Source organism: Scyliorhinus torazame, chromosome 15 (assembly GCF_047496885.1).
Source record: "Scyliorhinus torazame isolate Kashiwa2021f chromosome 15, sScyTor2.1, whole genome shotgun sequence".
Classification (NCBI taxonomy): domain Eukaryota; kingdom Metazoa; phylum Chordata; class Chondrichthyes; order Carcharhiniformes; family Scyliorhinidae; genus Scyliorhinus; species Scyliorhinus torazame.
The window spans coordinates 187,785,622-187,857,710 of NC_092721.1; the positions used below are offsets into that span (position 1 = coordinate 187,785,622).

Here is a 72,089-nt window from a genome sequence, read left to right on the forward strand (position 1 = left end):
ACATACGAACCCCTCTGAATCTGGCGGCGTGCTCACTGCTCTGGATAGGGCATCCACAATGATGAGGTCCTTCCCTGGGGTGTAGACCAGTTGGAAATCATACCTTCTGAGTTTAAGTAGGATGTGCTGGAGGCGAGGGGTCATCTCATTCAGGTCCTTATTTATGATGCTGACCAGGGGGCGGTGGTCAGTTTCAACAGTGAACCGGGGAAGACCATATACATAATCATGGAACTTGTTGAAACCGATTAGCAAGCCCAGGCACTCCTTTTCGATCTGCGTGTAGCGCTGCTCTGTGGGGGTCATGGCCTGTGAGGCATAGGCGACCGGGGCCCATGATGCAGTGTCATCCCGCTGCAGGAGCACTGCCCCAATGCCGGCCTGGCTGGCATCAGTCGAGGTTTTAGTGGCACGAGACGTGTCGAAAAACGCCAGTACCAGTGCAGTGGTGAGCTTGAGTTTCAGCTCCTCCCATTCCTGCTGGTGTGTGTGCTGCCACTGGAACTCCGTGGACTTTTTGACGAGTTGGCGCAGAGCTGTCGTGTGGGAGGCAAGGTTGGGAATGAACTTCCCCAGGAAGTTGGCCATGCCTAGGAAGCGTAGTACTGCTTTCTTGTCTGCCGGCTGCGGCATGGCTGTGATGGCGCTCACCTTGTCTGCACCCGGACGGACCCCTGACCGGGAAATGTGGTCCCCCAGGAACTTCAGCTCGGTTTGGCCAAAAGAACACTTGGCTCGGTTGAGGCACAGGCCGTTTTCACGTATGCGTGCAAAGACGCGTTGGAGACAATAGATGTGCTCCTGTGGTGTGGTGGACCAGATGATGACGTCGTCCACGTAGACGCGCACCCCTTCGATGCCTTCCATCATCTGCTCCATGATCCTATGAAAGACCTCGGATGCCTAGATGATGTCAAATGGCATTCGGTTGTAGCAGAACCTGCCGATTGGGGTGTTGAAAGTGCACAGCTTTCGGTTGGACGGATCTAGTTGGATCTGCCAAAAGCCTTTAGAGGCATCCGACGCAAACAGTGATGATATGGTCCTAGAAGACAACGACACAGATGAACCTTTCACCTTGGGAGGCTACCTCAATACCAAATCCGAACCGCAACTAGACGTGTTGCACATTGAAGACCCCCGTATTGAATCCGACGCAGATGCGGATTCGTTCTTCGGATTTGAGGATCTTCAGCCCAGTAGATATGACATCCCAACTCGTGAGTGTAGGATGATGCTACAGCCTGAAACCAAGAGACAGAGAGGGGTACAAGCCCACAGAGAGCGACCTGCTGCCACACAGAACATGGTCCATGCACCGCTCAGGGTTCCCGACTCTACGAAAGAAGATACGCAAGACTCCACACCGCAGTCCTTGCATGAACAAAAAGTGACTCCAGTGTCACAAGCCTCCACAGTGAGCTCGTGGACAGACTCCACGATAGAAGAAACGCAAGACTCCAGAGCGCAGTCCTTGCACACACAAGACGTGACTCCAGTGTCACAAGCCTCCGCTGCGAGCTCGTGGACAGCCTCCACGATAGAAGCGCGCAAGACTCCGACGCGCAGTCCTTGCAGGAACAAGACCATGAGGGTCTAGCAACCTCCTCTGACCAACTAGCGGCAGACAATGTAATTCTGCCATGCTCAAGTAAACAGCAAGAAGACTATGACAGTCTACCACGCTCCAGTGCACAGCAGGACGGCCATGACGGTCTATCATGCTGCAGTGAAGAACAAAGCGACGATGACAGTCCAAGCCCAAATGAAGGACAACAGCAATGACAGTCCACCCACATTGCTTGCACCACCAGATGAAGACAATTTACCCAACCCAAGTGAACAACAAGCAGCGACTGAGGCTCTACCCACGGAATGTGAGACGAGTGACGACAGCATCCCAGTTCCCATGCAAAATGTGCAAAGTGCCAGACCTCAGCTAGAGTGTACAGAGGCACTCGACGATCACTGTGAGACGACCGGTGACACCATGATACTTCCACCCTCATTCGCTCGAGCCTCTCCATAAGTCAATGCATTCCTGTATGTTCCGACTCCAGACGTGCAGCTTCAAGAAATCTCAGCTGACTCCAGTGAACCTGCTAAGACTCCGTACGGGGAGCATCAACAAACCAACACTGACTCAGTTAAAACGCCGACTCTGATTCACGTGAGCCGGACTTTACTCCAGACAGGGAGTGCCGCAACCTCAGTGATGGCACGCTCAGGGTGACAGCAGATGCCACAATGACAGGAGATGGATCACTTAACAATTACACTGGGTCAGCAATAACAAACAGCGGCTACAGTCCAAGAGGAATACACCAATATTCACCACAGCTATATCCACACATTATTTCCGCACCAGCAGTGCAGCCAATGACAGCTCATGCTGGACAAACCCAGTATTCAGGTATGCAGCAGCCAGCAATCTATGCAGCATATTCTCAAATAGGCCAGCACTACGGATTGCCCACTGGAATCAAGACCGAAGGAGGACTACCGCAAGCACAATCTGCACTACAGACTGGATGTCTAAGTTACAGCCCAGGATTTGCTGCACCCAAGCCTGGCCAGACGGCATATTCCTATCAGATGCAAGGTTCTAGTTTCACACCATCACCAGGTATTTATGCGAGCAGCAATTCTGTTTCCAATTCGACAAGCTTCAACGGTTCTCAGCAGGATCACCCTTCCAGCACAGCATGTGGCCAGAACCAGTATGTACAGTACTTATCCAACTTCAACATATGGCACATCCATGACCTTGAATCATACTGTTGATGGTACCTCTTCAACGTCAACACCTTATCAGCTACAAGATGCCATCCGACAGCACCATCACAAACATTGAAAAAGAAAGGGACTCCAAATCAGACAAAGAATTTCACCACTTCTTGGTTCACACAGCGCACACATTGATGGCGTTCATAACCAAGAGAGACATTTGACCATGATGATTGATGGTTTTTGGACTCACACAAATGATTTGGACTTATTGTTTAATCACTGTTCACATGACTTGTATATACCTTACCTTATCTACCTGTTCTTTGTTCAATTTTCTCAAAGAGTGCAGAAAATATGTAACATATAAAAAAGGGGGGGATGTGATGATGTGCATCAATGTAAATACATGTAGGCTAGCTAGACACTAGAAGGAGCACAAGAGACATCACACACACACACACATTCAACCAATAGATCAAGTAGATAGGACACGACCAATAGACATTCACGATACACAATGAGGTGACACGACCACAGGGGGGCATTACACCAACCCATATATAAAGGGCACCACACACATGATCTGCCTCTTTCCAGTGGAGACAGTCAGTGAGTACAGGCACAGGGCTGATTCATTATTACACCCACCACGTGGATTGCAGCAACTGGTTAGTCAGTCTGGGTAGCTATAGTAGGATTAGCAGTAGTGTCAAACCCGAGTAATAGAAGTGTAAATAGTTTAATAAACGTGTTGAAGTTATCTCCACGTCTGAACCTTCCTTTGTCAAGTGCACCACAAGAGAGCCGCTTATGTTACACCTACAACATAACAAATCAAGAGCGGCTTCCTTGATGCTGTCGATGGATATTAAATTATTATACCGTCAATTCACTGAGAGAACGAGTGAACATGAGGCTTTATTATCCATGAACTCGCCTGCCAGAGTCGGCTGTACAAATGAGTGCCACCCACAGGTGGCCGGACTATATATATATGGCCCCGGTGAGGCCGGAGCCAGAGGCGGAGCCCACCGGGGTTCCAGTGCAGTACCTGTGAAGTAGCCCATATCATCACTTCCTGGTCATGGGTCACATCATTATACAGACAGTACAGACAGCTCATGCATTAGGTGAAATACATTCACCACACCTGTTCAATTCGCCCAGGGTCTGTAAACATCACCCCAGGGTGATGGGCCGGTGTCGGCACTGCCAGCGGGTGCCTACACAAGATGATCACTCGCTGCGAGGAAAGCTCTGCTGCTCCTCAGTTTATGCCAAAGTCTCACTCCTGTCTTTCTGCTGACAGCGCGCTCACACCCATCACCTGAACGGGGTCTGCATCGGGGGCGTTTGATCTTGGACCACTGTGTCCGACGGCAGCGGGCAGGGCGGTGGAGTGGCGGGTGACAGGGGTTGGGGTGCAGGCAGGCCCGCTGCGAAAATCAATGTGACAGAAGCTGCACATGTATCAGGTGTAACATGTTTTAATAGTGACTACCTGTGCACCCTGGCACTGCCTGTCTGGCACCCTGGCAGTGCCACCTGGTGCCAGCCTGGCACTGCCAAGGTGTTCAAGTGGCACTGTAAGCTGGTAGAGTTGTGACAGACTGGCACTGCCAAGGTGCCAAGCTGGCAATTGTTGCATGATGCGGATCGGGCCCGGGAGTGCCTTGTGGGTTGTGGGTGGAGGGGGGCAAGGACCCTCTTATAGGTGAGTCGGGGCTTGGGGTGTTCAGGTGTCGTGTCGGGGGCCTTGACAGATCGGGACGCTATTTAAAAATCTCTCCCTGCGTTGAGGGGTTCCAGAGATCCTCAGTGCAGAAAATGGGACTAAGTGCAGCCTCGGCCACGACGTACCGTACTGAGACTCCCGATCTTCCTGAATGACCGTTCGGTAGAGTGGTGTTTCTCGGCGCTCCAGTGCCGGGAAACACCCGGTTAATCGCGCTGTGGGACTCTGTTCCCATTAGCGTGGACGCGCCCTATATTTCAAAAGAAAATGAGCAACAAGGTTTTTCTTTCGGGAAAACAATTGCCTCGCCACATCCTGAGATCATTCGGAGTGTACTCAGGCCTATTCACCACAGGCGAAGAAGATTTTGTCACAGATCATTATTTCTTATGAAGCAAAAGTCTCAGGAGTATATCGACATTAGTCTGATTTACAACTCTAAGTGTTGTGTGCAGTTGCGATCCTTGCGTACGACATTGATATTATTTGCGGCCATTAACAAACTTACACAATAACACCACGAAGAGTAACATGAAGAACATCAGTTTATTTAATTGTTTGGCTCGTCACATTTGCCGCACCTACATTTTGATGCAGTTATCTTGAAATGAGGTTTCATACATGAACTGACTGAGTTATATACATCACTGTCCATTCAATACTAATGTCGAAATCAACAGACAGTTTTGTGTAATGCAAAAAAGTATTCTTTCTCTCCTCTATCATCTCTAATTTCATGTAAGATGATCAAAAATATATTTTTTAAGGTGGCGCAGTGGGTTAGCCCTGCTGCCTCACGGCGCTGAGGTCCCAGGTTCAATCCCGGCTCTGGGTCACTGTCCGTGTGGAGTTTGCACATTCTCTCCATGTTTGCGTGGGTTTCGCCCCCACAACCCAAAAATGTGCAAGCTCAGTGGATTGGCCATGCTAAATCTCCCCTTAATTGGAAAAAATGAATTGGGTGCGCTAAATTAAAGAAAAACATTTATGCGTTTTTTAAAACAGATTTTTTTATCAGGTGAAGCTTTATTTTAATATTATGTCCTTCCCTATCTCTGTAATCGCCTCTAGCCCTACAATCCCATGAGCTTTCTGTGCTCCTTCAATTCTGGTCTCTTGCACATCCCCGAGTTTCATCACTTTAACATCAGCGGCCAGGCCATGTGGTCCTGTGGCGCAGGGGCTAGTGCTCTTGCTTCGGAGTCTGAAACTCACGGTTCTCGACTCACCCCAGAACACAGCCAAATATGTTGGGTATCAACCTGCAAAATCCTTCCAATACTCCAAAAGCAGGTGGTAAAAGTGGGATAGACTCCTGGTCAGCCATGTGTGATGTGGAGTGGCGGCCCCTCAAGCTATAAGCCTCTGGCGACAGGCCAGTGACCTGTTGCAGGAAAATCCTTGCTATGGGAACAGATGAGCATCTGCCTTCTTATGCGAAGAGAAACAACAACATGCTGTTAGCTCTGGAATTCTCTCCCAAATGTTCTCTGTAGTTCCATCCCTCACTCCTCTGCAAAGCTTACATCTTTGACAAAGCTATTATGGTGACCTGTCCAATGTCTCTTTCTGTGTCTCGGTGTCAAATTTTATTGATCCTATAAACTGCTGTGGGATGTTTTGCTACATTAAAGTTGTCCTGTAAATACAAGTTGCTGCAGTTTGGGTAGTCTAATCTGGCTGCGAACCCGTGACGTTCCTCGGAGGTACTCCAATTTCACCAGCAGTCGGTATTTTTACAAGCATTACTTTTACAAATGTTGCTATCAATACTGAGTTTGGAGATTGTCTTTTTGTTTTCCCCTTGACGCCCATCTTGTATCTTAACATTCGCAGAGCTGCGTCCTTGAACTTGTTATTCATAGTCTTACGTACATGTTTTTGTCCATGATGAGCTTGGACATGTCAATAGCGGCAGTCTCATGAACTGGGGATTGTGAATTTGGAACATCCTCAACAGACTTTTCATTCTCCCCATTAATGCTCTCCGGGACTGAATCACTTCTCTCAATCTTGTCTATCGGAGGCTGCTGAGGATCCTCGTGCTCAATCTTCAGCCTCACTGGTTCCTCTTCAATTTGGCATTCAGTTGGAATACACTCCGATGCCGAATTTATGTCCAGATATTTAGACACGCCAATCCATTCCTTTTGCAAGAATACACATTTATATTTTAAGTCATTCTCATGGTAGTTTAGTCACGTTAAGGTACGAAACAAGAACAAAATCACAGTATTTGCTACAGTCCCATCCGCTTTAACAGCACCTGATAAAAGTTAGATAGCTCAATTTGTCTAACAATAACAACAATCTTTATTATTGTCACAAGTAGGCTTACATTAACACTGCAATGACGTGACTGTGAGGATCACCGAGTCGCCACACTCCGGCGGCTGTTCGGGTACACAGAGGGAGAATTCAGAATGTCCAAATTACCTAACAGCACGTCTTTCGGGACTTGTGGGAGGAAACCGGTGCACCGGGAGGGAACCCACGCAGACACCGGGAGAACGTTCAGACTCCTCACCGACAGTGACCCAAGCAGGTCACTGCCCACAATCGAACCTGGGACCCTGGCGCTGTGAAGCAACAGTGCTAACCACAGTGCTACCGTGCCGCCCTTTGTGCTACCGTGCCGCCGTAAGTCACTCACTTTAATTGGGACTTTGGAAAGGATATTTTCATAGAATTTACAGCGCAGAAGGAGGCCATTCGGCCCATCGAATCTGCACCGGCTCTTGGAAAGAGCACTCTACCCAAGGTCCACACCTCCACCCTATCCCCATAACCCAGTAACCCCTCCCAACACTAAGGGCAATTTTGGACACAAAGGGCAATTTATCATGGCCAATCCACCTAACCTGCACATCTTTGGACTGTGGGAGGAAACCGGAGCACCCGGAGGAATCCCCACGCTCACATGGGGAGGGTGTGCAGACTCCACACAGACAGTGACCCAAGTCGGAATCGAACCTGGGACCCTGGAGCTGTGAAGTAATTGTGCTATCCACAATGCTACCATGCTGCCTCTGAATATTATTTAACGCCTCGCTGTAAAGTAAATCTTGTGTCAGTCCAATGATATGTTTGTTTTACTCTGATTTAATAAATTTAATAATTATCTGGTGTGGAGCCACTTAAATTGTGTATATTTCTTATTTGCATGGCTAACTGTAAGTAGTGCAAAGTTAGCTTCAGAAAGAACTTTTTTACGCAGAGGGTAGTGGGAGTCTGGAATTCGCTGCCCAAGTTGGTGGTGGAGGCAGAGACCCTAAACTCTTTTTAAAAGGTATCTGGATCTGCACCTTAAGTGCTGTAAGCTACAGAGCTATGGACCGGGTGCAGGAAGGTGGGATTGGAAAAGGCATCTGTGTGTTCTCAGGCTGGCATGGACAAGATGGGCTGAATGGCCTCCTTCTGTGCTGCATTCAGTAAACACATGCACTCAGCCAATTTGTCAAAATCCTGGATGAGCGTTTTCTCTCTTTGTCACCTCGAAACACTTGCAGCAATTGTAATGCTTGTTACTGACACATAGCCGCGACCAGCTTGCTGAGAACAGTCACCCCGAGGAACAGAACATGTGGCCATCCTGCTCGCAGTCCACACACCAAGTGGTACATTTACCTCCTGAAGTATCAGGAGGAAGCCTATTAGCTAATTTTTGTATTCAGTGACATTGATATCACGCAGAAACTGGCTTGAAGAGCTTTATGAGCCTGGTAGTGTGGGCAATTTGGATGAGCATATAATGTAGAAGCTGTTGCCTAGAAATCGATGTGTGAGATAATGAGGTACAAATGCTTAACATGTTCATATGACATTTCCCAACTGCTTTAACAGCTTATACTGCAGTTACTTTAAAGTCGTCTACTCACTTAAAATAACAGACAGTGTAATTTTAAATGCGCGTCCGTACACTAATATGGAAAACAATACTTTCTCAGTTTGTATCTCCAGGGATATATTGCAGCTCCCTACAAATTTTATAAAAAGAGCTATAGGGAGCGCAATCTATCGACCTCATCACGCCCGAATCGGAACGCGACAAGAGGCCCCTTTCGAGATTCACTGGTCTTGTCACGCCTCGGAAATATAACGAGATCTCGCAAGGCGTCGCGATCTGGTACCGCCCATTGAGGGCAGGTTCCAGATTTGCATATTCAGGTGAGCAGTTAGTCTTGGGAGGGAGGGTCTCCCAGGTGATTGGGGGCCCCTGGGTGGTGGGGCAATGGGCAGGGTGATACCCTGGTACTGTTGATGCCACCTGGGCACCATGGCATTCCAGCCGGGCACCTTGGTAGTACCACCCTGGAAATTCCAGGGTGTCCAGGTGGCACTGCAAGGCTGACAGGGGCACTGCCCAGGCACCAGGCTGGCAGTGCCAAGTTGCCCATGTGGCACAATGCCCATTCCGGGGATCGAGCACGTGATTGCCCCGCCCTGATGAGGTGGCGTGCGAGGCGTTCGATGACCCCCTAATTGGTGGTTGGGGCTGAGGGGGGGGTCTGGAGGCCATGGTGGGGCAGGGAGGGGGGTGCGATCTAGAGAGGAGGCAGTGGCGTCATGGTATTGTTACTGGATTAGTAATCCAGAGACCCTGGATAATGCTCTGGGGACCTGGGTTCAAATCCCACCACGGCAGATGGTGAAATTTGAATTCCATAAAAAATATTGAATGAAAAGCCCAATGATGACCATTGTCGATTGTTGGAAAACCCATCTGATTCACTAATGCTCTTCAGGGAAGGGAATCTGCCATCCTTACCCAGCCTGGCCTACATGTGACTCCAGATCCACAGCAATGTGGGTGACTCTCAAAATCCTTCAGGGATGGTCAATAAATGCTGGCCCGGCCAGCGACACCCTCATCCCATGAATGAATTTAAAAAAACATTGGGCTACCATTAAAAAATGATGCCCTCATCTCTTCCTGCTCTGGGGCGCAGAGCTCATTAATGCAGGAAATTGAACTAAGTGTGGCCTCAGTGTATGGCCTCAGTGGGGCTTTCCCTGCCAAGGTCCAGAAATGAAGCAGAGTCTCGTTTAATAGCAGCGTCATTCTCGATGCGGCAAGCTGGGAAACACCCAGCTAAATGTATCCGACACGGGACTCTGTCTCATTTCCATTAAATCGCGCCCAATATTTCTGTGCTGTCACCTTTAATTCACTCCCACACATTTGATAAATGTTAAATGTTATTAGTCACTGATAGGACGGTAACAGCAGTCAGAGAAAATAATCTGATTCATGATTTTCCTTGTCATTAAAAACAATTGGAACATTTGGAGGGCTAGTCATTGAGTATATTGTCCAATTTGTCCTCCCCTACAGATGACCTTCACATCAGGTAGTCTAACCTGATTTATCCTACAAAAGGCTCACCGTGTTATTCTACTTTTCCCACGTCTGCACGGTTTACATAAGGAGACATAGAAACATAGGAGGTAGGTGCACGAGGAGGCCATTCGGCCCTTCGAACCTGCTCCACCATTCATTCTGATCATGGCTGACCATCCAACTCAATAGCGTGATCCCACCTTCCCCCTATATTATTTGATCCCCTTTGCCCAAAGTCCCCCAAGTATCTATCCTTGGCACCTAAATCTTTCTTATTTGCACACCCCTTGCTGACAATGACCACAGAAATGCAAGTAACATCCAGCTCTACTGCTTCACTACCTCTCTCTCAATCTCCCCACTGCCCCTGTTGTAAGACTACACGTCCAATATCCAGTCATGAATGGGCTAGGATCTGCTCCAGCTTAATATTAGTAAGAACAAGGCCATCTTCAGCCTTGTCATGAGTCTGATATCATTGCTACTCCATTACCGCGCACATCCCTGGACATCATGAACCAGGCATTGCTTCAATATCCCATTTGTTCTAGAACGTTGACCACATAATCCATGAATCAAAGGAACAACCTACTTCTTATCATAATGATTTCTGCCTGGGACCCAATCTCAGTTCATTTGTTGCTGAACTTTTCATCCATGTCTTTATCACCTCCACATTCAACTACTCCAGAGCTCTCCTGACCAGATCACCATCCTTCATCTTTTTATGGAACTTTGCTCATCCAGATTTTGCTATTCATATTTTATCATGCACTAAACCTGCTCATCGAAGTGATAGGCAATCGCCCCATTGCCCTACATTGACTCTCGATCTCCCAGTGCCGGAAATGTAAAATTCTCTATCCTTGTATTTAGATACAGCTATGTTCTTTCCCCTCTTTGGCTTGAATTTTCCTAAAGTTGGAGGGAACCTCCAGCTTGTCCAGAGTGGTTCAGGAGCCCCCATTCTGAAAGTCCCATCCACGGACCTGGCACCCGCCATTTTCACTGGGGGCGGCGGAAAGAAGGGCAGCTGTTGTTTGCCTGCCCATGGTTCATGGAGGCAACTGCACATGTTAAAGTGCAGCAGCTTCAGTCAGATCAGATTTTCACTACTGGAATGTCTAAAACACAACTTGTGCACCTTAGACTTACCAGCAGAAATTCTAAAGTCGCCAGAGTTCTTTGGAGAGGGAGAACACCCTTTTGCATAGGTCCTGGGGCAGCTTTTAAAGGGGTAAGGTGCCCTTTGGGATTTTTAAAAGTAGACATGAATGTGCATAAAAAGATAAACTCATTAGAACTGTCAGGCTGTCAATGGAGTTGTCACAGGAACTATCAAAGGAACTGTCAAACTATCAAGGGAGTTGTCAAAGCTAATTGGAACTGGCAAAGATTTAAATCCCCTGCCCTTCAATGTATTTTATGTCTTCTGGTTAAAAAATGTAAGTGCTTGCTATTTCACTGTGTCTGCTGATCTAACTCTGAAGATTATCATTATAGTATTTGTGCAGCATAACTGATTCATAATGGGGTGCCTATCAGTTAAGCTTGATCAACAGCTCCAAATGGTTATAAAATATCTGGGGCGAGATTCTCCGACCCCTGCTGGGTCGGAGAATCGCCGGGGGCTGGCGTGAATCCCGCCCCCGCCGGTTGCCGAATTCTCCACCACCGGATATTCGGCGGGGGCGGGAATCGCGCCGCGTCGGTTGGCGGGCCCCCCCCGCGATTCTCCGGCCCGAATGGGCCGAAGTCCCGCCACTAAAATGCCTGTCCCGCCGGCGTAAATTAAACCACCTACCTTACCGGCGGGACAAGGCGGCGCGGGCGGGCTCCGGGGTCCTGGGGGCGCGCGGGGTGATCTGGCCCTGGTGGGTGCCCCCACGGTGGCCTGGCCCGCGATCGGGGCCCACCGATCCGCGGGCGGGCCTGTGCCGTGGGGGCACTCTTTCCCTTCCGCCTTCACCACAGTCTCCACTATGGCGGAGGCAGAAGAGACTCTCTCCACTGCGCATGCGCGGGAATGCCGTCAGCGGCCGCTAACGCTCCCGCTCATGCGCAGCCCGGAGATGTCATTTCCGCGCCAGCTGGCGGGCCACCAAAGGCCTTTCCCGCCAGCTGGCGGGGCGGAAATTCATCCGGCGCGGGCCTAGCCCCTTAAGGTTGGGGCTCGGCCCCCAAAGATGCGGAGCATTCCACACCTTTGGGGCGGTGCGATGCCCGACTGATTTGCGCCATTTTGGGAGCCAGTCGGCAGAAATCACGCCGATACCGGAGAATTTCGCCCCTGATGTGGGACTGTGAAAACAAATGAATGAAGAGTGTTTTTGACAACAAATTCATCAATACACATTTGGAACATTATTTTATTTCCTCCCAGCATGGGCCCTTGGTGGATACTGGATCAGTAGGCATGTTGGATGTAAGGGCAAATGCCGGTGGTTGGGATCACGGGTTGACATATGTTTATTTAGGGGATAGAAAGGGCCATTAGAGGTTGATGTGAAGGCATGAGTTGGCATGGAGTGTATCAGGGGTCAGAGGAATGGCATGAGTTGGCATGGAGTGTATCAGGGGTCAGAGGAATGGCATGTGTTGGCATGGATGAGGCATAGAGAACTGAGAGTGGGGTATGTGAGGTGGTCTGAGGTAGTGAAGGCTACAGGGCTGTTTATTAGGATGTTTTTTACAGATGGGGAAAAGTACTGGGTCACTGAGGCCACCTCCTGTGCTACTTCTGAACTGTTTCCGGGGGTAGCAAACACGACTGCCGTGAACACACTGAGCGAAGGTTTGAGTATCTGGGGCATTTGCTTCCGAGTCTGGTTCGCAGAGCTGAGAATTTTTACGACTCTCCGCTCCCGCCCCAGGAGAGAAAATTCAGGCCTTGATCCCTGTTCAGCTATGCTGAAAGACTAAGATAGATGGAATGCAAAAAGCTTGTGAGGATTATAAACACCAGCAGGGAATAGTTTGCTTCTGTGTTGTATATTCTTTGTAATTTAATAATAATCTCTTATTGTCACAAGCAGGCTTCAATGAAGTTACTGTGAAAAGCCCCTAGTCGCCAAATCCCGGCGCCTGTTCGGGGAGGCCGGTACGGGAATTGAACGCGCGCTGCTGGCCTTGTTCTGCATTACAAGCCAGCTGTTTAGCCCACTGTGCTAAACTGCTAAACTAGCCCCTTTAATCTAATTTAATCTCAAAGAAATAGTGACAGGGGTGCTTTGATGGACAAAGGTGCTCTTTCCCAATGAACATTTCTGTAAAGTGATCATATTGTTCTCGACTTTAATAGAGCAGATAATTGTTTAGTCGCAATGTCGCTGATCTAGCAATCCAGAAGGGTTCAATTCCCGTACCAGCTTACCTGAACAGGCGCCGGAATGTGGCGACTAGGGGTTCACAGTCATTTCATACTTGTGACAATAAAAGGTTATTCTTATTATTATTAGTATTAATACTCTGGGGACACTGGTTCAAATCCCACCAAGGCAACTAGTGAATTTTAAATTCAATTCATAAAATATGGAACAAAAAATTGGTCTCAGCAACAGTGACTGTGAAACTATCATTGATTGTTGCAAAATTCAATCTGGGTTTTAGGGAAGGAAATCTGCTGTCCTACATAGAACATAGAACATAGAACAATACAGCGCAGTACAGGCCCTTCGGCCCACGATGTTGCACCAAAACAAAAGCCATCTAACCTACACGATGCCATTATCATCCATATGTTTATCCAATAAACTTTTAAATGCCCTCAATGTTGGCGAGTTCACTACTGTAGCAGGTAGGGCATTCCACGGCCTCGCTACTCTTTGCGTAAAGAACCTACCTCTGACCTCTGTCCTATATCTATTACCCCTCAGTTTAAAGTTATGTCCCCTCGTGCCAGCCATTTCCATCCGCGGGAGAAGGCTCTCACTGTCCACCCTATCCAGCCCCCTGATCATTTTGTATGCCTCTATTAAGTCTCCTCTTAGCCTTCTTCTCTCCAACGAAAACAACCTCAAGTCCATCAGCCTTTCCTCCATACCAGGCAACATCCTGGTAAATCTCCTCTGCACCCGCTCCAAAGCCTCCACGTCCTTCCTGTAATGCGGTGACCAGAACTGTACGCAATACTCCAAATGCGGCCGTACCAGAGTTCTGTACAGCTGCAACATGACCTCCCGACTCCGGAACTCAATCCCTCTACCAATAAAGGCCAACACTCCATAGGCCTTCTTCACAACCCTATCAACCTGGGTGGCAACTTTCAGGGATCTATGTACATGGACACCTAGATCCCTCTGCCCATCCACACTTTCAAGAACTTTACCATTAGCCAAATATTCCGCATTCCTGTTATTCCTTCCAAAGTGAATCACCTCACACTTCTCTACATTAAACTCCATTTGCCACCTCTCAGCCCAGCTCTGCAGCTTATCTATATCCCTCTATAACCTGCTACATCCTTCCACACTATCGACAACACCACCGACTTTAGTATCGTCTGCAAATTTACTCACCCACCCTTCTGCGCCTTCCTCTAGGTCATTGATAAAAATGACAAACAGCAACGGCCCCAGAACAGATCCTTGTGGTACTCCACTTGTGACTGTACTTCATTCTGAACATTTCCCATCAACCACCACCCTCTGTCTTCTTTCAGCTAGCCAATTTCTGATCCACATCTCTAAATCACCCTCAATCCCCAGCCTCCGTATTTTCTGCAATAGCCTACCGTGGGGAACCTTATCAAACGCTTTGCTGAAATCCATATACACCACATCAACTGCTCTACCCTCATCTACCTGTTCAGTCACTTTCTCAAAGAACTCAATAAGGTTTGTGAGGCATGACCTACCCTTCACAAAGCCATGCTGACTATCCCTGATCATATTATTCCTATCTAGATGATTATAAATCTTGTCTCTTATAATCCCCTCCAAGACTTTACCCACTACAGACGTGAGGCTCACCGGTCTATAGTTGCCGGGGTTGTCTCTGCTCCCCTTTTTGAACAAAGGGACCACATTTGCTGTCCTCCAGTCCTCTGGCACTATTCCTGTAGCCAATGATGACATAAAAATCAAAGCCAAAGGTCCAGCAATCTCTTCCCTGGCCTCCCAGAGAATCCTAGGATAAATCCCATCAGGTCCCGGGGACTTATCTATTTTAAGCCTGTCCAGAATTGCCAACCCCTCTTCCCTACGTACCTCAATGCCATCTATTCTATTAGCCTGGGGCTCAGCATTCTCCTCCACAACATTATCTTTTTCCTGAGTGAATACTGACGAAAAATATTCATTTAGCATCTCCCCTATCTCTTCAGACTCCACACACAATTTCCCATCCCTGTCCTTGACTGGTCCTACTCTTTCCCTAGTCATTCGCTTATTCCTGACATACCTATAGAAAGCTTTTGGGTTTTCCTTGATCCTTCCTGCCAAATACTTCTCATGTCCCCTCCTTGCTCGTCTTAGCTCTCTCTTTAGATCCTTCCTCGCTACCTTGTAACTATCCATCGCCCCAACTGAAACTTCACACCTCATCTTCACATAGGCCTCCTTCTTCCTCTTAACAAGAGATTCCACTTCCTTGGTAAACCACGGTTCCCTCGCTCGACGCCTTCCTCCCTGCCTGACCGGTACATACTTATCAAGAACACGCAGTAGCTGATCCTTGAACAAGTCCCACTTATCCAGTGTGCCCAACACTTGCAGCCTACTTCTCCACCTTATCCCCCCCAAGTCACGTTTAATGGCATCATAATTGCCCTTCCCCCAGCTATAACTCTTGCCCTGCGGTGTATACTTATCCCTTTCCATCATTAACGTAAACGTCACCGAATTGTGGTCACTGTCCCCAAAGTGCTCTCCTACCTCCAAATCCAACACCTGGCCTGGTTCATTACCCAAAACCAAATCCAACGTGGCCTCGCCTCTTGTTGGCCTGTCAACATATTGTTTCAGAAACCCTCCTGCACACACTGTACAAAAAACGACCCATCTATTGTACTCGAACTATATCTTTTCCAGTCAATATTTGGAAAGTTAAAGTCTCCCATAATAACTACCCTGTTACTTTCGCTCTTATCCAGAATCATCTTCGCCATCCTTTCCTCTACATCCCTAGAACTATTAGGAGGCCTATAAAAAACTCCCAACAGGGTAACCTCTCCTTTCCTGTTTCTAACTTCAGCCCATACTACCTCGGAAGAAGAGTCCCCATCTAGCATCCTCTCCGCCACCGTAATACTGCTCTTGACTAGCAGCGCCACACCTCCCCCTCTTTTGCCTCCTTCTCTGAGCTTACTAAAACACCTAAACCCCGGAACCTGCAACATCCATTCCTGTCCCTGCTCTATCCATGTCTCCGAAATGGCCACAACATCGAAGTCCCAGGTACCAACCCATGCTGCCAGTTCCCCTACCTTGTTTTGTATACTCCTGGCATTGAAGTAGACACACTTCAAACCACCTACCTGAACACTGGCCCCCTCCTGCGACGTCAAATCTGTGCTCCTGACCTCTATCCTCTCATTCTCCCTTATCCTAAAACTACAATCCAGGTTCCCATGCCCCTGCTGCATTAGTTTAAACCCCCCCCAAAGAGCACTAACAAATCTCCCCCCCAGGATATTTGTGCCCCTCAGGTTCAGGTGTAGACCATCCTGTCTGTAGAGGTCCCACCTTCCCCAGAAAGAGCCCCAATTATCCAGAAATCTGAATCCCTCCCGCCTGCACCATCCCTGTAGCCACGTGTTTAAATGCTCTCTCTCCCTATTCCTCATCTCACTATCACGTGGCACGGGCAACAACCCAGAGATAACAACTCTGTTTGTTCTAGTTCTGAGCTTCCATCCTAGTTCCCTGAAAGCCTGCCTGACATCCTTGTCCCCTTTCCTACCTATGTCGTTAGTGCCAATGTGGACCACGACTTGGGGCTGCTCCCCCTCCCCCTAAGGACCCGGAAAACACGATCCGAGACATCACGTACCCTTGCACCTGGGAGGCAACATACCAAACGTGAGTCTCTCACGCTCCCACAAAATCTCCTATTTGTGCCCCTGACTATAGAGTCCCCAATTACTAATGCTCTGCTCCTCTCCCCCCCTTCCCTTCTGAGCAACAGGGACAGACTCCGTGCCAGAGGCCCGTACCCCATGGCTTACCCCTGGTAAGTCGTCCCCCCCACAAGTATCCAAAGCGGTATACTTGTTTCTCAGGGGAACGACCGCAGGGGATCCCTGCACTGACTGCTTTTTCCCAGTCCCTCTTACAGTTACCCACCTATCTCCAATCTTTGGTGTAACTAATTCCCTGAAGCTGCTATCTATGACCCCTTCTGCCTCCCGAATGATCCGAAGTTCTTCCAACTCCAGCTCCAGTTCCCTAACTCGGTCTTGGAGGAGCTGGAGATGGCAGCACTTCCTGCAGGTAAAATCAGCAGGGGCACTAACTGCATCCCTCACCTCAAACATCCTGCAGGAGGAACATTGCACTCCCTTCCCTGCCATTCCTCTAACTTTCTACCAAGATCTGGCTAACAACTAAATTAAATTTTTTATAAAAAATAATAATAATATAATAAAATATGGTACTTACCTCAGACCAATGGGTTTTATTATTAGGTTAGAGGAGGGGGGCGGGTGGGAGACACTACACGTGTAGTGTCTCGGGTTTCCTCTCCACCAGAATTTATTGGTGAGGGTCTTCCCAGACGTCCGCGGGTCGACTTCCTGTTCCTGCCTAAAACACTAATTTAAAAAAAAAAAATTCTCAGCTCCTGCTGAAATTGACTAACCAACCAACTCCACTCCCGCCGAAATCGACTGGCCTGCCCCTGCAAAGACAAGTGGACAGGTCAAGGACAGACTTACCTCCCAGCAGCCACTTCCGCACTGCTCCCGCTGAAACTGACTCACCAGCTGTTCTCCCGCCGAAATCGACTGGCCTGCCCCTGCAAAGACAAGTGCTTTTAAAGGACAGACTTACCTCCCAGCAGCCACTTCCGCACTGCTCCCGCTGAAACTGACTCCCCAGCTGTTCTCCCGCCGAAATCGACTGGCCTGCCCCTGCAAAGACAAGTGCTTTTAAAGGACAGACTTACCTCCCAGCAGCCACTTCCGCACTGCTCCCGCTGAAACTGACTCACCAGTTGTTCTCCCGCCGAAATCGACTGGCCTGCCCCTGCAAAGACAAGTGCTTTTAAAGGACAGACTTACCTCCCAGCAGCCACTTCCGCACTGCTCCCGCTGAAACTGACTCACCAGCTGTTCTCCCGCCGAATTCGACTGGCCTGCCCCTGCAAAGACAAGTGCTTTTAAAGGACAGACTTACCTCCCAGCAGCCACTTCCGCACTGCTCCCGCTGAAACTGACGCACAAGCTGTTCTCCCGCCGAAATCGACTGGCCTGCCCCTGCAAAGACAAGTGCTTTTAAAGGACAGATTTACCTCCCAGCAGCCACTTCCGCACTGCTACCACTGAAACTGACTCACCAGCCGTTCTCCCGCCGAAATCGACTGGCCTGCCCCTGCAAAGACAAGTGCTTTTAAAGGACAGACTTACCTCCCAGCAGCCACTTCCGCACTGCTCCCGCTGGAACTGACTCACCAGCTGGTCTCCCGCCGAAATCGACTGGCCTGCCCCTGCAAAGACAAGTGCTTTTAAAGGACAGACTTACCTCCCAGCAGCCACTTCCGCACTGCTCCCGCTGAAACTGACTCACCAGCTGTTCTCCCGCCGAAATCGACTGGCCTGCCCCTGCAAAGACAAGTGCTTTTAAAGGACAGACTTACCTCCCAGCAGCCACTTCCGCACTGCTCCCGCTCAAACTGACTCACCAGCTGTTCTCCCGCCGAAATCGACTGGCCTGCCCCTGCAAAGACAAGTGCTTTTAAAGGACAGACTTACCTCCCAGCAGCCACTTCCGCACTGCTCCCGCTCAAACTGACTCACCAGCTGTTCTCCCGCTGAAATCGACTGGCCTGCCCCTGCAAAGACAAGTGCTTTTAAAGGACAGACTTACCTCCCAGCAGCCACTTCCGCACTGCTCCCGCTGAAACTGACTCACCAGCTGTTCTCCCGCCGAAATCGACTGGCCTGCCCCTGCAAAGACAAGTGCTTTTAAAGGACAGACTTACCTCCCAGCAGCCACTTCCGCACTGCTCCCGCTCAAACTGACTCACCAGCTGTTCTCCCGCTGAAATCGACTGGCCTGCCCCTGCAAAGACAAGTGCTTTTAAAGGACAGACTTACCTCCCAGCAGCCACTTCCGCACTGCTCCCGCTGAAACTGACTCACCAGCTGTTCTCCCGCCGAAATCGACTGTCCTCATCTAGTCTGGCTTACCTCTGACTTGAAGGACATTGAAGACCATAAATGCTGGCCTTAGCCAGCAACACCCACATCAATGTGATTGAAGAAAAGGTCCACAACAATGCGTTTGACTCCCAACTATACTCTGCAATGGCCCAGCAAGCCATTCAAGTTCAAGAGTAATAACACCCACATTCCATGAAATAATAAATGAAAAAGATTTACAGCACTCACTGTTTGGATGAGGACATGAATAATCATCACTTAAATGAGTTACGGAAAGGGCAGCACGATAGCGCAGTGGGTTAGCCCTGCTGCCTCACGGCGCCGAGGTCCCAGGTTCGATCCCGGCTCTGGGTCACTGTCCGTGTGGAGTTTGCACATTCTCCCCGCGTTTGCGTGAGTTTCGCCCCCACAACCCAAAAGATGCGCAGGGCAGGTGGATTGGCCACGCTAAGTTGCCCCCTTAATTGGAAAAATGAATTGGGTACTCTAAATTAATATTTTTTTAAAATGAGGTACAGAAAGTTACGGACTCCCATGGGATCATATCCTAGCCTGGGTCAATGAGTGGGAGAGAAGGCACAAGGATAAAATTTAGAACAATTGCTTCATATTTTACCTGAAAGTTTCCGTTATAATCGTCAAAGAGGTCAACAAATGGATATTTCGGGTCTGGTATTCCTGGGAAAAGCCAGGTGCTTACTCTGGAGGTATAGAAACACATGTACTGAGTGCACATTCAGAGGAAGACACATCACTTTGGACTAAAATATGGAGAACATTTGAAAAAATGAACAAAGTAACTAGATCCATTTCTATTCATGTGTCACCTCTGGGCAGGAAGGTTTTCTGTTCAAACCCTACTCGGCAGTACAAAATCTAGATTGGCACTTCAGTGCAATGCTGAGGGAGTGCTACCCCAGCAGAGGTACATCTTTCAGATGCAGCAATTGTCTGAGTTCTCAGATCTAAAATGCAATGGATATCATAAGTAAGGCTGCTGAATTTGGGGTAAAGTTTTTCAAAATTATTTATGAAATGTGGGTGTCGCTGGCTTGGGCAGCATTTATTCCCCATCCCTAGTTACCCTTGAGAAGGTGGTGGTGAGCTACTTTTTGAAACGCTGCAGTTCTTGAGGTATAGGTCCACCCACAGTTCTGGTAGGGAAGGAGTTCAAGGATTTTGACCCAATGATAGTGAAGAATCAGTGAAATATTAACAAGTCAGGATGGTGAGTGACTTGGGGGGGAAACTCCAGGTGGTGGTGTTACCATGTGTCTGCTGTCCTTGTCCTTCTAGATGGGAGCGATCGTGGGATTGGAAGATGCTGCCTAAGGAACCTTGGTGTGTTCCTCCAGTGCATCTTGTAGATAGTACACACGGCTGCCACTGTACATCGGTGGTGGCGTGATTGAATCTTTGTGGAAGGGGTAGCGATCAAGTGGGCCGCTTTAGTGTTGAAGTTTTTGAGTATTTTTGGAACAACTGGAGAGGATTCTATTACACTCCTGACTTCTGCCTTGCCGGTGGTGGATCAGCTTCATGGAGTCAGGAGGTGAGATACTCACCACAGGATTCCTAACCCTCGACCTGTTCTTTGAGACCTGCACATTTTGAGACGTGGCCCAAATTGTATTCAAACATTTGCGGGATTAAAATTAGAACGTTTAACAGGACATATGGCCCAAATTCAAAAATAGTAAAGGAAAGATGGAAGAAACATTGTGGAGACATCAGCTATAATGTTCCAACAACTAAAAAAAAATCATTGGAAATGGCATTGGTGTAAAAAAGGTTTGAACAGTCACTCATGCTAAATGCTAAAGGGATAAGTTTGAAAAAGTTAGGTTCGTGAGGTGTGCTTGGTTGCATCACTTGTGCCTTGGAGTCAGAAGGTTGGGCACCCAAGTCCTATGGCAGAGATTTGAGCACAAATTCTCGGCTAACATACAAAATGGGTTTGAAGGATTGAATAGTCACTCTGTTTCCTGTGTCCTCATGTTGCTACGTTATAAATTACACTTCCTATTTTTTTGACATGGGAAAAATTCTTTAGATGGTACAACCCAACTGAGTCGCTATTACCAAAATACTTAAACCCTGACCTCATCTGAACTAAACTCCTGAGGCGCACATTCACACTGGAGACTTTCTTCATGTTATTTTTACCACAACTTTTTTGTTGGCCCTTCTATCAAGGTTTTTGAATACCTAAATAAGAAGGTAATTAATCATTTCATTAAAAGGGAACAAAGTTATGAAGGCAGCACTTTCTGTTCCTCCTGTTTACCCTGGATACAAAACAAAACGAGTAAAGACGTATATTTTGTCCATTATTAAAATATATATATATTTCTTTATAAATTTAGAGTACCCAATTAATTTTTCCCAATTAAGGGGCAATTTAGCCTGGCCAATCCACCTAGCCTGCACATCTTTGGGTAGTGGGGGCGAAACCCACACAAACACGGGGAGAATGTGCAAACTCCACACGGACAGTGACCCAGAGCCGGGATCGAACCTGGGACCTCGGCGCCGTGAGGGCTAACCCACTGCGCCACCGTGCTGCCCTAAAATATATATTTTTTAATTAAGTCTCTTTTCCTCCAAGGGTTTTCCAACAATGCTATGAAGATCCAAGGATTCCTTTCTGCCCAGATGTCGCTCCATTCATTTCAAAATGGGTTAACTTCACAAAGGCCTGGAAACAAATCTAGAGCCTCTCCACTTCATCTCCCCAAAAAATCCCTAGATTGGTTTCCTGCATTGAGGCAACTGGGGATTGCTCCTCAGGTCAATGGGAAGTCACAATCTTTATCTGATTTAATCTGATGATGCCGTGGTCATGAATCTTGGGATGTCTGTAAACAAATAAAAGGAGCTCAACAAGTGCAAGTTGCTGTTGTTGCGGCATCGAGTAAAATGAATGGAGTTGCTTTGGCATGAGGGATAAAGGGACCAGTGTCTGTGGGCTGCCGCAATACTACAAAATTGAGGGGTCTTTTAGCAAGAATTTCAACATGCAGGACAAAGCAACTGGGTTGATTGACCCATCCACCACATTCGCCCCGTTCATCAAAATTGCAACATGGCAGCAGTGTGTATCGTCGACAAAATGTAATGCGGAAACTTCTAATAGCACCTTCCATATCTGCCACTTCCAGCACCTGGAAGGACAAAGCAGCAGATGCCAGAGTGCACCACCACCTGCAATCTCCCCTCCGAGTCACACACCATCTTGCTCTGGAAAAACATCACTATTTATCAGGGCAGGGCCAAAATCCTGGAATTCCCAACTCAACTGTGGGAATACCATCACCCCACCAGCTGCCCCCGTTCAAGAAGGCAGCTTACCAGTAGGTTAGTCAGAGATTGGCAATAAATGCAAACCTTACCAGCAACACCCATAACACATGACTGAAAAATGACAAAAAACACCAATGATTCAGTAATTGGCTGGGTTAGACAAATCCAACCCTACCAATTACCGCCCTATCAGTCTACTCTTCATCATCAGCAAAATGATGGAAGGAGTCATCAGCAGTGCTATTAAGCAGCACTTACTTGGCAATAACCTGCTCATGGATGCTCACTTTGGGTCCTGCCAGGGTCACTCAGCTCCTGATCTAATTACAGCCTTGGTTCGAACATTGTCAGAAGCGCTGAATGTCAGAGGTGAGGTGAGAGTGACTGCCATTGACATCAAGGCAGCCTTTGACTGAGTATGGCATCAAGGAGCCCTAGCTAAACTGGAGACAATGGGGATCGGGGGAAAACTGTCCACTGGTTGGAGTCATACCTGGCACAAAGGAAGATGGTTCTGGTGGTTGGAGGACAATCATCTCAGCTCCAGGATATCACTGCAAGAGTTCCTCAGGGTAGTGTCCTCGGCCCAACCATCTTCAGCTCCTTCATCAATGACTTGCCTTCCATCATAAGGTTAGAAGTGAGTGGGTTGTTTGTAGATGACTGCACAATATTCAGCACCATTCACGACTCCTCAGATAATGAAGCAGTCCCCATGTCCAAATGCAGCAGGACCTGGACAATATTCAGGCTTGGGATGACAAGTGGCAAATTATATTTGCGCCACACAAGTGCCAGGCAATGACCATCTCCGACAAGGGAGGATCTAACCATCACCCCTTTGACATTCAATGGCATTACCATCGCTGAATCTTCCACAATCAACATCCTGGGAGTTACCATTGATCAGAAACTGAACTGGACTAGCCACACTAATGCTGTGGCTACCAGGGCAGGTCAAAGGTTAGAATTTCTACGGCAAATAACTTATCTCCTGACTCCCCCAAAGCCTGTCCACCATCTACAAGGCACAAGTCAGAGGTGTAATGAAATACTGTCCACTTGCCTGGATGAGTACAGCTCCAGCAAAACTCCAGAAGCTCAACACCATCCAGAACAAAGCAGCTCGCTCGATTGCTCCTCCTTCCACAAACATTCAAACAATCCAGCACCAACAAACAGTGGCAGCCGTGAGTACCATCTACAAGATGCACTGCAGTAACTCACCAAGGTTCCTTAGACAGCACCTTCCAAACCCACGACTACTACCATTTATAAGGACAAGAGCAACAGATTCCTGGGAATCCCACCACCTAGAGGTTCCCCTCCAAGTCACTCACCATCCTAACTTGAAAATATATCGCCGCTCCTTCACTGTCAATGGGTCAAAATCCTGGAACTCCCTCCCTAACAGCACAGTGGGTGTACCTACACCTGAAGGGCTGCAGCAGTTCAAGAATGCAACTCACCACCGCCTTCTGAAGGGCAACTAGGGATGGGCAATAAATGCTGGCCTGACCAGCGACACCCACATCCCACAAATGAATAAAATTAACCTTTGGAACAGACCTCAGTGGAATGGTACGAGGGACAGTCGACGAAGCACATCTGGTGGATGCCTTTCAGTCCACCCTGGTTTCTGATTATAGTGAGGTGAGAGAGAATCTCCATTTGACCCCCGTACCTCCGTCGAGCTGACTCTCAGATAAATCGCTAAGGTCCACTGTTATTCAACAATATTAATGGGCGGCATTTTCTGGCCTCCCAGCCGCGTGATTCCAAGAAGCACCATTCGCTGGTGGCAGGATTCTCGGCACCTGCCGCTGTCAATTGGAATTCCCGTTGAAGCCACTAGAAAATTGCACCGCCAGCGAATGGTCGGAAAATTCCGGCCAATATTTACAGGCAGCATGGAAAAACACCTTTTGCCACAGAACTGATTTAATGTGTCGTAGCATTGGAAACCTATTTGGCATTTTAGTGTCCCATTAATCAGAAGATTGTGATCGAGAATCTCCAGCTTTGGAAACTACAGAATTATGCAATGCAGAAGGAGGCCAGTTGACCTATCTTGCCTGTGTCAGCTCCCTGAAAGAGCTTTCTAATCGGTACCTTCCCCATAGTCCGGCATGATCGTGTTTTCTATCCAGATTCCAGCTGCATTTTCCGTGAATAATCAGCAAAGCCAAAAGTATGTGCGAGGAGTTTAATTGAAGTTTGATGAAGGTTGCATCTTCTTACCCCACCCCCGCTCAACTCGGGATCATCGATTCTCATTCATTGCTCAAAGCATGTCAGTTTCAGATGCAAACCTGGTCAGTTTCACTTAGCCGGTGATGGAAAGCAAGTGAATCTGTAACTATTTAGTGCACTGTGCAAGATAATTTAGTGCAGTTGCTCTATCAACATTTGTCTCAACTACAAATTTGTAAATGATGCATCGCTGCATTTTACTGTCAACTAAACAGGAAGCGTTGGTTTCTGGCCAAACCCACAATTTAAGCAGTTGTGGTTTATTGGGTCCATGTGTTGCTGCCACCAAATATGTTTTGAGTATTGCTGAAAAAAGACACATGCTGTCTTACCACTCAGGACGGACGCAAGAACACAAAATCTTAAAGAGAACGACAATTTGCACAGCATGAAATAAAGGTTGCGAATTGATTGGCAAGTCAGCTCTGATTAGATGACACAATGACATGTTGACCAGCCAGAGACTACTTGCTAACCAATCAGTACCCCTTTTCTCGTGCAGCATAAATTGTTGTCCCTTTTGAAATTTGGTATTCCTGCATCTGCCCTGATGCGTGAATGGCAAACCATTTCAACAGCATGGGCGGGATTCTCTGATCCTGAGGCTAAGTGTTGATGCCGTCGTAAACGCTGTCGTGTTTCTCGACGGTGCCAATGCGCGCAAGCGCAATGGCTCGCTTCTCCGCACCGGCCCCGACGCAACATGGCGTAGGGCTACAGGGGCCGGGGCGGAGCAAAAGTCGTCCCCAGCCCAAGAGGCCAGCTCTCTGATCGGTAGGCCCCGATCACAGGCCAGGCCACAGCGGAGGCCCCCCCGGGGGTTGGACCCCCCCTCCTCCCCCACCAGGCCGCACCCAGATGCATCCAAGCCGAGGTCCCGCCAGGTAAGAGCAGGTGTGGACGGTGTCGGCGGGACTTGGCATTTTTAGCATGGCCACTCGGCCCATCCCAGGCCGGGAATCGCCGGGGGGGCCCCGTAGAGCGGCCCCCGACCGGCGCCGCACCGACCCTTTGGATTTCGGCGGCAGCGGTGCGCAGGGGCCTTCTGGGAGGTGAGTAGCGACTTTAAAACCACTTACCTTTACAGGAGCAGCCCTTTGGATCTCGGCGGCAGCGGTGCGCAGGGGCCTTCTGGGAGGTGAGTAGTGAATTTAAAAACTCTTACCTTTACAGGAGCAGCCCTTTGGATTTCGGCGGCAGCGGTGCGCAGGGGCCTTCTGGGAGGTGAGTAGCGACTTTAAAACCACTTACCTTTACAGGAGCAGCCCTTTGGATTTCGGCGGCAGCGGTGCGCAGGGGCCTTCTGGGAAGTGAGTAGTGAATTTAAAAACTCTTACCTTTACAGGAGCAGCCCTTTGGATTTCGGCGGCAGCGGTGCGCAGGGGCCTTCTGGGAGGTGAGTAGCGACTTTAAAACCACTTACCTTTACAGGAGCAGCCCTTTGGATTTCGGCGGCAGCGGTGCGCAGGGGCCTTCTGGGAGGTGAGTAGCGACTTTAAAACCACTTACCTTTACAGGAGCAGCCCTTTGGATTTCGGCGGCAGCGGTGCGCAGGGGCCTTCTGGGAGGTGAGTAGTGAATTTAAAAACTCTTACCTTTACAGGAGCAGCCCTTTGGATTTCGGCGGCAGCGGTGCGCAGGGGCCTTCTGGGAGGTGAGTAGCGACTTTAAAACCACTTACCTTTACAGGAGCAGCCCTTTGGATTTCGGCGGCAGCGGTGCGCAGGGGCCTTCTGGGAGGTGAGTAGCGACTTTAAAACCACTTACCTCTACAGGAGCAGCCCTTTGGATTTCGGCGGCAGCGGTGCGCAGGGGCCTTCTGGGAGGTGAGTAGTGAATTTAAAAACTCTTACCTTTACAGGAGCAGCCCTTTGGATTTCGGCGGCAGCGGTGCGCAGGGGCCTTCTGGGAGGTGAGTAGTGAATTTAAAAACCCTTACCTGGTCCCGTGTCTGTTCTTTTCTGTTTTATTGGTTTTTATATAAGGCGGGAACCGGAAGTTCGACCCGCGGACCTCTGGGAAGTCCCCCCTCCAACCAATAAATTCTGGTGGAGAGGAAACCCGAGACACTACACGTGTAGTGTCTCCCACCCGCCCTCCTCCTCTAACCTAATAATAAGACCCATTTGTTGTGAGGGAAGTGCCATATTATATTATTATATTATTAGCATTGTGCAGGTCAAGGTTCGGAGGTGGAGGAGCAGTCTCTGTCAGCGAGAGAACCTGAGAACATCTAAGACACTCAGAAGGTAAGAAGGTAAGTAAGTGATTTTTACTTATTTTTACTTTTATACCTTTTTTCAAATTGTGTGTGTCGGGGGGAAACTGAAGTGACATCACAGAAAAGCTGTGGCTAGTATTTGGTAACTAATTAAACATAATAACTTAATTATAATTTAGAGGGATATCTAAGCCAGAGATCGGAGAGTACTATAGTTAGCTATCGCATTTCTATTAGAAATCTAGTGCTAGGAAACAGATAGTTGACAGTAACTTTGAAATTTAAAAAAAAATATTTAAAAAAAAAAAGACAAATTTTAATTTTAATTAATTGACGCAATGTCAGTTAGAGGGGTGCTAAGCTCTGACTGTGAGATGTGGCAGGTCCGGGAGGCTTCCAGCGTCCCAGATGGCTTCATCTGCAGAAAGTGCACCCAACTGGAGCTCCTCACAGACCGCATGGTTCGGTTGGAGCAGCAATTGGATGCACTTAGGAGCATGCAGGTGGCGGAAAGCGTCATAGATCGCAGTTATGTAAATGTGGTCATACCCAAGGTGCAGGCAGAGAAATGGGTGACCACCAGAAAGGGCAGGCAGCCAGTGCAGGAATCCCCTGTGGTTGTCCCCCTCTCGAACAGATATACTCCTTTGGATACTGTCGGGGGGGATAGCCTATCAGGGGAAAACAGCAGCAGCCAGAGCAGTGGCACCACGGCTGGCTCTGATGTTCAGGAGGGAGGGTCAAAGCGCAGAAGAGTAATAGTAATAGGGGACTCTATAGTCAGGGGCACAGATAGGCGCTTCTGTGGATGTGAAAGAGACTCCAGGATGGTATGTTGCCTCCCTGGTGCCAGGGTCCAGGATGTCTCCGAACGGGTAGAGGGCATCCTGAAGGGGGAGGGCAAACAGGCAGAGGTTGTTGTACATATTGGTACTAACGACATAGGCAGGAAGGGGCATGAGGACCTGCAGCAGGAGTTCAGGGAGCTAGGCAGAAAGTTAAAAGACAGGACCTCGAGGGTTGTAATCTCGGGATTACTCCCTGTGCCACGTGCCAGTGAGGCTAGAAATAGGAAGATAGAGCAGCTAAACACGTGGCTAAACAGCTGGTGTAGGAGTGAGGGTTTCCATTATCTGGACCACTGGGAGCTCTTCCGGGGCAGGTATGACCTGTATAAGAAGGACGGGTTGCATCTAAACCGGAGAGGCATAAATATCCTGGCCGCGAGGTTTGCTAGTGTCACACGGGAGGGTTTAAACTAGTATGGCAGGGGGGTGGGCACGGGAGCAATAGGTCAGAAGGTGAGAGCATTGAGGGAGAACTAGGGAATAGGGACAGTGTGGCTCTGAGGCAGAGCAGACAGGGAGAAGTTGCTGAACACAGCGGGTCTGGTGGCCTGAAGTGCATATGTTTTAATGCAAGGAGCATTACGAGTAAGGCAGATGAACTTAGAGCTTGGATTAGTACTTGGAACTATGATGTTGTTGCCATTACAGAGACCTGGTTGAGGGAAGGGCAGGATTGGCAGCTAAACGTTCCAGGATTTAGATGTTTCAGGCGGGATAGAGGGGGATGTAAAAGGGGAGGTGGAGTTGCGCTACTTGTTCGGGAGAATATCACAGTTGTACTGCGAGAGGACACCTCAGAGGGCAGTGAGGCTATATGGGTAGAGATCAGGAATAAGAAGGGTGCAGTCACAATGTTGGGGGTATACTACAGGCCTCCCAACAGCCAGCGGGAGATAGAGGAGCAGATAGGTAGACAGATTTTGGAAAAGAGTAAAAACAACAGGGTTGTGGTGATGGGGGACTTCAACTTCCCCAATATTGACTGGGACTCACTTAGTGCCAGGGGCTTAGACGGGGCGGAGTTTGTAAGGAGCATCCAGGAGGGCTTCTTAAAACAATATGTAGACAGTCCAACTAGGGAAGGGGCGGTACTGGACCTGGTATTGGGGAATGAGCCCGGCCAGGTGGTAGATGTTTCAGTAGGGGAGCATTTCGGTAACAGTGACCACAATTCAGTAAGTTTTAAAGTACTGGTGGACAAGGATAAGAGTGGTCCGAGGATGAATGTGCTAAATTGGGGGAAGGCTAATTATAACAATATTAGGCGGGAACTGAAGAACATAGATTGGGGGCGGATGTTTGAGGGCAAATCAACATCTGACATGTGGGAGGCTTTCAAGTGGCAGTTGAAAGGAATACAGGACCGGCATGTTCCTGTGAGGAAGAAAGATAAATACGGCAATTTTCGGGAACCTTGGATGACGAGTGATATTGTAGGCCTCGTCAAAAAGAAAAAGGAGGCATTTGTCAGGGCTAAGAGGCTGGGTACAGACGAAGCCTGTGTGGAATATAAGGAAAGTAGGAAGGAACTTAAGCAAGGAGTCAGGAGGGCTAGAAGGGGTCACGAAAAGTCATTGGCAAATAGGGTTAAGGAAAATCCCAAGGCTTTTTACATGTACATAAAAAGCAAGAGGGTAGCCAGGGAAAGGGTTGGCCCACTGAAGGATAGGCAAGGGAATCTATGTGTGGAGCCAGAGGAAATGGGCGAGGTACTAAATGAATACTTTGCCTCAGTATTCACCAAAGAGAAGGAATTGGTAGATGTTGAGTCTGGAGAAGGGGGTGTAGATAGCCTGGGTCACATTGTGATCCAAAAAGACGAGGTGTTGGGTGTCTTAAAAAATATTAAGGTAGATAAGTCCCCAGGGCCTGATCGGATCTACCCCAGAATACTGAAGGAGGCTGGAGAGGAAATTGCTGAGGCCTTGACAGAAATCTTTGGATCCTCGCTGTCTTCAGGGGATGTCCCGGAGGACTGGAGAATAGCCAATGTTGTTCCTCTGTTTAAGAAGGGTAGCAAGGATAATCCCGGGAACTACAGGCCGGTGAGCCTTACTTCAGTGGTAGGGAAATTACTGGAGAGAATTCTTCGAGACAGGATCAACTCCCATTTGGAAGCAAATGGACGTATTAGTGAGAGGCAGCACGGTTTTGTGAAGGGGAGGTCGTGTCTCACTAACTTGATAGAGTTTTTCGAGGAGGTCACTAAGATGATTGATGCAGGTAGGGCAGTAGATGTTGTCTATATAGACTTCAGTAAGGCCTTTGACAAGGTCCCTCATGGTAGACTATTACAAAAGGTAAAGTCACACGGGATCAGGGGTGAGCTGGCAAGGTGGATACAGAACTGGCTAGGCCATAGAAGGCAGAGAGTAGCAATGGAGGGATGCTTTTCTAATTGGAGGGCTGTGACCAGTGGTGTTCCACAGGGATCAGTGCTGGGACCTTTGCTCTTTGTAGTATATATAAATGATTTGGAGGAAAATGTAACTGGTCTGATTAGTAAGTTTGCAGACGACACAAAGGTTGGTGGAATTGCGGATAGCGATGAGGACTGTCGGAGGATACAGCAGGATTTAGATTGTCTGGAGACTTGGGCGGAGAGATGGCAGATGGAGTTTAATCCGGACAAATGTGAGGTAATGCATTTTGGAAGGTCTAATGCAGGTAGGGAATATACAGTGAATGGTAGAACCCTCAAGAGTATTGAAAGTCAAAGAGATCTAGGAGTACAAGTCCACAGGTCATTGAAAGGGGCAACACATGTGGAGAAGGTAGTCAAGAAGGCATACGGCATGCTTGCCTTCATTGGCCGGGGCATTGAGTATAAGAATTGGCAAGTCATGTTGCAGCTGTATAGAACCTTAGTTAGGCCACACTTGGAGTATAGTGTTCAATTCTGGTCGCCACACTACCAGAAGGATGTGGAGGCTTTAGAGAGGGTGCAGAAGAGATTTACCAGAATGTTGCCTGGTATGGAGGGCATTAGCTATGAGGAGCGGTTGAATAAACTCGGTTTGTTCTCACTGGAACGAAGGAGGTTGAGGGGAGACCTGATAGAGGTATACAAAATTATGAGGGGCATAGACAGAGTGGATAGTCAGAGGCTTTTCCCCAGGGTAGAGGGGTCAATTACTAGGGGGCACAGGTTTAAGATGAGAGGGGCAAGGTTTAGAGTAGATGTACGAGGCAAGTTTTTTACGCAGAGGGTAGTGGGTGCCTGGAACTCGCTACCGGAGGAGGTAGTGGAAGCAGGGACGATAGGGACATTTAAGGGGCACCTTGACAAATATATGAATAGGATGGGAATAGAAGGATACGGACCCAGGAAGTGTAGAAGATTGTAGTTTAGTCGGGCAGCATGGTCTGCACGGGCTTGGAGGGCCGAAGGGCCTGTTCCTGTGCTGTACATTTCTTTGTTCTTTGTTTGTTCTTTGACCGCGCCGGTGCCAATGGCACTGATTTTCAGTAATACTCAAGTTCTGTAAGACAGAGTTGCCAAATGTACCTCTCTGAGTTCAGCAATCTCGAATGCAAAGGACTAACACGTATACCAAAAGAAAAAACTACAAAAGGTCCTAGAAAGACCAATATAATGGTTCAAGTCAGGAGATGGCTAAAAAGACCTTTCACACCTCTGTATAGAAGAATACAGTATATTAGAAACCAAGGCAGACCAAGAGAGCGCGTCATGGAGAATTTCAACTGTCCTGAAAAGTGATACAGATGATTAAAGCAGATAGACTAGAGCAGAATCAACAACAACAGAATAAATTAATTTGGTTCCAATGTTGCTGCTGTGCTGGTGGACAGGGGTTTAGTCGCAGAAGCAAAGATATTTGATTTCTTTGTGACAAAAGGACATCCCAAAGCACTTTCCAGTCAATTAAGTGCTTTCAAAGTTTTGTGGCTATGGTTTGCAGGAAACATACAGCAAGGTCCCACAAACAGTAAAGCGGTGACTATTCGATAACCTATATCGAACATAGAACATAGAACGATACAGCGCAGTACAGGCCCTTCGGCCCATGATGTTGCACCGACATGGGAAGTCAAAAAACAAAAGCCATCTAACCTACACTATGCCATTATCATCCATATGCTTATCCAATAAACTTTTAAATGCCCTCAATGTTGGCGAGTTCACTACTGTTGCAGGTAGGGCATTCCACGGACTCACCACACTTTGCGTAAAGAACCTACCTCTGACCTCTGTCCTATATCTATTACCCCTCAGTTTAAAGCTATGTACCCTCGTGCTAGCCATTTCCATCCGCGGGAGAAGGCTCTCACTGTCCACCCTTTATCTAACCCCCTGATCATTTTGTATGCCTCTATTAAGTCTCCTCTTAACCTTCTTCTCTCCAACGAAAACAACCTCAAGTCCATCAGCCTTTCCTCATAAGATTTTCCCTCCATACCAGGCAACATCCTGGTAAATCTCCTCTGCACCCGCTCCAAAGCCTCCACGTCCTTCCTATAATGAGGTGACCAGAACTGTACGCAATACTCCAAATGCGGCCGTACCAGAGTTTTGTACAGCTGCAACATGACCTCATGACTCCGGAACTCAATCCCTCTACCAATAAAGGCCAACACTCCATAGGCCTTCTTCACCACCCTATCAACCTGGGTGGCAACTTTCAGGGATCTATGTATATGGACACCGAGATCCCTCTGCTCATCCACACTTCCAAGAATTTTACCATTAGCCAAATATTCCGCATTCCTGTTATTCCTTCCAAAGTGAATCACCTCACACTTCTCTACATTAAACTCCATTTGCCACCTCTCAGCCCAGCTCTGCAGCTTATCTATGTCCTTCTGTAACCTGCAACATCCTTCCGCACTGTCGACAACACCACCGACTTTAGTGTCGTCTGCAAATTTACTCACCCACCCTTCTGCGCCCTCCTCGAGGTCATTTATAAAAATGACAAACAGCAACGGCCCCAGAACAGATCCTTGTGGTACGCCACTTGTAACTGAACTCCATTCTGAACATTTCCCATCAACCACCACCCTCTGTCTTCTTTCAGCTAGCCAATTTCTGATCCACATCTCTAAATCATCCTCAATCCCCAGCCCCCGTATTTTCTGCAATAGCCTACCGTGGGGAACCTTATCAAACGCTTTACTGAAATCCATATACATCACATCAACTGCTCTACCCTCATCTACCTGTTCAGTCACCTTCTCAAAGAACTCGATAAGGTTTGTGAGGCATGACCTACCCTTCACAAAGCCATGCTGACTATCCCTAATCATATTATTCCTATCTAGATGATTATAAATCTTGTCTCTTATAATCCCCTCCAAGACTTTACCCACAACAGACGTGAGGCTCACCGGTCTATAGTTGCTGGGGTTGTCTCTACTCCCCTTCTTGAACAAAGGAACCACATTTGCTATCCTCCAGTCCTCTGGCACTATTCCTGTAGCCAATGATGACATTAAAATCAAAGCCAAAGGCTCAGCAATCTCTTCCCTGGCTTCCCAGAGAATCCTAGGATAAATCCCATCAGGTCCCGGGGACTTATCTATTTTCAGCCTGTCCAGAATTGCCAACACCTCTTCCCTACGTACCTCAATGCCATCTATTCTAATAGCCTGGATCTCAGCATTCTCCTCCACAACATTCTCTTTTTCCTGAGTGAATACTGATGAAAAATATTCATTTAGTATCTCGCCTATCTCTTTAGACTCCACACACAACTTCCCATCCCTGTCCTTGACTGGCCCTACTCTTACCCTAGTCATTCGCTTATTCCTGACATACCTATAGAAAGCTTTTCGGTTTTCCTTGATCCTACCTGCCAAATACTTCTCATGTCCCCTCCTTGCTCGTCTTAGCTCTCTCTTTAGATCCTTCCTCGCTACCTTGTAACTATCAAGCACCCCAACTGAAACTTCACACCTCATCTTCACAAAGGCCTCCTTCTTCCTCTTAACAAGAGATTCCACTTCTTTGGTAAACCACGGTTCCCTCGCTCGACGCCTTCCTCCCTGCCTGACTGGTACATACTTATCAAGAACTCGCAGTAGCTGTTCCTTGAACAAGCTCCACATATCCAGTGTGCCCAACACTTGCAGCCTACTTCTCCAACCTACCCCTCCCAAGTCATGTCTAATGGCATCATAATTGCCCTTCCCCCAGCTATAACTCTTGCCCTGCGGGGTATACTTATCCCTTTCCATCACTAACCTAAACGTCACCGAATTGTGGTCACTGTCCCCAAAGTGCTCACCTACCTCCAAATCTAACACCTGGCCTGGTTCATTACCCAAAACCAAATCCAATGTGGCCTCTCCTCTTGTTGGCCTGTCAACATATTGTGTCAGGAAACCCTCCTGCACACATTGTACAAAAAATGACCCATCTAATATACTCGAACTATATCTTTTCCAGTCAATATTTGGAAAGTTAAAGTCTCCCATAATAACTACCCTGTTACTTTCGCTCTTATCCAGAATCATATTCGCCATCCTTTCCTCTACATCCCTAGAACTATTTGGAGGCCTATAGAAAACTCCCAACAGGGTGACCTCTCCTTTCCTGTTTCTAACCTCAGCCCATACTACCTCGGAAGAAGAGTCCCCATCTAGCATCCTCTCCGCCACCGTAATACTGTTTTTGACTAGCAGCGCCACACCTCCCCCTCTTTTGCCTCCTTCTCTGAGCTTACTAAAACACCTAAACCCCGGAACCTGCAACAACCATTCCTGTCCCTGCTCTATCCATGTCTCCGAAATGGCCACAACATTGAAGTCCCAGGTACCAACCCATGCTGCCAGTTCCCCTACCTTATTTCGTATACTCCTGGCATTGAAGTAGACACACTTCAAACCACCTACCTGAACACTGGCCCCCTTCTGCGAAGTCAAATCTGTGCTCCTGACCTCTATACTCTCAATCTCCCGTACCCTAAAACTACAATCCAGGTTCCCATGCCCCTGCTGCATTAGTTTAAACCCCCCCAAAGAGCACTAACAAATCTCCCCCCCAGGATATTTGTGCTCCTCAGGTTCAGATGTAGACCATCCTGTCTGTAGAGGTCCCACCTTCCCCAGAAAGAGCCCCAGTTATCCAGAAATCTGAATCCCTCCCGCCTGCACCATCCCTGTAGCCACGTGTTTAATTGCTCTCTCTCCCTATTCCTCATCTCATTATCACGTGGCACGGGCAACAACCCAGAGATAACAACTCTGTTTGTTCTCATTCTGAGCTTCCATCCTAGCTCCCTGAAAGCCTGCCTGACATCCTTGTCCCTTTTCCTACCTATGTCATTCGTGCCAATGTGGACCACGACTTGGGGCTGCTCCCCCTCCCCCTTAAGGACCCGGAAAACACGATCTGAGACATCACGTACCCTTGCACCTGGGAGGCAACATACCAAACGTGAGTCTCTCTCGCTCCCACAACATCTCCTATCTGTGCCCCTGACTATCGAGTCCCCAACTACTAATGCTCTGCTCCTCTCCCCCCTTCCCTTCTGAGCAACAGGGACAGACTCCATGCCAGACGCCCGTACCCCATGGCTTACGTCCCCACCACAAGTATCCAAAGCGGTATACTTGCTACTCCCGAATGATCCGAAGTTCATCCAACTCCAGCTCCAGTTCCCTAACTCGGTCTTGGAGGAGCTGGAGATGGCTGCACTTCCTGCAGGTAAAATCAGCAGGGACACTAACGGCATCCCTCATCTCAAACATCCTGCAGGAGGAACATATATTAGTGATGTTGGATATCTACTGCATGGCCAGGGCACCAGGGAGAACTCCCATGTTCTTTTTTGAATAGCGTTATGGGGTGACTAACAGCCACTTGAGAGGGTAGATGGGGCATCCGTCAGCGATGCAGTGGAGTGTCACCTCTCATTTTGTGCCCCAGTTTCTCGGAGTGGGACTTGACCCGCCAACCTTCTGACTCCAAGGTGAGGGGTTCTACCATTGAGCCACAGCAAACATGGGGGATGGATTTTCCGCCTCCATCAGGGCTGGGATTGAACGCGAGCATGAGCTAAAATTAGGTCGGCCCCCACCCCCCTCAGTGTGCAGCTTCCTCTATTCCATTCCATGTCTGGATTGATAGCTGAAGCAGCAATGGGAGCTGGTAGGGCTACCACCGGCACTCAACGAATGGCCCATCAGGCTTATTGGGAGCCCAAAAGAAGCTGGTTAAAGGCTCCTGCACTCCAGTCAGGTCTGGAGGCCGTAGAATCTCTACAGTGCCGAAGAAGGCCTTTGACCCATCCAATCTGCAACAACCCTCTGAAAGAGCAGGCAGCAGGGCTAACCATTGGGCCATCATACCACCCCACTTGCCTGCCTGGCTACAAGAGCAGTCATACACCTCATATTGTCGCCTCGCTGTGGGATATGTTTAAAACATTTTTTATCCTTAAATAAAATTTTACAAAGGGTGTCTCCATTTGGAAACACCTTCCCCTTACTTACTTTATATTGCTTCCTTATGCAATGCCCATTATCTGGTTCCGTAGGGCTCATAACTCTTCAAAAATAAACCGATAAAATATTCCGATAAAATTATTTCAAAGGAAGATGTTAAGTACATAACAGCTGAATTTAATTCCCTTTGCTACTTTTTGCAAGCTTTGTGTATCTTTTTTATATTTTTCCAGGGAATCGTGTGGAATGTGATACCTCCAAATGCCCTTCCAACTTCTGACCTTTTAAATTCAACCTGACAATCCACTGCCCTAAAACCGCCTTTTGGACTGAAAAGGTCCAACTTGAAGAGGTTTCCAAGGATAAAACCGACCACTGAAAAAATACTTCACTCACCTCTTAACTTTATAAAACACGGACGCGAGTGCAGCAATAGCCAGAACTGCTGCCAGCGTTAAAACCAGTAAAAGTGGATTTATCGTTGGTTTGGTGGACGGGCCTTGGGGAAGAAGAAGAAAATTAATCACGGTAAATGGCCAATTTTTAAGCAAAGAAAAGTGCTTAGAAATTTGGGCATGCCCATCGGTCCCACAGCGTGGGCCTCTAAACAGGCCCTTATTTGCATAAAGTACTGATGTCTGTCTCAGGTGATACTGTTCTTTTGGTCTTTAACAATATAGTGGGAGTCGAGATGCCAGCTTCCAGTTTGTAATAAGCACTGTGCTTGCTGCCTCCCAAGTTGTGTGTTGCTTTTAAAAAAATTCTTTCAACGGATTTGGTCATCACTGGCTCGGCCATCATTTATTGCCTATCCCTAATTGCCCTTGAACTGAGTGGTTTGCTACGCCGTTTCAGCGGGCATTTAAGAGTCAACCCCATTGCCGTGGATCTAGAGTCACTTGTGGGTGAGAGCAGGTAAGGACGGCAGATTTCCTTCCCCAAAGGATGTTTGTGCACCAAATGTTTTTTTACGACAATCGACAATGGTTTCATGGTCATCATGAAATGAAAATGAAATGAAATGAAAATCGCTTATTGTCACAAGTAGGCTTCAAATGAAGTTACTGTGAAAAGCCCCTAGTCGCCACATTCCGGCTCCTGTTCGGGGAGGGTGGTACGGGAATTGAACCGTGCAGCTGGCCTGCCTTGGTCTGATTTCAAAGCCAGCGATTTAGCCCTGTGCTATACCAGCTTAGACCACGCTCAAGTGGGCACTCCTTTGACAACTTTCTGGGCCAACATTCGCAAAATCAGAAAACAAAACACATGCCTGCAGTCTTACCCTTCCAAATAAACGTGGGTCCCCATTCACTCCAGTAACTGTTCTTTGCGTGCAAGTCATTAAGTTTGGATCTTAAACGAAAGAAATAGCGCTTTGCAGAATCAACACTTGACAAAGTAAATGAACGGCTTTGAAAATCTTTCACCTGCAATGATGAAGAATATTCGAGAGTGACAAGGTCATCAAAGTAACTGAAGCAAAAGTTAATGCATTTTTTCACGCCAAATCTTTCTGCACTTCTTCAATGCCTGACACTCACTTGCTAAAGCAGATCTTATATGGAGGCCTAGATACTGGGGTGTTTCTCATGGTGATCAAAGCAGGCACTACAAGGGCACTCTGAAGATTCACTTAGGAGTTATTATATCAACTTCTATTTCTTTAAATAAAAATGCCAATTAAGGGGGAATTTAGCATGGCCAATCTACCTACCCGGCGCATCTTTTTGGGTTATGGGGTGAGACCCACGCAGACACGGGTTGAATGTGAAAACTCCACACGGACAGTGACCTGGGGCCTGGATCGATCCCGGGTCCTCGGCGCCGTGAGGCACCATTGCTAACCACTGCACCACCATGCTGCCCTCTATCAACGTCTATTCCTGAAAGAAGCTGGACGTGGCTTGCGGCACTGGCTGCAACCAAACAGAACACAATGTTGTCTCCTTCGGATGCACGTGCACACCAGAGACAGACAGGAAACCTAAGCAGAGGAAATCCTGATATCAGCAATGCATCCAGAACTCAATCATCTGAGGCATTCTATATTATTTGCAGTGAAACCTTTTGGATCGCAGGTCACCAATAGCAGTCACCTACATAATGGCTGAAACCCTACCAAACACTGTCGATGATGAACATGGTCATCTTTGCTTCAAAGAATGATTGGAAGCAGATTAAGGTAAGCCATTACTGGGATTTCCCAGGTACCAATCACCCTCTGCTACCTATGTAACAGGACAATTATTTATGTACAAAACTTTTACAATGACTGTCAGTAAGGCATTGTGGGGAGGTGGTGTCATAATGTTACTGGGCCAGTAATCCAGAGATCCAGGCTAATGTCCTGGGGACATTGTGTCCAAATGTTAGATGGGGTTACAGGGATAGAGCGGGGGAGTGAACCTGGGTAGGGTGCTCTTTCGGAGGGTCGGTACAGACACAATGAGCTGAATGGTCTCTTTCGGCACTCTCGGGATTCTATGACATGGGTTCAATTCCCACCATGGCAGCTGGTGGAATATAAATTAAATTTATACAATCAAGAATTGAAAATAGGGTGGGATATTCCAGCTGCCCCCATGGCGTGTTTCCTAGCCCAGGAGGCGGCTTCCAGTCCTGCTGATGTCCACGACATTTGGCATACCTGGTGTACTGAGCCCTGTCCCTGTTCATTTCGCTGCCATACTGCTACATCTTTAAGCTGTGTTTATCAGACACAGTCAGGATTGCGAATGGAAATCCTGATTGGCCTTTACGCTCCCTCTCAGTCTCTGAGGCTAATTGTATCTCCTTTCCCATAACTGTGACAAGTTCGGGACAAATCTCGGAAGCAAAGGCTACAATTCCCAAAGCACCACTTCCTGACGCATGGTTGGAGCAAGTAGTGCCAACAATGCCAGCCTTCAGCTCACAAGTCCCATCCATTAACTTCAATGAAGCATGAGCTGGGAAGGTGAGAATCCGGTGGTACCTGCTGCTCCCCAACACCAGAGTTCCCTGTAGAGATATCTCAAAAATCAGAAGAGAATGACATAGTCATGGAATAATGGAGAATTTCAGATATTTTACAATATAAATGGCAGCTGTGTCTATGGGGAATCTCCAAAAATCTTGATTAAATTGCAATCCGTATAATGGTTTTTAGATCCTGTAATCCTTCATGCCTCCCTGGGTGTGGTTCACAGTGAATCAGAAGATATTCTACTGCATAACACTCAGCTCAGAGGGTGACCATTGTCCCTTCTCCGTGCAGAACTGGTGGTGCTGTGAAACAGGTAATATAGTTTCAGCCACCTCTTACACCACGCTCCCGAATTTCAGTTCCATTCACGTCGATGGAAATGCCAAGCAGAAGCGATACATAACGGATGGTTGAATCAATCTCATTCGCTTTACACTCCCGCCCAAAGCCAAAATGAACCCCACTCAGTCTAGAAATGATTACCGAGTTACAAGTGTTTCAATAGATTTTCAACCCCAGAAATCCTAGCACAGTAAGGGACCATCCAATTCTTCTTGTCTACAAATGGATTGCCATTGCTCACTGGGGCTGAAGTTACACGTTTAACTTTCTCTTTTCATTTTTTTTTTTTGGACTTCCTCCTCATCCTCATTTGTAAGCTTCTTCAGGAAACAATTCAGGGAAGAATTATCTTGCAGTGAGGAAGGGTTGAAAGGGATATTAAGGGATACTATTTCCGAAACGCTACAGGAGCAGGATTCATTCTATTTTCAACCTTAAATAGTGAAAGAAGGAGTTTCACGCAAATGACTAACCAAGGAAAATTAAGCCTTATTTCCAGTTCAATGAGAGCCTTTATGAATCAAAAGCATAACAATTAAATCTCAGTCAGTAATTTGGAGTAAGACTTAAAGTGTGTCGGATTTTAACATATCTCACTTCTCCCCATTTTGTAAATCTTGCTCCTGTTCAGGTGATTTGGCAGAATTTATTTTCATCTCAACTCAGACTCCCAAAGGCTCCTTTATTTTAACATCTGCTTCACATGTGGGCCAATCTTTTCCAGCACTTCCCCGGGGTGGGGGGTGGGCGAATTTTTCGGTCCTGCCAATGGCAACCTTCTGTGGGGCGATCCCCAGAGGCTGAGGGTGTGGGGCACACTAAGCCCTATGGACATCAGCGAGATCAGAATATCCCTCCGTGATCTTGACTTGCCAACCTGTGCCATGTCCAACAAGAACGGTTTACATTTACATAGCCCCTTTAATGTACTAAAAACATCCCAACCACATTTATTAAACCAAGCCACATGAAGAGATATTGGGGTTAGGAGACCAAAATTTTGGTCAAAAAAGATAGGCTTTGAAGAGTGCGTTAGGGAGCGAATTCCAGAGCTTACAACCTCGGCAGCTTCTGCGTTCCCACCAATGGAGGTGCACTTAAAATCGAGAAGAGCATGAGGCCAAAACTTTAAGAGCACAGAGATCATAGACAGTTTGTGAAGTGGAGGAGGTGCATAGAATCCACAGACTCTCGACAGTACAGAAGGAGACCATTTGCTCCATTGAGTTTGCACTGACCCTCCAAAAGAACACCCTACCTCGGTGGACTCCCCCACCCTGTCCCCATAGCCCCACCGAACCGTTGGACACCAAGGGGCAATTTAGCATGGCCAATTCACCTAACCTGCACATCTTTGGAATGTGGGAGGTAACCAGAGCAACCGAAGGAAACCCACGCAGACACGGGGAGAAGGCGCAAACTCCGCACAGACAGTGACCCAAGGTCGGAATTGATCCCGGGTCCCTGGCTCTGTGAGACGACAGTGCGAATTACTGTGCTGCCATGCTATCTCATTCGGCCTTTGAGATAGGGAGGAGGGTGAAGGGCTGAGAATTTTAGAATCAAGGTAGAAATGAGGTCAGAGCACAAAGGCACCTTGCCTGAAGTATGTAATGTACAAACCTGCCAATGTGAGTCCATGTTGCTTTTGTATTCCATCTGGTACAGGAGCAACTCTGGCTTCTGGTGCTTTGGTATGTCCCAGGTTAATGAAAGCTCCTCCTTTCCAGAAGATTCAGCACTCAGGTTTTGTGGGGGACTCAGCTTAACTGAAACAATTAGATTCAGTGCGAAATTAGAATATCCATCAAATGTATCCATCACATAGATTGCACTGTGGAACACAGACTACTGCCTGCAAAGGGGACAGAGTTAACTTGTCGCAGGCTACTCTTTCAGATCAAATTTCCTCCCTCAAGGTTGAAGTTTTAATTAGCTAGTGGGTCAACACTGCTGGCTCTTCTAAAATTAATTCTTGGCGTGTGGCACATCACCAGAAGGCCAGAAAGTTCTGTCCACCTCTTAGTGACTTTGAGAAGGTGGTGGAGCCGCCTTCTTGAATAGCTGTCACCATGGGGTGAAGCTGCTCCCACAAGGAGATCATAGAATCATAGAATTGACAGTGCAGAAGGAGGCCATTCAGCCCATCGAGTCTGCATTGGCCCTTGGAAAGAGCACCCTACCCAAGCCCACATCGCCACCCTATCCCCGTAACCCAGTAACCCCAACCAATCTTTTTGAACACTAAGGGCAATCTATCATGGCCAATCCACCTAACCTGCACATCTTTGGACTGGGGTGGAAGCCGGAGCACCCGGAGGAAACCCACGCACACACGGGAGAAAGTGCAAACTTCGCACAGCCAATGACCCAAGCCGGGAATCAAAATTGGGATCTTGGAGCTGTGAAGCAACTGTGCTAACCGCTATGCTACCGTGCTGCCCAATCTGGGACTTTAAGCCAGCGATGAAGGAATGAACAATATTTGCCATAGTCGGAATGAGCTGTGACTTGGAGGGGACCTTGGAGGTGGTAGTGCTTCCATGAACCTGCTGTTCTTGTCCTTCATGGTGGTGGATGTTTGAGGTTTGAAGGAAGCTGTTGAAGAACCTTGGTGCGTTGCTGCAGCACACCCTGCTGCACACTGCAGCCATGTTGCACTGATGGTGGAGAGAATGAATGCTTGTAGCAGTTGAATCAAGTGGATGATCAAGTGGACTGCTTTGTCCCGATGGTGTCAAAATATACAATCCATGATGCTCAACAAACTCTGGATGCACTGGTTAACCAGATACTTGTTATTCATCCACCCCACATTGGAATGGAAGCATTGGCAATGATGGGCTTGTGCCCCTTTGGCTAATCACTAACTCAAGGCCATCATGTGCAGCAACAACACCGGCTCTGTGAACCATTGTAACACAGAAAGGAACTGACTGGCTCCACCTCATTTCCAAATTAACAGCAGGAGCTAGCATGTGAAACTCACTGAGTGAACACAGAAAGGGAAAATATGAACTTTACTGAGTACAATATTAGTCTTATAGAGCTGAAGGATACAGCTTTGCTCCCCCCCCCCCGCTCCCGCATTTCATTAAGTTCCCAATCTCAGCAATGTCGCACAGGGATTGCAACTGGCTAATGCTCGATATCTCCCAGATGAGAAAAGGAAAATTGGTATTGGGCAGCAATGATGACCAGAACACTGAGGAGAAAATGAGGGTAAAACCAAGTTCAAATCTTTGCCAGACAGAGATACATTCGCTTCTATGAAGAGAGTCTGGTAAGTGGTGATGGAATTAGTCGATGATATTCATGTCCTCTTCGAGAAAAGCAAGTATCTTGTGCAAGGAGATCATGTGGCAGATGCACTGAAAACGTTGTGTTCAATAATTCACATTAAGAACAAGGGTTACCCGTGTGCAGGGATTGATGGAGCTTTCATGTCAAAATGTGAACTATAGACTATTGGTCTCTTTCCTTTCATTTTATTCTTTATATGAACACTGTTGGCAAGGCCAGCATTTGTTGCCCATCCCTAATTGTCCTAGTCTCTTATAGCCTAGAGTGGGTTTTTAGGGTCTCCACCTCACCCCCCCCCCCCCCCCCCCCCGCGGCATGTTTTCCGACATTGGAGACGGCTCGGCATTGGCCACCGGCGGGATCTTTCGGTCCCGCCGGTATCTTCGGAATTTTGCATGGCTCAGCCGCCGGGGAGCCCCACCCAGGAAGTTGTCTTCAGTGGGACCGGAAAATCCCACCGGTGGGAAGGGCCACAAAACTCTGCCCTATGTATTTACTCCTGATACATATCTTTAGTTGGTATAAATGGGATTGCTTTGTTTTCCTACAGTGGTATTTACTCCTAATATAAAGAAGCGAACAATGATGTGTTGCTACAAGTTATCTTTTAGTTGACAGGGCCCAAATCCATAGAATTCCTGCAGAAGGAGGCCATTTTGGCCTATCAAGTCTGTAACGCTAACCCTAACCCTCTGAAAGAGCATACTAACTAGTCCAACTCCCCCGCCCTATCACCGTAACCCTATAATCATCTTTATTGTCACAAGTAAGCTGACATTAATGCTGCAATGAAGTTACTGTGAAAATCCCGTCGTCGCCACATTCCGGCGCCTATTCGGGTACACTGATAGAGAATTCAAAATGTCAAAATTATATAACAGTGCGTCTTTCGTGACTTGTGGGAAGAAACCGGAGCACCAAGAGGAAGCCCACGCAGACACAGGGAGGACATGCAGACTCCACAGAGACAGTGACCTAAGCCGGGAATCGAAACTGGAACCCTGGCTCTGTGAAGCAACAGTGCTAATGACTGTGCTACCGCATGACCAATCCACCTAACCTGCACATCTTTGGATTGTGGGAGGAAATTGGAGCACCCGGAGGAAACCCACGCACACACGGGGAGAAAGTGCAAACTCCACACAGTCACCCAAGGCTGGAATTGAAGCCGGGTCCCTGGCGCTGTGAGGCAGCAGTGCTAACCGCCCTAATAATATCCAATTTCCAACCACTTCCCACCCAATAGTGCCAAAAAGGTTAGACTAAAAGAATACTTTCACATATTAGAAGACAGAAGTTAAGAAAAGCATTTTACTCAAGGGGAAGGCACAATGAAATAGAGAGTGAGACAGAACTGAAAATTGGGCAGTCAAGGAAGATTGTATCATCACAGGTTGATCAGCCTTCTTCTGTGGACACTGCGAGAACGTGCAAGCTCCACACAGAAAGTCATCCAAGTCGGAATTGAACCCTGGCCCCTGGTGCTGTAGAATCATAGAATCATAGAATTTATAGTGCAGATGGAGGCCATTCAGCCCATCGAGTCTGCATCGGCCCTTGGATAGAGCACCCAACCTAAGCCTACACCTCCACCCTATCCCCATAACCCAGTAACCCCCACTCAACCTTTTTAGATACTCAGAGCAATTTAGCGTGGCCAATCCACCTAACCTGTACATCTTTGGACTGTGGGAGGAAACCGGAGCACCCGGGGGAAACCCACACAGACACGAGGAGAACGTGCAGACTCCGCACAGACAGTGACCCAAGCCGGGAATCGAACCTGGGACCCTGGCGCTGTGAAGCAACTGTGCTAACCTCTGTGCTACCGTGCTGCCCTGTGATGGAGCAGTGCTAATCACTGTGCCACAGTGTCATCCCTCAACAAAAGGGCCATGCCAACAAAACAATGGCCAGGAACGGCCCAGTTGCTCCATCAAGCTGACGCATGCTTAAGTTGGTTGCAGAACGTGATGGGACATTTCTGACCTTGTTCACAGCCATCGCTTCCATTCAACGCTGCAGCAATACAACCTTGTGGGGGATGAAATAAACCAGGGCACAGATAGGGACAGTACACTGTTGTAGTTGTCAGTGAATGGAATACCAAACTGCCAAGTGTGATTATATATCGGCGTACCATTTTCAACAAGTACATGTCCATGCGGTTCCACGACTGTGAAACGGTTGGAATCAATGACGTATGTATAGAGAAAATTGATTTCAAAAACTTTTCCATCCTCGATCAAGAGGCAGCCAAGATTGAGACTTTGGTTCTGTAAGTATTTGTTGCAATGCTTCACACGCAGGGCAGTTTTAGAAAGCCTGGAAGACAGGATTTAACAATTCAGTTAAATGAGAAACAATGTTTAATGTTTGCAGGGAGTATGTTTGGTATTCTTTTCTTACAGCCTATCAGTGAGTCTATGACTGAATGGGAAAACGTTTTACATGAACACATTTTTCAGAATGTTAAAAGTTGCACAAAACAGAATTATGCTTAGCTTAAAGTTCCCAATTAGTTTTTAATTAAAAATGAGAGACGTATATAGTGCCTTGTATAACCTCAAGAAACCTAAATAACCACTGACGCACTTCTCAGGCGCAGTGGGAAATACGGAAGCCAGCTTATGCACAGCAAGATCCCAAAACTGCAATGAGATATTGACCAGTTCATTTCATTCAACAAGTTGGTTGAAAAATAAATATCCACTAGGACACCAGGTAAAGCATCACCACTCTTCTTCAAAAGATGCTGCGTGATCTTTTATATCCACCTGAAAGGGCAGACAGTTCGTTGTTTTAAAACCTCATTCGAAAGATGCCATCTCCAACAATGCGACACTCTCTCAGTGGAATGTCAGCCTGGATTATGTGAAAGAAAAAAGACTTGCATTCGTACAGTGACTTTTCAAGATGACTCAATTGGTTTTCATTATGAGATGTGCCAGTATTTATTTATCGCCCATCCCAAATTGAACTTTCGAAAACCTCTTCCCCACACCTTGATCTTGGGGATAATTTTCTGGTCATGCCTGCCCCATACCAGAACCTCTCAGCCAAGGTCAACGGAGTTTTTGCTTGTCCGTCGAACTCAGCTATTGTAACAAATAAAAAGGTAAGACATAAACTTGCTCCACAAATTCAGCCCGACCATAGCTGATCTTTTACTTGTATCCCACTTCCCCAAACTATCTACACGTCCCTTAATTCTCTTTGTATCCAACAATCTACTGACTCCTTGCTCGAAGACTGAACATCCACAGCGCTTGGGTTAGATGATTCCAATGTTTCACAAGCTTTTGAGTGAAGAAATTTTTCCTCATCTGAGTTCCAAATGTCCGACCCTTTATTCTGAGACTGTGACCTTGAGTTTTAGATTCCCCAGTCGGGGAAACATTCTCGCAGCATCCTAAGAATCATATATGATTCAATTAAATAATCTCTAAACGCCAGGAGATGAAGGCCCAGCCTCAAAGTACTTCTTTAAGTCCACTTTATCAATTTGCTTACTGTCACCTGAACAAATATTGATCCTTACCTGTAATAAATTTCATAACTGCTGTTCTGCTTTGCATCTTTCTCTTGTATCCACTTGCAGCTTAGGTTTCCATTGTCATAATAGGTACAATTCAAATCAGATGTGTTTGACTTTTGGTTTATCAATCTATGTGGACCTGTACAACAGATTGAAATTAAACAACATTAGGCAGGGATATCAGATCTGTAATGAAGTATTCAACATTTGGCTGGGAATTCCTAAAACTGCATTAGAATTCTTAGGTGACCAATCTGTAACTCTGATAGAGAATTCTGGATAAACTTCTTAATTTAGAGAGGTCACGAATCATGGGGGAAAGTCTCCACCGGTTGTTATACCTGGCACAAAGGAAGATGGTTCTGGTTGTTGGAGGTCAGTCATCTCAGCCCCTGGACATTGCTGCAGGAGTTCCTCAGGGTAGTGTCCGAGGCCCAACCATCTTCAGCTGCTTCATCAATGACCTCCCTTCCATCACAAGGTCGGATGTGGGGATGTGCACCGATGGCTGCACAATGTTCAGCACCATTTGCGACTCCTCAGGTACTGAAGCAATCAATGTCCAAATGCAGCAAGACCTGGACAATATCCAGGCTTAGACTGACAAGTGGCAAGTTACATTCACTCCACACAAGTGCCAGGCAATGGCCATCTCTAAAAAGAGAGAATCTAACCATTGCCCCTTGACATTCAATGGCATTATCATCACTGAATCCCCCACAATCAGCATCCTGGGGGTTATCATTGACCAGAAATTGAACTGGACCAGCCATATAAACACTGAGGCTACAAGAGCAGGTCAAAGGCTAGGGATCCTGAGGCGATTAACTCACCTCCTGACCCTCAAAGCCTGCCCATCATCGGCAAGACACAAGTCAGGACTGTGATGAAATACTTCCCAGTTTGTCAAGAAGAGTGCAGCTCCAACAACACTCAAGAAGCTCAACACCATCCAGGACAAAACAGCCCATTTGATTGCTCGCCCTTCAACAAACATTCAAACCGTCCACCACCATGCACAGTAGCAGCCATATGTACCATCTACAAGATGCGCTGCAGCGACTCACCAAGGCTCCTTAGACACCACATTCCAAACCCACGATCACGATCACGATCACCAAGTCGGAGGATAGGCGCAGCAGATACCTGGGAACCCCACTGCCTTGAAGGTCCCCTCCAAGTCACTTACTATCCTGACTTGGAAATATATTAACGTTGCTTCACTGCCGCTGCATCAAAAACCTGGAGCTCCCTCCCTCACAGCACTGTGGGTGTATCTGCACTACATGGACTGCAGCGGTTCAAGAAGGCAGCTCACCACCACCTTCTCAAGTGCAGTTCGAGATGAAAAATAAATGCTGGCCGAGCCAGCGAAGCCCACATCCTGTAAAAATAATAAAAAGGCCTGTATTTGTTACCCATTCCTTATTACCCTTGAAATGGTGGTGGTGACTCAGCTTCCTGAACCTGTAGTACACTTGGTCTGACTCTTCTGTCGCATTTCATACAACAGAGTGGCCTGTTAGGCCATTGCAGAGGGCAGTTAAGAGTCAACCACATGACTGTGGATCTGGAGTCACATGTAGGCCAGACCAGGTAAGGACACCAGATATCCTTCCCTGAAGGATATGAGTGTACCAGATGGATTCTTACAATAATCAATGATAGTTTCATGGTCACCAATACTGAGAATAGCTTTATATTCCATATTAATTAATTATTTGAATTCAAATTTCACCAGCTGCCACCAGAGGCTCGTGTGGATAATAAGCACCAGCCAAGATCTGTTGGGCTGAACGACCTGATTATGTGCTGTAAATTCTACATAATTCAATTTTGCTTCTATACTCACGAAGTCTCAAAAAACAAAGTACTTACATATCAGGTTGGAGGACTCTGACAATATTCTTTCATGAAAGTAACTATGGAAAGCAACTACAGGGCAATCAATTTCACCTAAATGCTAAGACTAGAAATTAGATGGGATAATTCAGAACAAAATTAATCGTCACTTGGCTAAATGTGGGTTAAATGTGGGAAAGCCAGAATGGATTTGTTACGGCCAAATTGTGTTTTAACTAACTCACTCGAGTTTTTGACGTGGACCTGAGAGGGCTGATCAGGGTAATGCTGTTGATGTGGTGTACACGGACGTCCAAAATGCATTTGATAAAAGTGCTGCACAACAGACTTGTGAACAATGTTAGAGCTCACGGGGTGAAAGGAGAAGCAGCAACCGGGATATCAAATTGGCTGAGTGACAGGAGACAAAGAATTGTGGTGGATGGTTGTTTTTCGGACTGGAGGAGATTGTAATGGAGTTCCCTGTGGTCAGTGTTAGGACCCCTCTTCTTCCTAATATTTGCTAATGATTAAACATTGGCATGCAGGTCACAATTTCAAAATTTGCAAAAGATATGAAACTTGGTAGTATTGTGAACCATGAGGAGGATAGTTTTGAACTTCAAGAGGACGTTGACAGATTATTGGAGTAGGCAGAGAAAACTGAATGCCAAGAAGTGTGAAGTGATCCACTTTAGTCGAAATAATGCAGTGAGACAACATGAGATAAAGGGCGGGATTCTCTGATTCAGAAACTAAGTGCTCCCACCAGCGGAGAATCTGGATTGTATCCCCACTGGCGCTAGCAGCACTGCCGAGGTAGTATTCTCATACCGCGACTGTACAAATTTATTCACAGTGGCAGACACCCTTGTTTCCCTGCACTTAACGGTCTTAGGCCATCATTCTGAATGAGCACCCTGATCCCAGCGGCCAGGCGCAGGAACCCCTTCCCCCAACAAAGCAAACGTTGACTGCACTACTGACAAGGAGCACCCCCAAACCCCCATCAAGGAGGGGCAAACTCCCCCACCCCACCATGGGAACGATGGGTCAACCCTCACATCACACACGCATGAGGGTGACCCGATCTTCCAGCCCCACCTCCGGTCCTCCCAGCATCCATCCAGCCGCCCCCACCTCAGCCACCTCTTTCAACCCCCACCCAGGCACCCTCCTTCAGGTCCCACCCCTGACATTACCAATGTTGCACTGCTCACTAGCACCATGGCACTGACACCATGGCCCACACACTCTATCCTGTTGCTCTGGACCCCAAGGGGTCATGTGCCCCTCTGCTAGACAGCTGAGGAAGGGTCCTCCAAGAATCCTGTGGGCTGGGTGGGTTCATGCTGTGGGTAATGAGTGAACTCCGGGACCATCCCCCGGAATGGGGGTTCCGTATCTGGACTGCCCCTTCCATCCCTGGGCAACCTGAAGGTCACTGCTAGCATGGCGATCTCAGGAAGCCCTCTGTACAACGTCATCATCCTTATATGATCTGTTCAAACTTTGAAGTAGCATTCTCACTTTGAACTGCTCTGCTTGACAGCTGCCTCACCTGATGAAGGAGCTGTGCTCCAAAAGCTAGTGGCTCCAAACAAACCTGTTGGACTTTAACCTGGTGTTGTAAGAACTTCTTACTGTGACAGCTGATGAGCAGACCAGACAGTTCATTGAAGGTTCAAACCAGGAAAACCTTCCCTTTCCTCACATCTTCTCAGTGCCACGCTTTGAAAACTGCTGCTTTTTGAAGTGCCTGAGCCTTCCTACAAAGCCCACAACACTTGAAAAGGCTTGAAATCCCCTGAAATCTTTGAAATGCTAAGCATTAATTCAGTTTCACAGTGCAGTACATTTAACTAGCCTTTGATTGACAGCTCAAAGGTTTGAACACAGCTACCAGGATGTTTGTTTATTTATCTTTTCCTTCACGCATGAATACATCCGAGGTACCCTCCATTGATCCTAACCATAATGTTTACGAACAACCTTGTACTGATTTACAGCTTCAACAATGCAAAGTGCTTTTTTGCAGTTAGAAAAGAGGAAGTGAAAAAGTGTTAATCACATTCAAATGAATGCAAATGAACTGTTTGCACGTTCTCACCAGCAGAGGGAGGGAAGCCCGCTTTGGCTGGTGGGGTGTGAACGGTGACTGCAGATGGGCCTGCCCATCCCGTTTTTGGGCCAACGCGGGATTTCCGATTTTAGTGATGGGATCAGAGATTCTGCTCAAAGTGTATAATTCTAAATGGGGTACAGGAGCAATGGGACCTGCTGTGCATGTGCATAAATCGTCTAAGGTGGCAGGATAGGTTGCGAGCGCGGTTAAGGCATATGGCATCCTGGACTTTATCAATAGGAATATAGAGTACAAAAACAAGGAAGATATGTTCAACCAGTTTAAGATACTTGTTCAGCCTCAACTGGTGTACCATGTCCAATTTTGGCCACTGCACTTCAGGAAGAATGTGAAGACTTTTGAGAATGGTTCCCGAGATGAGGAACGTCAGTGATGTAGTCAGATTGGAGGGGGATTGGATTGGATTGGATTGGATTTGTTTATTGTCACGTGTACGGAGATACAGTGAAAAGTATTTTTCTGCGAGCAGCTCAACAGATCGTTAAGTACATGAGAAGAAAAGGGAATAAAAGAAAATACATAATCGGGCAACACAACATATGCAATGTAACTACATAAGCACTGGCATCGGATGAAGCATACAGGGTGTAGTGTTAATGAGGTCAGTCCATAAGAGGGTCATTTAGGAGTCTGGTGACAGTGGGGGAGAAGCTGTTTTTGAGTCTGTTCGTGCGTGTTCTCAGACTTCTGTATCTCCTGCCCGATGGAAGAAGTTGGAAGAGTGAGTAAGCCAGGTGGGAGGGATCTTTGATTATGCTGCCCGCTTTCCCCAGGCGTTCCCCAGGTGTAGATGGAGTCAATGGATGGGAGGCAGGTTCGTGTGATGGACTGGGCGGTGTTCACGACTCTCTGAAGTTTGTTGCGGTCTTAGGCCGAGCAGTTGCCATACCAGGCTGTGATGCAGCCAGATAGGATGCTTTCTATGGTGCATCTGTAAAAGTTGGTAAGAGTCAATGTGGACATTCCGAATTTCCTTAGTTTCCTGAGGAAGTATAGGCGCTGTTGTGCTTTCTTGGTGGTAGCATCGACGTGGGTGGACCAGGACAGATTTTTGGAGATGTGCACCCCTAGGAATTTTAAACTGCTAACCATCTCCACCCGTTGATGCTGACAGGGGTGCGTACAGTACTTTGCTTCCTGAAGTCAATTACCAGCTCTTTAGTTTTGCTGGCATTGAGGGAGAGATTGTTGTCGCTACACCACTCCACTAGGTTCTCTATCTCCCTCCTGTATTCTGACTCGTCGTTATTCGAGATCCGGCCCACTATGGTCGTATCGTCTGCAAACTTGTAGATGGAGTTGGAACCAGGTTTTGTCACGCAGTCGTGTGTGTACAGGGAGTAGAGTAGGGGGCTAAGTATGCAGTCTTGCGGGGCGCCGGTGTTGAGGACTATTGTGGAGGAGGTGTTGTTGTTCATTCTTACTGATTGTGGTCTGTTGGTCAGAAAATCAAGGATCCAGTTGCAGAGTGGGGAGCCAAGTCCTAGGTTTTGGAGCTTTGATATGAGCTTGGCTGGGATTATGGTGTTGGAGGCAGAGCTGTAGTCAATAAATAGGAGTCTAATGTAGGAGTCCTTGTTTTTGAGATGCTCTTGGGATGAGTGTAGGGCCAGGGAAATGGTGTCTGATGTGGACCGGTTGCAGCGGTATGCGAATTGCAGTGGAGCAAGGCGTTCTGGGAGTATGGAGGTGATGCGCTTCATGATCAACCTCTCGAAGCACTTCATTACGACTGAAGTCAGGGCCACGGGTTTGTAGTCATTGAGGCACGTTTGCCGGTTCTTCTTTGGTACCGGTATGATGGTGGTCTTCTTGAAGCAGGTGGGGACCTCGGAGTGGAGTAGGGACAGGTTAAAGATGTCTGCGAATACCTCTGCCAGCTGGTCCGCGCAGGCTCTGAGTGCACGACCAGGGATCCCGTCCGGGCCCGTCGTCTTCCAAGAGTTCTCTTTCAGGAAGGCGAATCTGACTTCGGAAGCTGTGATGGTGGGTATGGGTGAATTATGGGCTGCTGGGGCACTCGACAGCGGATTGTTGGTTACCTGCGCGAACCGAGCATAGAATGCATTGAGTTCATCGGGGAGGGGTGCGCTGTTGCCAGAGATACTGTTCGGCTTCGCTTTGTAGCCGTTATGTTATATACTCCTTGCCACAACCGCCGAGAGTCTCTCTGTGACTTTAGCTTGGTTTGATATTCTCCCTTGGCATCTCGGATGGCTTTGCGGAGGTCGTACAATTGTAAGGGGAATAGAGAGGCGGTTCTGCGGACGCAATCGAGACTCCAGGATGGTATGTTGCCTCCCTGGTGCAAGGGTCAAGGATGTCTCGGAGCGGCTGCAGGACATTCTGGGGAGGTGGGCGGGGGGGGGGGGGGGGGGGGGGGGGAGAGTGAACAGCCAGCTGTCGTGGTGCACATAGGCACCAACAATATAGGTAAGAAACGGGACGAGGTCCTACAAGCTGAATTTAGGGAGCTAGGAGTTAAACTAAAAAGTAGGACCTCAAAGGTAATAATCTCAAGATTGCTACCAGTGCCCATAACTGTTCACAATTTACATAGATGATTTGGAGTTGGGGGACCAAGGGCAATGTATCCAAGTTTGCAGACGACACTAAGATAAGTGGTAAAGCAAAAAGTGCAGAGGATACTGGAAGTCTGCAGAGGGATTTGGACAGGCTAAGTGAATGGGCTAGGGTCTGGCAGATGGAATACAATGTTGACAAATGTGAGGTTAGCCATTTTGGTAGGAATAACAGCAAAAGGGATTATTATTTAAATGATAACATATTAAAACATGCTGCTGTGCAGAGAGACCTGGGTGTGCTGGTGCATGAGTCGCAAAAAGTTGGTTTACAGGTGCAACAGGTGATTAAGAAAGCAAATGGAATTTTGTCCTTCATTGCTAGAGGGATGGAGTTTAAGACTAGGGAGGTTATGCTGCAATTGTATAAGGTGTTAGTGAGGCCACACCTGGAGTATTGTGTTCAGTTTTGGTCTCCTTACTTGAGAAAGGACGTACTGGCACTGGAGGGTGTGCAGAGGAGATTCACTAGGCTAATCCCAGAGCTGAAGGGGTTGGATTACGAGGAGAGGTTGAGTAGACTGGGACTCTACTCGTTGGAATTTAGAAGGATGAGGGGGGGATCTTATAGAAACGTTTAAAATTATGAAGGGAATAGATAGGATAGATGCGGGCAGGTTGTTTCCACTGGTGGGTGAAAGCAGAACTTGGGGGCATAGCCTCAAAATAAGGGGAAGTAGATTTAGGACTGAGTTTAGGAGGAACTTCTTCACCGAAAGGGTTGTGAATCTATGGAATTTCTTGCCCAGTGAAGCAGTAAAGGCTCCTTCATTAAATGTTTTTAAGATAAAGATAGATAGTTTTTTGAAGAATAAAGGGATTAAGGGTTATGGTGTTTGGGCCGGAAAGTGGAGCTGAGTCCACAAACGATCAGCCATTACCTCATTGAATGGTGGAGCAGGCTCGAGGGGCCAGATGGCCTACTCCTGTTCCTAGTTCTTATGTTCTTATGTACCTGGATTTCTTGTACTGGTCAGCATCGTCTGACTTGAACGCCTCAGATCTGTCCTTCAGTAGGGAGTCAATCTCGCGATTGAGCCATGGTTTCCGATTGGGGAATGCACGTACTGCTTTGTTTGGCATGCAGTCATCCACACATTTGCTGATGAAGTCTGTGACGGTGGTGGCATACTCATTTAAGTTGGTCGCTGAGTTCTTAAACATGGACCAGGGCTGCTCTTCTTGGAGAAGAAAAGATCAAGTGGAGATTCGATGGAAGAATTCAAGTTCTGAACAAAGTAGATCAGGAGAAATTGTTTGCACTGATGAAACAGAGGGGACTGTTTTAAGGTAATGGGCGTGACAAACAATGGCAGCTTGAGGAGAACGCTTTTCACACAGCAAATGGTCAGGATCTGGAGCGCGTTGCCCGAGAGTGTGATGGTAACAGGTTCAATTGAGACTTTCAAAAGGGGATTGGGCCGAAAATCTCCAGTCAAGGAATTCTCTTTACCCGCTGGCAGCGCACCCCCGCTTGTGGGTCTCCTGGTGTCATGGCTTCAGTGGGAAATCCCATTGCCAAGCGACAGGAAGAGAGAGTCCCCTGCGAACGGCGCGCCGTTGGGACCGGAGAATCCTGCCTTTGGATTTTTATCCAAAAAGGAAACAATATTGCGGGTTGATGGGAATGAAGCAGGGGAGTGGCAATCGATAAACCGCTCCTTCAGATGGCCATTATCGGCATAATTGGCTGAATGGACTCTCTCTATCTGTGCTGTGTGGTAGTATGCATTAGGGGTCATGTGGGACTGTGAAGCCGTGATGCCATTGGCTGACAGATCCCGGGTCCTGGTTGGCTGTTGATCTCTAGCTCCGCCCTGAAGGCGGAGTATAAGAACCAGGAGTTCTCCCCGCAGCTCCAGTCTGTTGCTGAACTGCGGGGAACAAGTCACGCTTAATAAAGCCTCATCGACTTCATCTCTATTCGTCTCTCGTAAGTCATTGTGCGCTACATGCTGTAACCATTCTATGATTCTAATCTGCCTGCAGATTTTTGACCCTCTTTCACATCCTCTGGGGACACCACTTGGGTTCTGCTTCAACACCTCTCTATATGGACGGTGAAGCAAATTCAAAACTTTCGAGTTGACTACAAAAGTAAAGAAGCTCTGCTCAATCTTTATAAATTACTGGTCTGGCCTCATCTGAAGTACCATTTTCAGTTCTGGCTATCAGATCTGAGGAAGGATCTTGACAGGGGAGCATTATCGATTGCAGCTACATGCACAATGACAGATAGGAAAAGACTGTCCGGTGCATCCAACCTTTCCCACACTAAATGTGTTGCATTATGAATCACAATACATACATGCTGCCCACTCCAACCGAAACGTTTCCTGAAGGAGGTTGAAAGAAAAGAAACAAATGAAATCTGAGAAATTCATCTCTGAGCACCTCAGATGATTAAAACAAATATAGGAGAGTATTTTGGCCCTGATTAATGTTGTACGGGTATCTACCTTATATATGAGGAGACCTTCCCTTCCACAGAAACAGGTCCAGCACTAACAGGAAGGAATTTAATGAATTGGCATTTGCCTGTTCCACATGTCCACCGTTATCTCAGAAAAGAAACATTTTCTAACATCTAATCTAGATTTGACCTTGTCGAACTTAAGATTTGACCAATTGTTTGAAGCACGCTTTCTCACAAAAAAACAATATTTACTTAACCATTTTAGAAACCTCAAATAAGTCACCTCTGAAATGCAGAGCCCCGACTCTTTGGTCCCACCTTGATAGCCAAGATGCATAAAAGTGCAAATATTGTCCCTCCGCACCTTTCCAAAATTCAATATCACCCCAGTATAAGGAGAACAAAACATGAGGGTCATTTACTGTACATGTTAAAGTTGTTGCATGCACATAAGCTTCATACCACGTTCTTGAAGTTGGAAGCCATGCGGTGCCAGCAGTGTGAAATTGTTCGACATCTTTATACATAACCACAACCACCGATGTATTTCCCTTTTCTTTTCCAATCGACAGCTTTGATTCTCTTTGTTCCAGCTGCATAACTCCCTTTGTAATCGCTGCCGTGAAAACCTGTAAGAGTATTCACATGGGCAAAGAATTTTATTCGCCTGCTATTTCATACATTTAAATCTTTATAATCGTACTTGCCTGTAAAGAGCATAAGAACCAGGAGTTGGCCATCTGACCCTTCGAGCCTGTTCCGCCATTCAATGAGATCATGGCTGATCTTTTGTCGACTCAGCTCCACTTTCCCGCCCGAACACCATAACCCTTTATTCCTTTAGTCTTCAAAAAACTATCTACCTTTATGTTGAAAACATTTAATGAAGGAGCTTTGACTGCTTCACTGTGCAGGGACTGTGAATTCCATAGATTCACAACCCTGTGGCTGAAGAAGTTCCTCATAAACTCAGTCTGAAATCTACTTCCCCTTATTTTGAGGCTGTGTCCCCTAGTTCTGCTTTCACTCGCCAGTGGAAAAAAACCTCTCCGCATCTATCCTATTTCCTTCATAATGTTATATGCTTCTATAAGATCCACCTGCATTCTTCTAAATGCCAACGAGTACAGTCCCAGTCCACTCAACCTCTCCTCGTAATCCAACCCCCTCAACTCTGGGATTAACCTAGAGAATCTCCTCTGCACACCCTCCAGTGCCAGTACGTCCTTTCTCAGGTAAGGAGACCAAAACTGAATACAATACTCCAAGTGTGGCTTCACTAACATCTTATACAGTTGCAGCATAACCTCCCCAGTCTTGAACTCTATCCCTCTAGCAATGAAGGACATAACTCCATTTGCCTTCTTAATCACTTGTTGCATCTGTAAACCAACTTTTTTGCAACTCATGCACTAGGACACCCAGGTCTCTCTGCACAGCAGCATGTTTTAATATTTTATCATTTAAATAATAATCCCTTTTGCTTTTTTCTTACAAAAATGGATAACCTCACATTTGTCAACTTTGGATTCCATCTGCCAGACCTTAGCCCATTCACTTAAACTATCCAGATCCCTCTGCAGACTTCCGGTATCCTCTGCACTTTTTGCTTTACCACTCATCTTAGTGTCGTCTGCAAATTTGGACACATTGCCCTTGGTCCCCAACTCCAGATCATCTATGTAAATTGTGAACAATTGTGGGCCCAACACTGATCCCTGAGGGACACCACTAGCTACTGATCACCAACCAGAGAAACACCCATTAATCCCCACTATTTGCTTTCTATTAATTCACCGATCCTCTCTCCATGCTACTACTTTACCCTTAATGCCATGTATCATTATCTTATGCAGCAACCTTGTGTGGCACCTTGTCAAAAGCTTTCTGGAAATCCAGATATGCCGCATCCATTGGGAACAAGAAATATTCAGTATTATACAGAAAGGACATCAAAGATTTGGAGATGTAGAGAGAAGTTTACCTGAAAGCTATCAGCAAAGCGGGCTATTCAACTATTTGAAGAGAAGCTGAGGTTGTTCTCCTTAGAGCAGAGGAGCTTTGGGAGGCGGGTGGCGGGGGACGAGGGGAGTTTTGGTGAAAGTCTTCAAAATCAGGAAAGATTTTGAAACAGTAATTGGGGACAATCTGTTTTGACTGGGAGGAGGGTTAGTACCGGTAGACACAGATTTAAAACAATTGGCAAAAAGCCAGAAGGGAATTTTTGAACTCAACAAGTTGTTATAATCTGGAGGCAGGCTCAATAGCAACTTTCAAAAGGAAATCAGAGCAAATAATTCAAGCAAAGAAATCAAGTGAAGAATGTTCTGGGACTCTAGGAAGAGAGCAGAGGAGCGGAGCAACTTAGTTTTTCAAAGAGCCGACATAGTCATGATGGACCGAATGGCCTCCTATCTGTGCGATGTGATTCTATGTTCATATCGGGCTGACGTGATGCCTTTTGCAGAGGTATTGACAAATCGGCAAACCTATCGATCCAAATGCTTTTGGTTCCACTCAAAGGTTCCAATACGTTTACTACTCCATTACTCGCTCTTCAGTAAAAGATGAATCGTACTCACAGGAATGGTCATTACAGCTCCCTCAGGAGGGTCTTGTTAAAATAGAATTTGCACAACTGCAACATGGTAAAGGGAAGCAGTCCTGACCCTCTGGGATTGAATGAATGCGAGGAAGGGACGAAGCAAGAAATCTGGATTTCAATACAATGTGGACACAGGGAGAAAGACCTCCCGCCATATTTGAGCTGAGGGTCAGCAAGAAAGGCTATAACACAAACAGTAAAGAACAAAGAACAATACAGCACAGGATCAGGCCCTTCAAACCTCCAAGCCGGCGCCAATCACGTGTCCTATTTGGACTAACCGCCTGTATCCTTCTATACCCGTCTGTTCATGTGCCTATCCAAACTTTGCCCCTAAAATAGGGACAAGTTTTGCACCAAAGACAAATTGAACAGTCGAGAATTTTCATCCTATCCAGCATTGCAAGAGAAGTGCTAAAAAATGTTAGAGAACTGAAATAGGAAGGGTATTGGCGTTTTGGACACACATATTCAAGTTTACTACTTACCAGTAATAAAACATGTCATTAACACCATTAGGTGCCACTTCATTCCGCTCCCATGTGCAGTTTACATATTTCATATCGTAATAGATGCAGTTCATCGGCTCAGAAGTCCCATCTTTGCCTAACAGTGGTTAAAGCACACATACGATTCCATTTAGAATTTACAGGCACATAAAGCTTTGTCATGTTGGGTATTCCGATACACAAATGGACCAACACGGTTGTAGATGGTACAACTCTGTTTTATTGTCTTGAACAATAACAACTAATAACTACTGGCTGTGCTTCACCAGCTGACCTGTGGACCCGGCCCTTTCACTATCTTGGTAAGGCACTCAGCACATGGTGCATGTCTGAGTGGCACGCTGTGAGCTCTGTGCTCTGAGCTATCTCCTGGTAGAATGAGCAGGAACTGTGGTGTTCCCTGTTTTATAGTGCGTCTGCTCTCACTGGTGATTGGCTGCGATGTTATGTGTGTGTTGGTTGGTCCAACTACCTGTCCATCAGTGTGTGTGTGATTGCACCATGATATGCTAATGTTGATATCATGACATCCCCCCTTTTCACAAGGATATGTGCCTTCATGCTAATAAATATTAGTGTGTACTGAGTGCATCTGAGTATGTGTGTGCAATATTTACAACATGTACATGAGGCTAAACTATATACAGAGGAAGTGTCAGGTTCAACAGGGCAACGAGGTTGTATCAATAACAAAACAAATGCAATCAGCAAACGACGAGAGAGAACTTCTGGAACAAGAAAGAAACACGTTAACAGTACTGTAAAACAATTCAGTGAGTCCAATGTGCTAACAGGCTCAGAAGTCAAGTCTATCAGGTGGACGACGAATTCGGGTTGACCGCCTCAAGGGTGGTCAGGATCCACCGGCTGAGGAATGGGCCTGGCCAGGGGCGAGAGAGGAATAGGCAGAGTGGCAGGACGCTCAATGAAGTCGACATCAGGGACAACAGGAGGGCGTGGCACAGGTGCATGATCTCGTAGCGAGCATGGAAGCAGCCGAAGGGCCCGCCGATTGCGCCGGCGAATGGAGCCATCAGGCATGCAAACCAGGAACGAGCGGGGAGCCACGCGGCGGAGACCCTCGGCGGTTGCCGACCAGCCACCCTCCGGTAGGTGTATGCGGATGCTGTCTCCAGGCGCCAGGGCAGGAAGATCAGTTGCCCGAGCGTCATGTGCCACCTTCTGCTGAGCACGCTGTTGTTGCATCCTTCGCAGTACTGGAGCATGGTCGGGTTCAGGAACATGAATGGACGGCACAGTGGTCCTGAGGGTGCGACCCATCAACAGCTGGGCTAGCGAGAGGCCCATGGACAGTGGGGCCAAGCGATAGGCCAGCAGGGCTAAACAGAAGTCAGATCCGGCATCAGCAGCCTTGCAGAGAAGCCGCTTCACGATGTGGACGCCCTTTTCCGCCTTGTCATTCGACTGAGGATGCAAAGGACTGGACGTCACGTGCGTGAAGTTGTATGAAGTGGCAAAGGAAGACCATTCTTGGCTCGCAAAACAAGGCCCGTTGTCAGACATGATGGTGAGCGGAATTCCATGGCGAGCGAAGGTTTCTTTGCATGCCCGGATGACAGCTGATGATGTCATGTCGTGCAGGCGTATGACCGCTGGATAATTTGAAAAATAGTCAGTCAGAATGATGTAGTCCCTGCCGAGCGCATGAAAGAGGTCCACGCCCACCTTCGCCCAGGGGGACGTGACCAACTCATAGTAACTTCAGTTGAAGCCTACTCGTGACAATAAGCGATTTTCATTTCATTTTCATTTCATTTCATTTCATTTCATTTCATTCATTTTCAGTACACAGCTTCTCGGGCCCTCCGCCTGCACTTTTCAACTCCGAGATGGCCTTCGTGCAGTTGTTCGAGGACAAGCCGGTACCGGCATGCTGTGTGGGCTCACAATCCGGTCCAACTTTAGGAGGACACCATCAATGACGGCCAAGTCGTCCCGGACATTGTAGAATTGTGGGCACTGTCCCTTGAGCCACCTTTCCGTCATGTGGCGCATTACACACTGTAAAAGGGGGTCAGCCGCAGTCTCACGGCGAATGTGGGCCAGACATGTGTCAGTAGCCGGCACATTGGCCGATGTGAAGGCTACTTGTGCGTCGACCTGACAAACAAACCCCTCCAATTCGGGCGGTGTGTTCACCACCCTGGACAGAGCATCTGCGATGATGAGGTCCTTCCCCGGGGTGTAGACAAGTTGGAAATCGTACCTCCGGAGCTTGAGCAGAATGCGCTGGAGGCGAGGGGTCATATCTTTGAGGTCCTTCTGAATGATGCCGACCAGGGGGTGATGGTCGGTCTCCACAGTGAACTGCGGAAGACCATACACATAATCGTGGAATTTGTCGATGCCGGTCAACAAGCCTAGGCACTCCTTTTCAATCTGCGCATAGCGCTGTTCTGTGGGGGTCATGGCTCACAAGGCATAGGAGACCGGGGCCCATGATGCGGTGTCGTCCCATTGCAGGAGTACCGCCCCAATGCCGGACTGGCTGGCATCAGTTGAGATCTTCGTCTCCCTAGTGGTATCGAAGAACGCCAGTACCGGGGCGGTGGTGAGCTTGACCTTGAGCTCCTCCCATTCACTCTGGTGTGCGGGCAGCCACTGGAATTCCGTTGTCTTCTTGACCAGGTGGCGAAGAGCCGTTGGTGCGAGGCAAGGTTGGGAATAAACTTCCCCAGGAAGTTGACCATCCCGAGAAAGCGCAGCACTGCCTTCTTGTCTGACGGCTGCTGCATGGCTGCGATGGCTGCCACGTTGTCGGCATCCGGCCGCACCCCTGACTGGGAGATGTGGTCCCCCAAAAACTTTAGCTCAGTCTGGCCAAAAGAACACTTTGCTCGGTTGAGGCGCAGACCCTGATCCCGTATCCGTGCAAAGACACGCTGGAGACGACTGATGTGCTTCTGTGGTGTGGTGGACCAGATGATAACGTCGTCTACATAGATGCGTACCCCTTCGATGCCCTTCATCATCTGTTCCATGATGCGATGGAACACCTCGGAGGCCGAGATGATGCCAAACGGCATCCTATTGTAGCAGTATCTGCCAAATGGAGTGTTGAAAGTGCACAGCTTCCTGCTGGACTGATCCAGTTGAATCTGCCAAAAACCCTTTGAGGCATCAAGCTTGGTGAATATCTTTGCCTGAGCCATTTCGCTCGTGATTTCTTCTCGTTTGGGTATGGGGTAGTGTTCCCTCATAATGTTGTTGTTCAGGTCTTTTGGGTCGATGCAGATCCGGAGTTCGCCGGAGGGCTTCTTGACGCCCACCATGGAGCTGACCCGTGGCGTTGGCTCCGTGACCCGGGAAAGCACTCCTTGGTCCTGCAGGTCCTGCAGCTGTTGCTTGAGGCTGTCCTTGAGTGGTGCTGGGACTCTACGAGGTGCGTGAATGACCGGGGTGGCGTCCGGTTTGAGCCGTATTCTGTATGTGTAGGGCAGTGTGCCCATGCCCTCGAAAACCTCCTGGTTGTGCGCGCGGAGTGAGTGGAGCTGTGCCCTAAAGTCTGCATCCGGGAAATCGGACGTGCCTTCTGGAGACAGAGTGTGTACCCGCTGAAAGAGATGGAGGATCTTGCACGCCTGTGCGCCTAACAGAGAGTCCTTCGAGGATCCAACTATTTCAAAAGACAATGTGGCTTTGTGTGAGTTGTGTGTAACCTCGAGCTGGCAGGACCCTGTGGCCGGGATTACATTTCTGTTATAGTCAACCAGCTGACAGTGGGATGGCAGAATCGGTGGTTTAACCTTCAAGGTCTGGAAGGCTGACCATGCGAGGAGATTGGCGGAGGCACCAGTGTCCAAGCGAAATGTGATCGGTGATCGGTTGACCATTAGGGTGGCACACCACTCATCGCCCGGATCAATGCTGTGCACTGGCAGCGGCTGGTGGTTCCGACTTGGGGTCATCCGGTTCCTGCTTATTACCGCAACGCGGAAGGGTTCCCTGTCGTCGGTATCACAGGTCTGCGTGTTGTCAGGATATGACTCGGTGTATGGCGGCTGAATGGCCCTCACGTCTCTGCGAGGCAGGCTGAATTGTTGAGAGTTGGCAGGTTGAGCTGCTCGACAGCAGGCAGCGTAGTGGCCCATCCTGCCACAGCGGAGGCATTGTCGCGCTCTGGCCGGACAGTGCCGCTTTAAGTGGACGGAGCCACAGTTGTCGCACGTCGTGACGCCATGGCGTGTATTGCGCCACCGCGCATGCGCGGTGCGGTCCTGCGTAGAGCGCGCCTGCGCATCCCGTCCCTCTGTGTCGACGTCCCCTCTTTCGGCGCATACAAGCGCGGGAGGCCTCGGAAAGCGCGCAAAATGGCCGCCCTCGTCCGGGCCGGGGGGAACTCGATCGACTGGACCCGCTCGGCCTCGTAGGACCCCTGCCATGTCGATTCAGCTGCCTGAAGTTGGGAGTACCAGCTGGTCGCGTTCTCGTGGAGGACGCAGGTCTCGATGGCAGTTGCTAGGGTGAGGCGCTTTATTTTGAGGAGCTGCTGGCATAGGGTGTCCAAGGTGACCCCAAATCTGATCCCGAATCATGGAGTCGGAGGTGGCCTCATAGCGGCAGGACTGCGCGAGGATACGGAGGTGTGTCAAATAAGATTGAAAAGGCTCATCCTTACCCTGTAGGCGTGCTGGAAGAGGTACCTCTCGAAGCTCTCATTAACTTCCACGCTGATGTGTTCCTCGAACTTTAGAAGCACCGTCTTATATTTTGTCTTGTCCTCGCCTTCTGCGAATGCCAGGGAGTTGTAGATGTGGATGGCGTGTTGCCCCACCGTGGAGAGGAGGAGGGCGATCTTCCTGGTGTCCGATGCATCCTCCCTGTCTGTGACTTCTAGGAAGAGCTGGAAGCGCTGTTTAAACAGCTTCCAGTTGAGGCCAAGATTTCCAGCGACTCGGAGCGGCTGCGGGGGGCTGATGTTATCCGTGGAGCAGGATGGCGGATTTCTGAAGAGGTGCAGGTAGGTCTCACAGTCGCTGGCTAGTTTCCAGTCCTGGTATCATGTCGTGTTGGGTGTTCCGATACACAAATGGTCCAACACGGTTGTAGATGGTACAACTCTGTTTTATTGTCTTGAACAATAACAACTAATAACTGCTGGCTGAGGTTCGTGCTTCACCAGCTGACCTGTGGACCCAGCCCTTTCATTAACTTGGTGAGGCACTCAGCACATGGTGTATGTCTGAGTGGCACGCTGTGAGCTCTGTGCTCTGAGCTATCTCCTGGTAGAATGAGCGGGAACTGTGGTGTTCCCTGTTTTATAGTGCGTGTGCTCTCACTGGTGATTGGCTGCGATATCATAGAATGTACAGTGCAGAAGGAATGCGCAGGCGCGCAGTGCAGATGTTGTGTGTGTGTTGGTTGGTCCAACTACCTGTCCATCAGTGTGCGTGTGACTGCACCATGATATGCTAATATGGATATCACGACAAGCTTATTCAAAATTTAATTTATACGGGAATCGTTCTGTTCTTACAATTCAATTAAGAATATTGGTTTTCAAGAGAATTTTCTTGTAATATCTCTAGCAAATGAGTTACATGACCAGTCTTACTCTGATTTAAAGTGGCTTTGGAAGTGGTCACTGCAGAAATGGTAGAGAGGGTCAAATTTCCTTTCCCGAGGTGGGTAGCTCATGTTTGGAAACATCTCAACTCATCGGACAGACCTCCTCGATAGAAAGGGCCCGAAATGTCGTCATCCTTGCTCCGGCGGTGATGAGTGTGTGATGGAGCCGGACCTGCCGACTCTGCAAGCAGACAGGAGGCGGACACAGGGACAGCCAAATGCCGAGGCAAGTTGGTTAGATGACTCCACCTCAGTTCTCTGTTTCAACGCAGTTTTATTAGAGGCTGGCAAGGCCCTCTCGTCCTCACCCCTCCCGACACCTGACCCCTGAATTCAAGCCTCACTCCAAGTTGATATTTCACTGCAGTACTGAGAGAGTGCTGCACTGTCAGAAGCGCAGGACACCTTTCTGTTGGCCCTGTCTGCCCTCTCAAGTGGCTATAAGAGGTCCCATGATACTACACAAAGAAGAAAAGGAGATATCTCCTGCTGCCCTGGTCAGCATTCATCCCTCAACGAACGCTCTAAAACCGAATGCACTACTCACTTATTTAATCGCTGAGCAGCGCTCCGAAAGCGAGTGACATCGAAACAAACCTGTTGGACTTTAACCTGGTGTTGTAAGACTTTGTACTATTTAATCGCTGTAAGTGGGATCTTGCTGTGCACAGACTGGCTGCTGCGTTGCCAGCATTATAACAGTGACCATACTGCAAAAGTGACGTGGGAAATCCTGAACCACCACCACCCATCTAAATACATCCAACTGTTTCCAATGTAAAGATTGTTTCTCTTCTAAAAAGAAAAAAAATCACCGGATCTAATCTCGAACTGGGGACAGTTCAGCAAGAAACCACAGATTCAAATCAAGGCAGGTATTAGTCAACAAAGGAAAATCCTGAGCAATGCATATGAATAATTTCTGCAGAACATTATCAGATTATCTCGAAAGCGATTCGCTATCCCTATTGCTCCATGGGCCAGTTACACGAAAGATCGTGAAAACAAAAAGACAGAGAGCATTAAACCAATAAGCATCATAAAGAGTAAAGACTGATTCGTGTTTCAGATGTCGATCTTTCACACGCTAAACGATACTGAGGGAGAGCTACACTGTCAGAGGTGCTGGGAATGATTCAGCAGCCTCGTTGCACCTGACTTGGTGTCAGGGCGAGGCCGTTGAATCTCACGAGAGGCCTCTTGAAACGTCTCGCGAGATTGTGATCGGCGCTATATAAATGCAAATCTTATTTTCTTTGCCCTTTTCAACCAAAATGCAGCCGGGGTGTACCTTTTCTCCAATAGCTGAAAGTGGCTGAGAACGTCCAGCACTTGCCAAATTTTGCTGTCAGGTTTCTGGTATTAGCGGTTATTTCTACCTTTAACACATAATTTTGCATCAAGAAATGAGACGATGCGGCAACAAGGTGGCGCAGTGGGTTAGCCCTGATGCCTCACGGCGCCGAGGTCCCAGGTTCGATCCCGGCTCTGGGTTACTATCCGTGTGGAGATTGCACATTCTCCCCGAGTTTGCATGGATTTCGCCCCCACAACCCAAATATGTGCAGGGTAGGTGGGTTGGCCCTTACTTGGAAAAAAAATGAATTGGGTACTCTAAATTTCCAAACAAACAAAAAAGAAATGCAACGATATTTGATCTCAAATTGAAAGAAACATGCTTGGGACATTAAAGCTTGCGAATCACCCATCAGTTATGCAAACTACCAAATTTTCTTTTAATAAAAAGAATATCAGGTTTTTAACTGGATGGCAATCTGCCCCCATAATAACTGTTGTAGCCCTCACGAGAGTCATGGGGTGTCGACTGCCAGGTTCCCCGTGACCTCGGATGAATACGAGCTTCCCCGACAAGGGGGTGAGGCTTTCCCTTAACAAAAAAAGCCAGCCGGACATAAAAACTCCGACCTGGATGTGGGTTGGCGCGGGAGACACTTCGGGAAGTGGAGTTGTATATCGTAGCTTATCGTTCAATTAAAACTTTTGTTACTTTCATCGTCACTTCCTTGTGGTCACTCTGTCTTGATCTAACACTGGCGATGAGGATAAAGTGGAGCTGTCGACGGTGCCATCTTCTCAGGACTCAGCCCACTTTTCATTGGTCTCAGGAGACTGACTGCCTTACCGACGGCATACATGCCGCACAGAGGAAAATTGGAGGCTTCCGATGCCAATACGGATGGCTGGTCTCAATATGTGGAGAGAATGCAATATTATTTTCACACCAATGCCATCATTGGGGATAAGCGCCAGACAGTTATTCTCCTCATGGCTTGCAAAGTTGCCACATATAGCGTGATCAAGAGCCTGGCTTATCCCGATGCACTTGGCACACGGTCCTTCGCGGACTTGGTCGCATTGGTGGGTGAACATTTGAACCCTAGGCCATCCATCATCATCCAACGTTTCCGCTTCCATAGCACCGCCATGGCCATGATCGAACGGCTCTGACAGACAGTTAGCACCCAGAGCATACCTGAAGTCCTCGTCTCGGACAACAGGAGGGCATTCACCAGCGCAGAATTTGGGATCTTTTTATGGATGAATGGTATTCGCCCCATCTGCACCGCACTGTACCACCTGGCATCAAACAGGTTGGCTGAGCAAGTGGTCCAGGCATTCAAGCAGGGGATGCAGAAACAGACTACAGGTTCCCTCAAGGTCTGGCTGTTTCTTCTATTGTTACAGGGCTGTGCTGCCTGCCACCATGGGGGTGGTGCCATCAAGTTACTCATGGGGCGATGCGTTCGCACATGTCTGAGCCTCATGTTTCCGGACATAGGCGGGAAGATCCGCAGTGGGCAGGAATGGTCTGAATTGGATTCAGGCAGGCATACGCACCATTTTTGCCTGGCGACGCGGTCCATGTCCGAAATTTCGGTGATGGAGACATGTGGGTTCCGGAGGTCATACTTAAGCAGGCAGGGCTGGTATCACCTCTGGTACTGGGGCAGGGTCAAGAATCCAATTGGCACGTGGATCACCGCCACAGCCAAGATCCTGCACTTGCCAACCCTTGCTGGGATGAACTGCCATTGTCGTTGCCATCTCCACCATCATTGGCATCGGAACCGCCACCATGGGTCGAAGAACCCCAGGACGCTGAGATGTTTGATGTGGAGGACTCAGATTCTGACTCCGATATGGAGACGCAACCACTTGCAGTTGTCAAGAATCAGGAAACGGATACCGCTTCACCGGAGGCAGCACCGCTTAGGCGCTCAGGTCAAACACCCGTGCGCTACATGTTGCCAGATCCCACAGACACGCGCCCAAGCAAAGAGGACCACGGTTCCTGCCCGGCAACCCATCACGGTGGACGTCAATCTGGACTTGTGGGGGCGGAAGGGGGTTAGTGTTGTAACCCTCACAGGGGTCACAGGGAGTGGACTGTCAGGTTCTCTGTGACCTCGGATGAATACGAGCTTCCCCGTTAAGGGGGCATGGTTTTTCCTGAACAACGGAAGCCAATCAGACATAAAACTCCAATCCGGATGAGGCTCAGTGCGAGAGACCCTTTGGGGAGCAGAGTTGTATATCGTAATTTATCGTGTGATTCAAACATGTGTTATGTCCATCATCGCTTGCTTGTGGTCACTCTGTCTGGATCTAAGGGGCTTTTCATACTCTTTCTTGGGATGTGGGCGTCACTTGCCAGGCCAGTATTTGTTGCCCATCCTTAATTGCTGTTGAGGAGAGGGTGGTGAACACCACCTTCGTGAACTGCTGCAGTACATCAAAAGTTGGTACACCCCCGTTGGGAAGGGAACTCCAGAATTTTGATCCAGCGACAGTGAAGGAACACTGATATAGATCCGAGTCAGGATGGTGTGTGGCTTGGAGGTGGAATTGCAGGCATTGGTGTTCCCATGCATCAGTTGCCCTCATCCTTCAAGGTGGTAGAGGTCATAGCTATAGTAACTGTGATCGCAACTGCCAAAAGTATCCAATGAAGCTTAGTATTTTCTTGGCTAAAACATTTAATGATACATCTGGATGGTTTAGCACAGGGCTAAATCGCTGGCTTTGAAAGCAGACTGTCGTGTTGGGTGTTCTGGTTCACAAACAAGCCAACAATGCTGGAAGTTGTGTGACGCTATTTTATTAACTGTTCAACTATGCTAACATACTGTAAACGTGGGTATAAGCAATACCAGCTTAACTGTGGACCCTTTCCTATCACTAGCTACGGTGAGGCACTCAGCACATGGTGAATGTCTGTGATGCAGGCTGTGAGCTCTGTGCTCTGAGCTGGCTGCTGCTAGAATGAGCGGAACTCTCCTGTCCCCTGTCTTTACAGTGCTTGTGCTCTCACTGGTGATTGGCTGCGGTGTGATGCATGCTGGTTGGTTCTACTGCATGTCCATCAGTGTATGTATGTGATTGCACCATAATGTACTGATGTATATTATGACACAGACCAAGGCAGGCCAGCAGCGCGGGTTCAATTCCCGTACCAGCCTCCCCGAACAGGCACCAGAATGTGGCGACTAGGGGCTTTTCAAAGTAACTTCCTTTGAAGCCTACTTGTGACAATAAGCGATTTTCATTTCATTTCATTTCATTGGAAATAAAACACATGCCAATCACATGTTAATTTATATTTATTCAATTGGTTTGTTCTAAACCAACTTTAATTCAAAGTAATAATATTCCTAACTATACAATATCACTGTAAATATAAAACATATTACATTCGTCATCTGTGCACATAATAATAATAAGAATCTTTATTGTCACAAGTAGGCTTACATTAACATTGCAATGAAGTTCCTGTGAAAAGCCCCTAGTCGCCACATTCCGGCACCTGTTTGGGTACACAGAGGGAGAATTGAGATGTCCGAATTACCTAACAACACGTCTTTCGGGACTTGTGGGAGGAAACCGGAGCACCTGGAGGAAACCCACGCAGACACGGGGAGAACGTGCAGACTCCGCACAGACAGTGACCCAAGCTGGGAATCGAACCCGGGAGCCTGGCGCTGTGAAGCCACAGTGCTAACCACTGTGCTACCGTGTCACCCATTCTAAGCAATTAATTTCTGGTAGAACGACGAGTTCAAATATATATGGGTAAAGTTGCTCCTCAAAGAATGTAGAATTAGCTAATAATCAGGACCCCTGATTTACCAAACATATTTCATTTTGCTCTTGCAGAGATTTCTAACAGATGCTTTGGGGGTTAAAGATTGTCTGTTTTCTCCCCATCAGGATAATATGAGAGTTGATAATATGAGAATTTTAGATTCGGAGCAATGTTTTCCTTGACTTGGGTTTTTTTTCCCAATAGACCTCACATAACTTTAAAGCAATGTTACGTAAAAACCTTAACTCCAACTGGACTACTGCCTTCCCTTCCTCCCGACATTATAAGATCCATCTCCACTCACCTTTCTTAGCAGAATTACCATTCACCTGCTGCAGACTAACAAGGAAAACCGCACAAAGAAGAAGCATGAGGGTCATTGCTGACAAGTGGAATGATATTCAAGGCCAGCTCTGGAGATCTCCGCTTGCTTCGCTGATCGACAGATGAATGGACTCACAGCTTCTCACTTATCAATGCGCCTTTAAGTTTTAAAAGTTGACTCAAGTTATGTTTCCTGAACTCATTTCCTGCTTTCTGAATTACAGCCGCTTCAATGATTTGTCATCAAGCTCCAGATTTTAATTGTGGTTTCTGTCATACACTTAGTGCGTTGAGGGATGTCTGAGGTAGGTTCTTTACTCAGAGAGTGGTTAGAGTGTGGAATAGACTGCCTGCTGTGATAGTGGAGTCGGACACTTTAGGAACTTTCAAGCGGTTATTGGCTAGGCACATGGAGCACACCAGAATGACAGGGAGTGGTATAGCTTGATCTTGGTTTCGGACAATGCTCGGCACAACATCGAGGGCCGAAGGGCCTGTTCTGTGCTGTACTGTTCTATGTTCTATCTCATGAAGGCTTCCACCTTGTGCAGCCCATTCATTAAATTCTAGCTCAAAATAAGTTTCTTAAAAAGGAACCCGATCTTCTTGCTATTTATGTGACATTTTTCACATTAAAATGAACCGTGTTAGCGTAAACAGTATTAAGCATTACATCAGAATTAATAAAAATACAGGCTCGAGTTTCCACTTGCGCGTAACTGGCAGATTGGGCACAAATTGCTCTTGGAATTTCACTGCTTCAGTTATTGTTTCAGATTGTGCTGATTTTCAGAATCACGAGCTTAAAATCTTACATGACCTTGCATAATAAAATGTGCTCATTTATTCTTTATCGTTGCAATACACAGTATTTATTGATGCATTTAAGACTGGCAAGTAAAGTTGCCATAGTCCCAGATGACCATGGGCTGCTTTCCCCTTTGATGGGGGGAGAGCTGCCTGCTGGTGATTTAACCTGAGGGTCACCACACCTCAGGTGAGGGGCAAGGTTGAGCAGGTGGGGGTCATCGTGAATAACATCGGCCAGTCCGGGAATTGAACCCGTGCCGTTCGCCTCGTTCGGCATCACAAACCAGCTGCCCAGCCTACTGAGCGAAACCGGGGTAACTTGGCACAATTTGATGAGCACACCAGTAAATATGTTTGTCCCAAGAACTAAGGGCGGGACTCTCCGGTCCGTCAGCCACGTTTTCCTGAGGGGCGGGTCCTCGCCGGCAGTGGGACTCTCCGTTCCTGCCACCTGCCGACGGGATTTCCCACTGTGGCCACTCCCTGCCTCCTGGAAACCCGCAGGCAGGTGTACACTGCTGACGCAAGGGGGAATCCCGCTGGCGGAGAATCCGGCTTTAAGTGTTTTTAAAAAAGATGTCCAGTCCTCCTCCAATAAGGAACTTGATATTACAACACTAAAAATGACTTAAAAAACAATACGGAGCTATTTTCTAGTTGACGAGTGTATACTAGTTAGTTCCTCTGGATTTGATTTAAATGTTTTTTAGTTAGTGTCTGAAGACTTTTAATGTGTGCCAGTGAGCAACTATCTGCCTAAGAGAATTGATTGAATGTAAAGCTCCTCCTCAAATGCCCGGAAGTGGGTGCAACCGTCAGAAACAAACTGTCCTGATCATTTTGGCCTGGGTGGAGCCAGCATTGGGTGCAACAAAATTTTAACCTGCATTGAAGATGCAGAGGCACGATTTACGCTTGACCTATTGTAATAACCTGCCCAGGACTCACCCACCTGGGGATGATTGTTCCCCGTGTTCAATTGGATTGAGTTACCCCAGCACTAGCGTAAAAGGCAGGCAGCTGTAGAGCCAGCTAAAAAGGAATGAGGACCTGGTGAAAGGGAACCGGGCCCTGTGCATGTATGATGCTGTTGCTGAAATAAAGGATTTTTAAGAAGCTTGTTGGGCTCCCCTGGCTTTATCACACCTATCTTCCATAAGAACTTCCGAGTTAGCAGCAGGAGTAGGCCACTCGGCCCTTCGAGCCTGTTCCAACATTCAGTAAGATTATAGCTGATCTGATTGTAACCTCAACCCCACATTCCTGCCTAACCTTTCAACCCCCCACTTGTTTATCAAGAATCTTCCGATGCCTATCTTAAGAATATTCAAAGACTCTGCTTCCACCACCTTTCGAAGAAGAATGTTTCAGAGGCTCGCGGCCCTTTGAGAGAAATAGGGCGGGATTCACCATTCCCGATGCTGATTTAGCATTCGGCGATCAGGCGGAGAATCCATTTTGACGCCGAAATTGGGACCGGCGCCTGTTCGACGCAGATTTTGTATGCTCCGCCCCCTCCGAAATGGCATTGGCACGTTGCGCGGTTGGGACGGCCTTAGCGCGTCACCTATAGGCCTTCCCCCAATGCTCCGCCCCCGATGGGCCGAATTCCCGACCGCGCGGTTGAGGTGCGGTCTCAGCAGCCGGGATCCTGGCGTGGCGGCTGCGGACTGTACCCAGTGCCGCCACAGTCGAGCAGGAGCCATGCTGCTGGCCGGAGGGGAGCTTCCGCGAGGACTGGGGGGGGACTGGTGGGGGGTGGACAGTGGGACACCATCTGGCAGGTCGGGTCCGCGCACGGCTGGCGCCATATTGTATGACGTGGTCGCTGCAGTGTATCGCCGTGCGGATGCGT

General features: G+C 47.8%; 1 protein-coding gene across 1 annotated transcript; it reads right to left on the minus strand.

Moving 5' to 3' along the window:
- Positions 1–6,324: 6,324 nt before the first annotated feature.
- On the minus strand, positions 6,325–58,481 carry LOC140391337 (cytokine receptor common subunit gamma-like). Its single transcript, XM_072475919.1, has 9 exons — positions 58,387–58,481; positions 55,756–55,922; positions 46,311–46,446; positions 44,910–45,094; positions 41,090–41,235; positions 37,442–37,586; positions 36,556–36,658; positions 19,742–19,826; positions 6,325–6,612 (listed from the first exon to the last, which is right to left on the minus strand). The coding sequence occupies exons 1-9, from the start codon at positions 58,479–58,481 to the stop codon at positions 6,325–6,327; spliced, it is 1,350 nt and encodes a 449-aa protein (XP_072332020.1).
- Between the last annotated feature and the right edge of the window lie 13,608 nt (positions 58,482–72,089).

Coding starts and splice junctions, on each gene's coding strand:
- LOC140391337 (XM_072475919.1), bottom strand. CDS start 58,481: ATGAACTGCATCTATTACGATATGAAATATGTAAACTGCACATGGGAG. Junction 55,923..58,386: donor AATGACATGTTTTATTACTG/GTAAGTAGTAAA, acceptor ATACTCTTACAG/GTTTTCACGGCAGCGATTAC. Junction 45,095..46,310: donor AGTTATGAAATTTATTACAG/GTAAGGATCAAT, acceptor CCTGTCTTCCAG/GCTTTCTAAAACTGCCCTGC.